The 71,287-nt window shown below is 52.1% G+C and overlaps 2 protein-coding genes across 2 annotated transcripts in view; both read right to left on the bottom strand.

The window, feature by feature from the left end:
• Positions 1 to 17,322, bottom strand: part of cdh16 (cadherin 16, KSP-cadherin) — a 110,443-nt gene extending 93,121 nt beyond the window's left edge. The window contains exon 1 of the mRNA XM_070896871.1: positions 17,122 to 17,322. Coding sequence (XP_070752972.1) covers positions 17,122 to 17,322 — 201 coding nt within the window. The remainder of the gene's footprint in view (positions 1 to 17,121) is intronic.
• Positions 17,323 to 35,531: 18,209 nt separating this feature from the next.
• rrad (Ras-related associated with diabetes) lies at positions 35,532 to 49,591 on the bottom strand. Its single transcript, XM_070898313.1, has 5 exons — positions 49,507 to 49,591; positions 45,562 to 45,922; positions 41,199 to 41,272; positions 39,284 to 39,488; positions 35,532 to 38,515 (listed from the first exon to the last, which is right to left on the bottom strand). Exons 2-5 carry the CDS (start codon positions 45,911 to 45,913, stop codon positions 38,238 to 38,240), a joined length of 909 nt encoding a protein of 302 aa, XP_070754414.1. The 5' UTR covers positions 45,914 to 45,922; positions 49,507 to 49,591; the 3' UTR covers positions 35,532 to 38,237.
• Between the last annotated feature and the right edge of the window lie 21,696 nt (positions 49,592 to 71,287).

Genomic DNA, 71,287 nt, shown 5'->3' with positions numbered 1-71,287 from the left:
GGGAGCGCTGCATTGTTGGAGGGGCAGTACTGGGGGAGCACTGCACAGTCAGAGATGCTGTCTTTCAGATGAGATGTTAAACCGAGGCCCGTCTGTTCCCTCAGGTGGAAGTAAAGGATCCCGTGGCACTATTTTGAAGTTATCCCCGGTGTCCTGGGGCCAATATTTATCGCTCAATCAATATAACAAAAAACAGATGATCTGGTCATTATCACATTGCTGTGTGTGGGAGCTTGCTGTGCGCAAATTGGCTGCCACGTTTCCTACATTACAACTGTGACTACACTCCAAAAGTACTTTGTTGGCTGGAAAGCGCTTGGGACATCCGGTGGTCGTGAAAGGCGCTATATAAATGCCAGTATTTCTACCTTTCTTTCTTTGGCTGATGGTGTCATCCCCTGTAAGCGGCTAACACAGCACAGACCAGGTATCAGAGCCAGAACCTCCCTGGTGTGTGGGAATCACCGAGCTACTGGAAAAACTGGTTGCCTCTTCAGGGAGCTGTGAGGGTTGCAGTTTTATTGCCAAGAAACCAAACGAGAAGTGAGCTTCAGAAGAGAAAACAAAACCAGACAAGGAGAAATGAAGGTTATAAGAATGTGAACGGCAGGTTCTGCCCTGGGAGTTCGCTCTGTTAACTAGCTCTCCTCTCAACACTCAATCTCTCCAGTTCTCATCTTTACCCCATCCCCAAAACACTGACCCCAGAGGCAGCACTTTTGGTCAGAACTGGGAAAGAAAGGACATGTATTTATATAGAATCTTTCACAACCTCAGGACAGCCAATGAAGTACTTCAGGCGTGTAATAAGGACATAAGCAATAGGAGCAGGAGTAGGCCATTCGGCCCCTCGAGCCTGCCCCGCCATTTAATAAGATCATGGCTGATCCGATCATGGACTCAGCTCCACTTCCCCGCCCGCTCCCCATAACCCCTTATCCCCTTAACGGTTAAGATCACTGTTGTAATGTAGGAAACGCGGCAGCCAATTTGTGCACAGCAAGCTCCCACAAATACCAATGAGATCATAACCAGATCATCTTTTTTTTTTATTGATGTTGATTGAGGGATAAATATCGACTCGGACACCAGGGAGCTCTCCCCTGCACTTCTTCAAAATAGTGCTGTGGGATCTTTTACATCCACTCATTGAAACATACAAAATCTTTACAGGGATTGACAGGGTAGATGTAGGGAGGATGTTTCCCCCGGGCTGGGGAGTCTAGAACCCGGGGTCACAGGCTCAGGATAAGGGGTCGGCCATTTAGGACGGAGATGAGGAGGAATTTCTTCACTCAGAGGGGGGTGAATCTAGAATTCTCTGCCCCAGAGGGCTGTGGAGGCTGGGTCTCTGAATATATTCAAGGCTGAGATCGATAGATTTTTGGACTCTCGGGGAATCGAGGGATATGGGGATCGGGGGGGAAAGTGGAGTTGAGGTTGAAGATCAGCCGTGATCTAATTGGATGGCTGAGCAGGCTCGAGAGGTCGAATGGCCGACTCCTGCTCCTATTCCTTATGTTCCTATGAGAGAGCAGACGGGGCCTCGGTTTAATGTCTCATCTGGAAGAGATTAGTAAGGCCAAAGATACATTGTGGGAGGTGAACGAGCAAATGAAGGAGGGGAAGAAGGTGAAGATAGACAGAGAAAGACAAATTTTAAAAAAGGAGGGAAAGCAACAGGCGAAGAAAGAAAATGAGAATTTCTTTCCAGGAGAGAAATGGAGTGAGAACAGAGAAGGACAGAAAGGAACGGAGAGAGCGAGAATGGGAGGTTAGCGGAGATGGAGAAGGAAAGGGGGGGAAGTGGAGAAGTGAGGTTGCAGAACAATAAAGTGAGGAAGGAGAATTGGAGCGACAAGGGCGAGCGAGGGGCGAGCGACGGGGGGATGCGAGGGGCGAGCGAGGGGCGAGCGAGGGGCGAGCGACAAGGGCGAGCGAGGGGCGAGCGAGGGGCGAGCGAGGGGCGAGCGACAAGGGCGAGCGAGGGGCGAGCGAGGGGCGAGCGACAAGGGCGAGCGAGGGGCGAGCGACGGGGGGATGCGAGGGGCGAGCGAGGGGCGAGCGAGGGGCGAGCGACAAGGGCGAGCGAGGGGCGAGCGAGGGGCGAGCGAGGGGCGAGCGACAAGGGCGAGCGAGGGGCGAGCGAGGGGCGAGCGACAAGGGCGAGCGAGGGGCGAGCGACAGGGGCGAGCGAGGGGCGAGCGACAAGGGCGAGCGAGGGGCGAGCGAGGGGCGAGTGAGGGGCGAGCGAGGGGTGAGCGAGGGGCGAGCGAGGGGCGAGCGACAAGGGCGAGCGAGGGGCGAGCGAGGGGCGAGCGACAAGGGCGAGCGAGGGGCGAGCGAGGGGCGAGCGACAAGGGCGAGCGAGGGGCGAGCGAGGGGCGAGCGAGGGGTGAGCGAGGGGCGAGCGAGGGGCGAGCGACAAGGGCGAGCGAGGGGCGAGCGAGGGGCGAGCTACAAGGGCGAGCGAGGGGCGAGCGAGGGGCGAGCGACAAGGGCGAGCGAGGGGCGAGCGACAGGGGCGAGCGAGGGGCGAGCGACAAGGGCGAGCGAGGGGCGAGTGAGGGGCGAGTGAGGGGCGAGCGAGGGGTGAGCGAGGGGCGAGCGAGGGGCGAGCGACAAGGGCGAGCGAGGGGCGAGCGAGGGGCGAGCGACAAGGGCGAGCGAGGGGCGAGCGAGGGGCGAGCGACAAGGGCGAGCGAGGGGCGAGCGAGGGGCGAGTGAGGGGCGAGCGACAAGGGCGAGCGAGGGGCGAGCGAGGGGCGAGCGACAAGGGCGAGTGAGGGGCGAGCGACAAGGGCGAGCGAGGGGCGAGCGAGGGGCGAGCGACAAGGGCGAGCGACAAGGGCGAGCGAGGGGCGAGCGACAAGGGCGAGCGAGGGGCGAGCGAGGGGCGAGCGACAAGGGCGAGTGAGGGGCGAGCGACAAGGGCGAGCGAGGGGCGAGTGAGGGGCGAGCGAGGGGCTAGCGACAAGGGCGAGCGAGGGGCGCGCGACAAGGGCGAGCGAGGGGCGAGTGAGGGGCGAGCGACAAGGGCGAGCGACAAGGGCGAGCGAGGGGCGATCGACAAGGGCGAGCGAGAGGCGAGGGAGGGGCGAGCGACAAGGGCGAGCGAGGGGCGAGCGAGGGGCGAGCGAGGGGCGAGCGAGGGGCGAGCGAGGGGCGAGCGACAAGGGCGAGCGAGGGGCGAGCGACAAGGGGCGAGCGAGGGGCGAGTGAGGGGCGAGCGACAAGGGGCGAGCGAGGGGCGAGTGAGGGGCGAGCGACAAGGGCGAGTGAGGGGCGAGTGAGGGGCGAGCGAGGGGCGAGTGAGGGGCGAGCGACAAGGGCGAGTGAGGGGCGAGTGAGGGGCGAGCGACAAGGGCGAGCGAGGGGCGAGCGACAAGGGCGAGCGAGGGGCGAGTGAGGGGCGAGCGAGGGGCGAGCGAGGGGCGAGTGAGGGGCGAGCGAGGGGCGAGTGAGGGGCGAGCGACAAGGGCGAGCGAGGGGCGAGCGACAAGGGCGAGCGAGGGGCGAGCGACAAGGGCGAGCGAGGGGCGAGCGAGGGGCGAGCGAGGGGCGAGCGACAAGGGCGAGCGAGGGGCGAGCGACAAGGGCGAGGGAGGGGCGAGCGACAAGGGCGAGTGAGGGGCGAGCGAGGGGCGAGCGAGGGGCGAGGGAGGGGCGAGCGACAAGGGCGAGCGAGGGGCGAGCGACAAGGGCGTGCGAGGGGCGAGGGAGGGGCGAGCGACAAGGGCGAGCGAGGGGCAAGCGAGGGGCGAGCGAGGGGCGAGCGAGGGGCGAGCGAGGGGCGAGTGAGGGGCTAGCGACAAGGGCGAGCGAGGGGCGAGCGAGGGGCTAGCGACAAGGGCGAGCGAGGGGCGAGCGAGGGGCGAGCGACAAGGGCGAGCGAGGGGCGAGCGAGGGGCGAGCGACAAGGGCGAGCGAGGGGCGAGCGAGGGGCTAGCGACAAGGGCGAGTGAGGGGCGAGCGAGGGGCGAGCGACAAGGGGCGAGCGAGGGGCGAGCGACAAGGGCGAGTGAGGGGCGAGCGACAAGGGGCGAGCGAGGGGCGAGTGAAGGGCGAGCGACAAGGGCGAACGAGGGGCGAGCGAGGGGCGAGCGAGGGGCGAGCGACAAGGGCGAGCGAGGGGCGAGCGACAAGGGGCGAGCGAGGGGCGAGTGAGGGGCGAGCGACAAGGGGCGAGCGAGGGGCGAGTGAGGGGCGAGCGACAAGGGCGAGTGAGGGGCGAGTGAGGGGCGAGTGACAAGGGGCGAGCGAGGGGCGAGTGAGGGGCGAGCGACAAGGGCGAGTGAGGGGCGAGTGAGGGGCGAGCGAGGGGCGAGTGAGGGGCGAGCGACAAGGGCGAGTGAGGGGCGAGTGAGGGGCGAGCGACAAGGGGCGAGCGAGGGGCGAGTGAGGGGCGAGCGACAAGGGCGAGCGAGGGGCGAGCGACAAGGGCGAGTGAGGGGCGAGTGAGGGGCGAGCGAGGGGCGAGTGAGGGGCGAGCGAGGGGCGAGTGAGGGGCGAGCGACAAGGGCGAGCGAGGGGCGAGTGAGGGGCGAGCGACAAGGGCGAGCGAGGGGCGAGCGACAAGGGGCGAGCGAGGGGCGAGAGAGGGGCGAGCGACAAGGGGCGAGCGAGGGGCGAGTGAGGGGCGAGCGACAAGGGGCGAGCGAGGGGCGAGTGAGGGGCGAGCGACAAGGGCGAGTGAGGGGCGAGCGAGCGACAAGGGCGAGCGAGGGGCGAGCGAGCGACAAGGGCGAGCGAGGGGCGAGCGACAAGGGCGAGCGAGGGGCGAGCGAGGGGCGAGCGAGCGACAAGGGCGAGCGAGGGGCGAGCGAGGGGCGAGCGAGGGGCGAGCGAGGGGCGAGCGAGCGACAAGGGCGAGCGAGGGGCGAGTGAGGGGCGAGCGACAAGGGCGAGCGAGGGGCGAGCGAGCGACAAGGGCGAGCGAGGGGCGAAGGGGCGAGCGACAGGGGCGAGCGAGGGGCGAGTGAGGGGCGAACGAGGGGCGAACGAGGGGCGAGCGACAGGGGCGAGCGAGGGGCGAAGGGGCGAGCGAGGGGCGAGTGAGGGGCGAGCGACAAGGGCGAACGAGGGGCGAACGAGGGGCGAGCGACAGGGGCGAACGAGGGGCGAGCGAGGGGCGAGAGAGGGTCGAGTGACAGGGGCGAGCGAGGGGCGAGTGAGGGGCGAGTGAGGGGCGAGTGACAGGGGCGAACGAGGGGCGAGCGAGGGGCGAGAGAGGGTCGAGTGACAGGGGCGAACGAGGGGCGAGCGAGGGGCGAGAGAGGGGCAAGTGAGGGGCGAGCGAGGGGCGAGCGAGGGGCGAGTGAGGGGCGAGTGAGGGGCGAGCGAGGGGCGAAGGGGCGAGTGAGGGGCGAGCGACAAGGGCGAGCGAGGGGCGAGTGAGGGGCGAGTGAGGGGCGAGTGAGGGGCGAGTGAGGGGCGAGCGAAAGACTGAAAACGGAAAGCAGACAAAAGAGAACGAGGACAGCGCAGAACCGGAAAAAAAAAAGGATTGGGAGACGGGAGGAGAGATTGGAGGAGGAAAGTTAGAGAGAAAAGAGGCGAGAGAAAATGAATGAGAGAGGAAAAACACTGAAGAGAAGAGGTGAAAACAAGAGTGAGAAAGAGTTTGAAGCAGAGTTAACGCTGGAAAGCTCAGCGGGTCGGGCAGCGTCTGTGGCGAGGAGGCAGAGGTAACGCGAGGACTTTCTCTCCACAGTCGCTGCCCGACCCGCTGTATTGCCACCATTCTCTGCTTTATTTTTCAGATTCCAGCCTCCGCAGTATTTTGCTTTTGTGTTAGTGAGAAAGGGAATTAAAGCAAGGTGATCATCATAAGTGCTCCCTCGAACCGAGGATGACTTGCTTCCACGTCAAAAAGTTCACAGGTGTTTCAATGAAGGACCTAATATTCCGGATTCCGAACTACATCCTGAAGGGTGGAAGATGCCTGTGGGTGGATTTTTTTAACGTGGGGTGGCCGTTGTACACCAGCCACCACACGGGCTTGACAGAGCGAGGTCTTGGTCCAGTGGCAAGGGTTAACCAGGACAACTGGAGACCAGCTCTGCTGTAGGGACCCAGCCCAGCATTCTATAACACACTGTAACACACTGTAACACACTGTGACACACTGTGACACACTGTAACACACTGTAACACACTGTAACACACTGTAACACACTGTGACACACTGTAACACACTGTAACACACTGTGACACACTGTAACACACTGTAACACACTATAACACACTGTAACACACTGTAACACACTGTGACACACTATAACACACTGTGACACACTGTAACACACTGTGACACACTGTAACACACTGTAACACACCGTGACACACTGTGACAACTATAACACACTGTAACACACTGTAACACACTGTGACACACTGTAACACACTGTAACACACTGTGACACACTATAACACACTGTAACACACTGTAACACACTGTGACACACTGTGACACACTATAACACACCGTGACACACTGTGACACACTGTGACAACTATAACACACTGTGACACACTATAACACACTGTAACACACTGTAACACACTGTGACACACTGTGACACACTGTAACACACTATAACACACCGTGACACACTGTGACACACTGTGACAACTATAACACACTGTGACACACTGTAACACACTGTAACACACTGTGACACACTGTAACATACTGTGACACACTGTGACACACTATAACACACTATAATACACTGTGACACACTATAACACACTGCGACGCACTATAACACATGGTGACACACTATAACACACTGTGACACACTATAACACACTGTGACGCACTATAACACACGGTGACACACTATAACACACTATAACACACTGTGACACACTATAACACACTATAACACACTGTGACATACTATAACACACTGTGACACACTATAACACACTGTGACACACTATAACACACTGTAACACACTGTGACACACTGTAACACACTGTAACACACTGTGACACACTGTAACACACTGTGACACACTGTAACACACTGTAACACACTATAACACACTGTAACACACTGTGACACACTGTGACACACTATAACACACTATAACACACTGTGACACACTGTAACACACTGTGACACACTGTAACACACTGTAACACACTGTAACACACCGTGACACACTGTAACACACTGTGACACACTGTAACACACTGTAACACACTGTAACACACTGTGACACACTGTGACACACTGTGACACACTATAACACACCGTGACACACTGTGACACACTGTGACACACTGTGACAACTATAACACACTGTGACACACTGTAACACACTGTAACACACTGTGACACACTGTAACACACTGTGACACACTGTGACACACTATAACACACTATAATACACTGTGACACACTATAACACACTGCGACGCACTATAACACATGGTGACACACTATAACACACTGTGACATACTATAACACACTGTAACACACTATAATACACTGTGACACACTATAACACACTGTGACACACTGTGACACACTATAACACACTGTGACACACTGTGACACACTATAACACACTGTGACACACTGTGACACACCATAACACACTGTGACATACTATAACACACTGTGACACACTATAACACACTGCGACACACTATAACACACGGTGACACACTATAACACACTATAACACACTGTGACACACTGTAACACACTATGACACACTGTGACACACTATAACACACTATAACACACTGTGACACACTATAACACACTGTGACATACTATAACACACTATAACACACTATGACATACTATAACACACTATAACACACTATGACATACTATAACACACTGTGACGCACTATAACACACGGTGACATACTATAACACACTATAACACACTGTGACACACTATAACACACTATAACACACTGTGACATACTATAACACACTGTGACACACAATAACACACTGTGACACACTATAACGCACTGTGACATACTATAACACACTGTGACACACTATAACACACTGTGACACACTGTGACACACTATAACACACTGTGACACACTATAACACACTGTGACATACTATAACACACTGTGACACACTATAACACACTATAACACACTGTGACACACTATAACACACTATAATACACTGTGACACATTAATACACACTGTGACACACTATAACACATTGTGACACACTGTGACACACTATAACACACTGTGACATACTATAACACACTGTGACACACTATAACACACTATGCCACATGATAACACACTGCGATGCACTATAACACACTGTGACACACTATAACACACGGTAACACACTATAACACACTATAACACACTGTGACACACTATAACACACTATGACACACTGTGACACACTATAACACACTGTGACACACTATAACACACTGTGACATACTATAACACACTGTGACACACTATAACACACCGTGACACACTATAACACACTGTGACACACTATAACACACTGTGACACACTGTGACACACTATAACACACTGTGACACACTATAACACACTGTGACATACTATAACACACTGTGACACACTATAACACACCGTGACACACTATAACACACTGTGACACACTGTGACACACTATAACACAGTGTGACACACTATAACACACTATAACACACTGTGACACACTATAACACACTATAATACACTGTGACACACTATGATACACTGTGACACACTATAACACACTGTGACACACTATAACACACTATGACACACTATAACACACGGTGACACACTATAACACACTATAACACACTGTGACACACTATAACACACTAAAACACACTGTGACACAGTATAACACACTAGAACACACTGTAACACACTATAACACACTATAACACACTGTGACACACTATAACACACTATGACACACTATGACACACTGTAACACAGTATAACACACTGTAACACACTATAACATACTTTAACACACTGTGACACACTATAACACACTGTGACACACTGTAACACACTGTGACACACTATAACACTATATCACCGTGTGTCACAGCAAGAGTGCAGGTGACAGCAATTTTATTCTGCAAATACCCTGTGAAGGCTGCCCTCTATCCCAAAGGGTGTGCAGTTTCGAGAAGGGTTGAGGGGTGAGGGGGGTGGGTGAGAGCCATATTTACCGACCTGATGGAATACTTTGCTGTGCAGGAACCCTGGGGTAATCATTGCTCCGGACCCTGCAGATCACAAATACATCAGCTGTTAGTGAAGCCCCCCAGAAATGGGGAAAACCCCCCCCACCCCGAAAATCCATCGTTAAAAGCCAATGTAATGAGTGGCAGCTGGCAGACACCGAGACCTCACAGGCAGAGTCACCTTTCACCCCCGCAACCACCAGGAGTCACATGCCTCCTCCATTAGATCCTCTTTGTAATGACCTTGTTTCAGTGGCTTCAACCCAGGGACTGCCATTCTGTCCATTTCTAAAGTCACAACCCTGCATTCTTGGTCTCTCTCTCTCTCTGTGCCTTTATCTGTCCATCTCTCTGTCCATTCCTTGCTTTCTATCCCTTGCTCTCTCGATCTCTCTCCCTCTCTTTTCTTTCCTCCCAGCTTTTCTCCCACTCTCCCTTTCTTTCTCCCTCTCTCTATCTTTCCCTCTGACTCTCTCATTCTCTCTCCTCTCTCCCTCTGTCTCTCTCACTCCATCTCTCTCGTTCTCTCTCCTCTTTCCCTATCTCTATCTCTTCCTCTGACTCTCTCATTCTCTCTCCTCTCGCCCTCCAACTCTCTCACTCTGTCTCTCTCGTTCTCTCTCCTCTCTCCCTCTCTCTATCTCTCCCTCTGTATCTCTCATTCTCCCTCTCTCTCCCTCTGTCTCTCTCTCACTCTATCTCGCTCTCCTCTCTATCTCTCCCTCTGTCTCTCTCATTCTCTTTCTCTCTCTCCCTCTGTCTCTCTCTCCCTCTGTCCCTCTCTCTCACTCTCTCTCGTTCTCTCTCCTCTCTCCCTCTGTTTCTCTCTTTCCTCCCAGCTGTCCTCTCTTTTGTCCCTTTCTTCCTCTGTCTCTCAAACTCTTTCTTTCCATCTCCCCTGTCTCTCTTGTTCTCTCTCCTCCCTCTGTCTCTCTCCTCCCTCCCTCTCTCTTTGTCTCTCTCTCGCTCTCTCTCTCCCCGTCTGTCTTCCCCCCTCCCCCCATCGCCAAGCAACAGTTCTAACAGTGGAAATGAACAATTTCATTTCCTCAGTTTAACGACGACATTGTGAGCCCAGTTAATGTCACTGATTATTGCACTGCAGTAAAATATAGTTTAAAGGCAAATTCAACATATTCAGGGTGACCTTGACCTCCAGTGTTCTGTTTCCAATATAGTCATTAACACTTTCAATAAAAACTCCTGTGGTGAGGTACAGTGAGTAATCTCACACACCACATATAATCTTTAAAGAATAAAGAATACATTTGTAAAGTATCAGAAAAATACTTTGAATAACTTTCTATGGCAAACTCTTCAAAATTTCACATTTAAACTTTCTTAAAACATTCCCCAAATTTCAGCTTGATGTTTCTGAAATTTAGAAAACCGGAATATTTTGATTTTAATGAAACAGGGGTCAGTATCTCCTGTGGACGAGCAGGACTAAATGTGACTGTTTGACCAGGACTAAATGTGACTGTTTGACCAGGACTAAGTGTGACTGTTTGACCAGGACTAAGTGTGACTGTTTGACCAGGACTAAGTGTGACTGTTTGACCAGGACTAAGTGTGACTGTTTGACCTCATGGAGAGGATGGGTCAATAAGCAAGCTCACCTTCTCTCCTCATCTGCTCTGTCTCCATTCCATCAGCTTTCAAAACCTCTTTTCATTTTTAGTTTTCAGCTTAAAATGAAAGATAGAGTCTGATACAAGGCATCTTAAAGAGCTCGTCTTACCTGGTCAACTTGCCCGAGTCTCAGACAGTTCCCAGCCCTTGGGAAACGTTTTATAAACAGCGAATAAGTAAACGTTAATCATTGACTTCCTGTTTCACACAGTCCAATCCTAAACCTCCACAGTCACCTCTTCCACACCCTACTTCTTTTGAGATGGGGGGACAGAGAGAGGCAGAGAGAGAGAGAGAGAGAGAGAGACAGAGAGAGATACAAAGAGAGACAGAGAGAGGCAGAGAGACAGAGAGAGAGACACAGAGAGAGAGAGAGAGAGAGAGGCAAAGAGACAGAGAGAGAGAGAGACAGAGAGAGAGAGAGATAGAGAGAGAGAGAGAGAGAGGCAGAGAGAGAGACAGAGAGAGAGAGAGAGATGGAGAGACAGAGAGAGGCAAAGAGACAGAGAGAGAGAGAGACAGAGAGAGAGAGAGAGAGAGAGAGGCAGAGAGACAGAGAGAGGCAAAGAGACAGAGAGAGAGACAGAGAGAGAGATAGAGAGAGAGAGAGACAGAGAGATAGATAGAGAGAGAGAGACAGAGAGAGGCAGAGAGAGCGAGAGGCAGAGAGAGAGAGAGACAGAGAAAGAGAGAGACAGAGAGAGATACAAAGAGAGACAGAGAGGCAGAGAGGGGCAGAGAAACAAAGAGAGAGAGAGACACAGAGAGAGAGACAGAGAGACAGAGAGGCAAAGAGACAGAGAGAGAGACAGAGAGAGATAGATAGAGAGAGAGAGAGAGAGAGGCAGAGAGAGAGAGAGAGAGGCAGAGAGACAGAAAGAGGCAAAGAGACAGAGAGAGAGACAGAGAGAGGCAAAGAGACAGAGAGAGAGACAGAGAGAGAGAGAGACAGAGAGAGGCAGAGAGAGAGAGAGAGAGAGAGAGAGAGAGACACAGAGAGAGAGACACAGAGAGAGAGGCAGAGAGACAGAGAGAGAGAGAGAGGCAGAGAGACAGGGAGAGAGAGAGAGAGAGGCAGAGAGACAGGGAGAGAGAGAGAGAGAGGCAGAGAGACAGGGAGGGAGAGAGAGAGAGGCAGAGAGACAGGGAGAGAGACAGAAAGAGACAGAGAGGCAGAAAACAACTTGCATTCATATAGCGCCTTTAATGTAGTAAAACATGCCAAAGTGTGATTATCAAACTAAATTTGACACCCAGCCACATAAGGAAATATTAGAGTAGATGTCCAAAACTGTGGTCAAAGCGATAGGTTTTATGCAGCTTCTTAAAGGAGGAGAGAAAGACGGAGAGTCGGAGGTTTAGGGAGGGAATTCCAGAGCTTGGGCCTGAGGCAGTTGAAGGCACGGCCGCCAATGGTGGAGCGATTAAAATCGTGGATGCTCAAGAGACCAGAATTTGAGAAGTGCAGAGATCTGGGAGGGATGTGGGGCTGGGGGACGTTACAGAGATACGGAGGGGGGGCAAGGCCATGGTGAGATTTGAAAACATAGTAAGAAGCAGAGATAGAGAGACAGGCATGGAGAGAGGGTAGAAGCAGACAGAGAGAGAGAGAAGTGATAAACTGAAAGACAGAGTCAGAAGGATACAGACTGTGAGAGAAATACAGACAGAGGGAGGGAGACAAAGAGAGAAACAAAGTCAGAGGTAGAGGAAGAGGGATACCTTCAGAGAGAGTGTTACAGGTAAGCAGAGAGAGACAAGCAGACAAACAGAGGTAGACAGGCAGGCAGTGAGAGACAGAGAGGGATGGAGTCAGAGATGGCAGAGTGAGGAGAGATAAAGGGGGCAAGAGATGGCCAGAAAGAGCAGAAGCAAAGAGAGATGAGATCGAGAGATGGACAGAGAGATGAGACCGAGAGGTGAGACCGAGAGATGGACAGAGAAGTGAGACAGAGAGATGGACCGAGAGATGGACCGAGAGATGGACAGAGAGATGGACAGAGAGATGGGACAGAGAGATGGGACAGAGAGATGAGACAGAGAGGTGAGACAGAGAGGTGAGACAGAGAGGTGAGACAGACAGATGAGTCAGAGAGATGGACAGAGAGATGGACAGAGAGGTGGGACAGAGAGATGGGACAGAGAGATGAGACAGAGAGGTGAGACAGAGAGGTGAGACAGACAGATGAGTCAGAGAGATGGACAGAGAGATGGACAGAGAGGTGAGACAGAGAGATGGACAGAGAGATGAGTCAGAGAGATGGACAGAGAGATGGACAGAAAGATGGACAGAGCGGTGAGACAGAGATGTGGACAGTGAGATGGACAGAGGGATGGACATAGAAACATAGAAACATAGAAAATAGGTGCAGGAGTAGTTCTCTATCCACGTCAATACATTACCCACAACACCATGCGCTTTAATTTTGCACACTAATCTCTTGTGTGGGTCCTTGTCAAAAGCCTTTTGAAAGTCCAAATACACCACATCCCCTGGTTCTCCCTTGTCCACTCTACTAGTTACATCCTCAAAAAATTCTAGAAGATTTGTCAAGCATGATTTCCCATTCATAAATTCATGCTGACTTGGACCGATCCTGTCACTGCTTTCCAAATGTGCTACTATTTCATCTTTAATAATTGATTCCAACATTTTCCCCACTACCGATGTCAGGCTAACCGGTCTATAATTCCCTGTTTTCTCTCTCCATCCTTTTTTTAAAAATGGGGTTATATTAGCTACCTGCCAATCCATAGGAACTGATCCAGAGTCTATAGAATGTTGGAAAATGACCACCAATGCATCCACTATTTCTAGGGCCACTTCCTTAAGTACTCTGGGATGCAGACTATCAGGCCCTGGGGATTTATCGGCCTTCAGTCCCATCAATTTCCCTAACACCATTTCCTGACTGATAAGGATTTCCTTCAGTTCCTCCTTCTCGCTAGACCCTCAGTCCCCTAGTATTTCCGGAAGATAATTTCTGTCTTCCTTCGTGAAGCCAGAACCAAAGTATTTGTTCAATTGGTCTGCCATTTCTTTGTTCCCCATTATAAATTCACCTGATTCTGACTGCAAGGGATCTACATTTGTCTTCACTAATCTTTTTGTCATCACATATCTATAGATCTGGGACAGAAATGGGACAGAAATGAAACAGAGATGAGACAAAGAGATGGACAGAGAGGTGGACAGAGAGGTGGACACAGAGATGAGACAGAAACATGAGACGGAGAGATGGACAGAGAGGTGAGACAGAGAGGTGGACAGAGAGGTGGACAGAGAGGTGGACAGAGAGATGGATGAGATGTGACAAAGAGATGGACAGGCAGATGGACAGTGAGATGGACAGTGAGATGGACAGAGAGATGGACAGAGCGGTGAGACAGAGAGATGGACATAGAGGTGGACAGAGAGGTGATGGACAGAGAGGTGAGACAGAGAGATGGATGGAACGGTGAGACAGGGAGATGGACAGAGAGGTGGACAGAGAGGTGATGGACAGAAAGATGGACAGAAGGGTGCAGAGAAAAACAAATCAGAGAGGAAGAGATAGAGACAGAGAAGCACAGAGGGATAGAGAAAGAGAGGAGTGCTGGTGTGCAGAGAGAGTAAGCAAGAGACAGAGGAAACAGAACAAAGAATATTCAAGTACAGAGACAGGCCATGTCCCATCCTAACCAGTGTGCCAGTGTTTTTCAGAAGAAAGACAGACTTGCAATTACAGTGTCTGATCTCAGGACGTCCCAAAGTGCTTTACAGCCAATGAAGCACTTTTTAAAGTGTAGTCGCTGTTGTAATGTAGGATACGCGGCAGCTAATTTGCGCCCAGCAAGCTCCCACAAACAGCAATGTGATAATTGATATGTCCTTACTATACAGTATAAATGCACACAAGGCCCATACTTGAGAGAAGGTCACTCTGTGATCAGTTACCTTTATTACCAAGACCTCAAGTGATGAAGGTGGGTGGAGCTTCCCTTTTATACCTGAATGTCCAGGTTAGGAGTGTCTCCCAGAAGTTCGCCCCTTGTGGTCAATGTTCTCAAGATGTACAACTTAGGTCAGCTTATACATGGGTTACAATGATAGTTGAACACATGACATCACCTCCCCCCCCAAAGTCTTATTGGGATCACAGGTTGAGTCTCTCTGGTGGTTTACGCTCCCTTGTAGAGCGCCTGAGTTGGGGCTCCGGTTGTTGGGCGCTGGCCTGAGTGTCTGCTGTTTGCGGTGCCTCAGGCCTGTCCGGATTGCCCACAGTGACTGGGCCCTCCTCCACTTGGTTCCTGTGTTTGGTCACCTGTGGTGGAGTAAACTCTACGTCGTGTTCTTCCTCTGCTTCTTCTATGGGGTTGCTGAACCTTCTTTTAGTTTGATCCACGTGTTTGCAGCAGATTTGTCCATTGGTAAGTTTAATACCAAAACCCATTCCCCTCTTTGGCAATCACAGTGCCTGCGAGCCATTTGGGCCCTGCAGCATAATTAAGGACAAAAACAGGGTCATTGACATCAATACATCACGTCCTCACATTCCTGTCATGGTAGTCACATTGTGACTGACGCCTGCTCTCAACGATTTCTTTCATGGTGGGGTGTATAAGGGATAACCTGGTTTTGAACGTCCTTTTCATTAGCAGCTCTGCGGGCGGAACCCCTGTGAGCGAGTGTGGTCGGGATCTATAGGCCAACAGGAGGCGTGATAAGCGGCTTTGTAGGGAACCCCCTTGGATTCTGAGCATCCCCTGTTTGATTATCTGCACTGCTCGTTCTGCCTGGCCGTTTGAGGCTGGCTTGAACGGTGCCGTTCTAACATGGTTAATTCCATTGCCTGCCATGAAGTCCTGGAATTCAGTGCTTGTGAAGCATGGGCCATTGTCGCTGACCAAGATGTCCGGTAGACCATGGGCGGCGAACATTGCCCGTAGACTTTCTACCGTGGCAGAGAATGTGCTTGAATTTAAAATGGCACACTCCATCCGTTTGGAGTAGGCGTCTACTACAACCAAAACCATTTTTCCCATGAAAGGACCTGCGTAGTCCACATGGATGCATGACCATGGCTTGGTGGGCCAGGACCAGGGGCTAAAGGGGCCTTCCCTGGGCGCGTTGCCCAGCTGAGCATACGTGTTGCACCTGTGAACACAAAGTTCCAGGTCTGCATCTATCCCTGGCCACCAAACGTGTGACCTGGCAATTGACTTCATCATGACAATGCCCGGGTGCTCATTGTGGAGTTCTCTGATGAACACCTCTCTGCCCATCTGGGGCATGACTACGCGGTTTCCCCAAAGTAGGCAATCGGCCTGAATCAAGAGTTCATCCTTGCGCCTATGAAACAGGTTAAATTCCTCAGGGCATGCCCCGTACGTGGCAGCCCAGTCCCCATTCAGGACACATTTCTTAACTAAAGACAGTAGTGGGTCTTTATTTGTCCAGACTTTAATCTGACGGGCTGTCACAGGTGAGCCTTCACTTTCGAAAGCTTCAGCAGCCATGATCATCTCAGCATCATGCTCGGTAGCCCCTTCAGTGGTGGCTATTGGGAGCCTGCTGAGTGCATCGGCACAGTTTTCAGTGCCCGGTCTGTGCCGAATTGTATAGTCATAGGCGGCTAACGTGAGTGCCCACCTCTGTATGTGGGCCGATTCATTCGCATTTATGGCCAGAAGGGACGTTAGGGGTTTGTGATCTGTCTCCAGCTCAAATTTCCTGCCAAACAGGTACTGGTGCATTTTTGTACTGCATATATACATGCTAGCGCTTCCTTTTCTCCCATCCCGTAGCCCCTTTCTGCCTGGGACAGACTTCTGGAGGCATAAGCTACCGGCTGTAACTGACTATTGACATTGACATGCTGCAACACACACCCGACCCCATAGGAAGACGCATTGCACGTTAACACAAGTTTCTTACACGGGTTATATAACGTTAACAGTTTGTTGGAGCATAACAAATTATGTGCTCTATCAAAAGCCCTTTCCTGGCTGTCCCCCCCAGACCCAATCGCGACCTTTACGTAGGAGCACGTGTAGCGGCTCTAACAGCGTGCTCAATTTGGGAAGAAAGTTACCAAAATATTTCAGGAGCCCCAGGAAGGAATGCAGCTCCGTCCTGTTACGGGGTCTGGGTACTCTCTGGATCGCTTCCGTTTTGGACGCAGTGGGTCTGATCCCGTCTGCTGCTACCCTCCTCCCCAGGAATTCTACCCCTGGAGCTAAGAAGACGCTTTTCGCCTTTTTCAGCCGCAGCCCTACCCGGTCCAGTCTGCATAGCACCTCCTCCAGGTTGTGGAGGTGCCCTTCAGTATCACGACCCACGATGAGGATGTCGACTTGAAAAACCACCGTCCTTGGAATCGACTTGAGGAGGCTTTCCATATTTCGTTGGAAGATCGCGGCGGCCGAACGAATCCCAAACGGACATCTGTTGTACTCAAACAACCCCTTGTGTGTCATGATGGTAGTCAGCTTCTTCGACTCACTCGCCAGCTCCTGGGTCATGTAAGCTGAGGTCAGGTCCAATTTTGAAAAGATTTGCCACCGGATAGTGTCGCAAAGAGGTCCTCCGCTCTCGGAAGCGGGTACTGGTCTTGGAGTGACACCCGATTGATGGTGGGCTTGTAATCACCACATATCCTGACCGACCCAACCGCCTTGAGCACCGGTACGATCGGGCTCGCCCAGTCACTGAATTCAACTGGCGAGGTGATGCCTTCCCTCAGCAGGCGGTCCAATTCGCCTTCTATCTTTTCCCGCATCACATACGGCAACGCTCTGGCCTTGTGGTGTTCTGGCCTGGCATCCGGGTTTATGTGAATCATTACCTTGGCCCCGGGTTGAAATAATGAGGCAAATTTGTCCAGGACTTGTGAGCATGATGCTCGCTCCACAGAAGAAATTGCATTTCCAGTTCATGACAGCAAACCAACTCCTCCCCAATAGTGCGGGACCGTCCCCCGGGACAATCCAGAGTGGCAACCTGTTCTCCGAGTCTTTGTGGGCCTAGCACCGGAATGTTCTCCTTTGTATATGTCCGTAGCTATGCGTCAATCAGCAATAATTTTGGCCTCCTGGCCTTGGACACCCACAATCTTTCGAACTGTTTGACACTCATCAGGGACTGGCTGGCCCCTGTGTCTAGCTCCACTAATACTGGGATCCCATCTTTGTCGCCAATGATATGTCCTTACTATACAGTATACACATGAGGCCCATACTTGAGAGAAGGTCACCCTGTAACCAGTTACCTTTATTACCAAGACCTCAAGTGATGAAGGTGGATGGAGCTTCTCCTTTTATACCTGAAAGTCCAGGTTAGGAGTGTCTCCCACAAGTTCACCCCCTTGTGGTCAATGTTCTCAAGTTGGACAACTTAGGTCAGCTTATAAATGGGTTACAATGATAATTGAATACATGACATCAATGATCCGATGATGTGTTTCAGTGATGTTAATTGACGGATAAATATTGGCCCAGGACACCGGGGATAGCTCGCCTGCTCTTTTTCAAAATAGTGCCGTGGTACTTTTACGTCCACCTGAGAGAGCAGACTAGGCCTCAGTTTAATGTCTCATCCGTTAGATGGATGCCCGGGATCATCTCCTCAGTGAGGCCAGACACCATGTCGCATGCCACCCATTGCTTCACCCACAGTTTCAACACAGTGGACAACTCAAAAATAGCCCGAACTATAAGCCCAAGATATTTTGCAGTAGTGCGTACAGTTCTGGTCGCCATATTATAAAAATGATATCGAGGCACTGGAGAGGGTGCAGAGAAGATTTACAAGGATTTTGCCAGAAATGCGAGGGTATACATATCAGGAAAGGATGAATAGGTTGGGTCTCTTTTCTCTTGAAAAAAAAAGGTGAGCGGTGACCTAATAGAGGGCTTTAAAATTATGAAAAATTTTGATAGAGTGGATACAGAAAGAGGTTTCTTTTTATTTGTCCCTGGGATGTGGGCATCGCTGGCAAGGCCGGCATTTATTGCCCGTCCCTAATTGCCCCTTGAGAAGGTGGTGGTGAGCCGCCTTCTTGAACCGCTGCAGTCCGTGTGGTGAAGGTGCTCCCACAGTGCTGTTAGGGAGGGAGTTCCAGGACTTTGACCCAGCGACGATGAAGGAACGGCCGATATATTTCCACTTGTGGGAAAGAGCATAACTAGAGGCCATCAATATAAGATAGTCACCAAGAAATTCAACACGCAATTCAGAAGAACTTTCTTCACCCAGAGAGCGGTGAGCATGTGGAACTCGCTGCCACAGGGAGGGGTTCAGGCGAATAGTATCGATGTATTTAAGGGGAGGCTGGACAAGCCAATGGGGGAGAAGGGAATCGAGGGTTATGCTGATAGATTAAATGAGAGACAGGAGGAGGCTCGAGTTACAGTGTGTGGGAGCTGGATTAACATCAGTACAAATACAGTCAGTAAAACAGGGCACTGGGGGAGAGGTTACTGAGTGACAGTGTGAGGGAGCTGGATTAACATCAGTAGAGATACAGTCAGTAACACAGTGTGCTGGGGGAGAGGGGTTACTGAGTGACAGTGTGAGGGAGCTGGATTAACATCAGTAGAGATACAGTCAGTAACACAGGGTGCTGGGGGAGAGGGGTTACTGAGTGACAGTGTGAGGGAGCTGGATTAACATCAGTAGAGATACAGTCAGTAACACAGGGCGCTGGGGGAGAGGGGTTACTGAGTGACAGTGTGAGGGAGCTGGATTAACATCAGTACAGATACAGTCAGTAACACAGGGCGCTGGGGGAGAGGAGTTACTGAGTGAGAGTGTGAGACAGCTGGATTAACATCAGTAGAGATACAGTCAGTAACACAGGGTGCTGGGGGAGAGGGGTTACTGAGTGACAGTGTGAGGGAGCTGGATTAACATCAGTAGAGATACAGTCAGTAACACACAGCGCTGGGGGAGAGGGGTTACTGAGTGACAATGTGAGGGAGCTGGATTAACATCAGTAGAGATACAGTCAGTAACACAGGGTGCTGGGGGAGAGGGGTTACTGAGTGACAGTGTGAGGGAGCTGGATTAACATCAGTACAGATACAGTCAGTAACACAGGGCGCTGGGGGAGAGGGGTTACTGAGTGACAGTGTGAGGGAGCTGGATTAACATCAGTACAGATACAGTCACTAACACAGGGCGCTGGGAGAGAGGGGTTACTGAGTAACAGTGTGTGGGAGCTGGATTAACATCAGTAGAGATACAGTCAGTAACACAGGGCGCTGGGGGAGAGGGGTTACTGAGTGACAGTGTGTGGGAGCTGGATTAACATCAGTACAAATACAGTCAGTAACACAGGGCACTGGGGGAGAGGTTACTGAGTGACAGTGTGAGACAGCTGGATTAACATCAGTAGAGACACAGTCAGTAACATAGGGTGCTGGGGGAGAGGGGTTACTGAGTGACAGTGTGAGGGAACTGGATTAACATCAGTAGAGATACAGTCAGTAACACAGGGCGCTGGGGGAGAGGGGTTACTGAGTGACAGTGTGAGGGAACTGGATTAACATCAGTACAGATACAGTCAGTAACACAGAGCACAGGGGGAGAGAAGTTACTGAGTGAGAGTGTGAGACAGCTGGATTAACATCAGTAGAGATACAGTCAGTAACACAGGGTGCTGGGGGAGAGGGGTTACTGAGTGACAGTGTGAGGGAGCTGGATTAACATCAGTAGAGATACAGTCAGTAACACAGGGCGCTGGGGGAGAGGGGTTACTGAGTGACAGTGTGAGGGAGCTGGATTAACATCAGTAGAGATACAGTCAGTAACACACAGCGCTGGGGAAGAGGGGTTACTGAGTAACAGTGTGAGGGAGCTGGATTAACATCAGTAGAGATACAGTCAGTAACACAGGGCGCTGGGGGAGAGGGGTTACTGAGTGACAGTGTGAGGGAGCTGGATTAACATCAGTAGAGATACAGTCAGTAACACACAGCGCTGGGGAAGAGGGGTTATTGAGTAACAGTGTGAGGGAGCTGGATTAACATCAATAGAGATACAGTCAGTAACACAGGGCGCTGGGGGAGAGGGGTTACTGCGTCACAATGTGAGGGAGCTGGATTAACATCAGTAGAGATACAGTCAGTAACACAGGGTGCTGGGGGAGAGGGGTTACTGAGTGACAGTGTGAGGGAGCTGGATTACCATCAGTACAGATACAGTCCGTAACACAGGGTGCTGGGGGAGAGGGGTTACTGAGTGTCAGTGTGAGGGAGCTGGATTAACATCAGTACAGATACAGTCAGTAACACAGGGTGCTGGGGGAGAGGGGTTACTGAGTGACAGTGTGAGGGAGCTGGATTAACATCAGTACAGATACAGTCACTAACTCAGGGCGCTGGGGGAGAGGGGTTACTGAGTTACAGTGTGTGGGAGCTGGATTAACATCAGTACAAATACAGTCAGTAACACAGGGCACTGGGGGAGAGGTTACTGAGTGACAGTGTGAGGGAGCTGGATTAACATCAGTAGAGATACAGTCAGTAACACAGTGTGCTGGGGGAGAGGGGTTACTGAGTGACAGTGTGAGGGAGCTGGATTAACATCAGTAGAGATACAGTCAGTAACACAGGGTGCTGGGGGAGAGGGGTTACTGAGTGACAGTGTGAGGGAGCTGGATTAACATCAGTAGAGATACAGTCAGTAACACACAGCGCTGGGGGAGAGAGGTTACTGAGTGAGAGTGTGAGACAGCTGGATTAACATCAGTAGAGACACAGTCAGTAACACAGGGCGCTGGGGGAGAGGGGTTACTGAGTGACAGTGTGAGGGAGCTGGATTAACAACAGTAGAGATACAGTCAGTAACTCAAAGCACTGGGGGAGAGAGGTTACAGAGTGACAGTGTGAGGGAGCTGGATTAACATCAGTAGAATAACAGTCAGTAACACAGGGTGCTGAGGGTGAGGGATTACTGAGTGACAGTGAGGGAGCTGGATTAACATCAGTAGCTATAGTCAGTAACACAGGGCGCTGGGGGAGAGGGGTTACTGAGTGACAGTGCGAGGGAGCTGGATTAACATCAGGAGAGATACAGTCAGTAACACAGGGCGTTGGGGGAGAGGGGTTACTGAGTGACAGTGTGAGGGAGCTGGTTGAACATCAGTACAGATACAGTCAGTAACACAGGGCGCTGGGGGAGAGGGGTTACTGAGTGACAGTGTGAGGGAGCTGGATTAACATCAGTACAGATACAGTCACTAACACAGGGCGCTGGGAGAGAGGGGTTACTGAGTAACAGTGTGTGGGAGCTGGATTAACATCAGTAGAGATACAGTCAGTAACACAGGGTGCTGGGGGAGAGGGGTTACTGAGTGACAGTGTGTGGGAGCTGGATTAACATCAGTACAAATACAGTCAGTAACACAGGGCACTGGGGGAGAGGTTACTGAGTGACAGTGTGAGACAGCTGGATTAACATCAGTAGAGACACAGTCAGTAACATAGGGTGCTGGGGGAGAGGGGTTACTGAGTGACAGTGTGAGGGAACTGGATTAACATCAGTAGAGATACAGTCAGTAACACAGGGCGCTGGGGGAGAGGGGTTACTGAGTGACAGTGTGAGGGAACTGGATTAACATCAGTACAGATACAGTCAGTAACACAGAGCACAGGGGGAGAGAAGTTACTGAGTGAGAGTGTGAGACAGCTGGATTAACATCAGTAGAGATACAGTCAGTAACACAGGGTGCTGGGGGAGAGGGGTTACTGAGTGACAGTGTGAGGGAGCTGGATTAACATCAGTAGAGATACAGTCAGTAACACAGGGCGCTGGGGGAGAGGGGTTACTGAGTGACAGTGTGAGGGAGCTGGATTAACATCAGTAGAGATACAGTCAGTAACACACAGCGCTGGGGAAGAGGGGTTACTGAGCAACAGTGTGAGGGAGCTGGATTAACATCAGTAGAGATACAGTCAGTAACACAGGGCGCTGGGGGAGAGGGGTTACTGAGTGACAATGTGAGGGAGCTGGATTAACATCAGTAGAGATACAGTCAGTAACACAGGGTGCTGGGGGAGAGGGGTTACTGAGTGACAGTGTGAGGGAGCTGGATTAACATCAGTACAGATACAGTCCGTAACACAGGGTGCTGGGGGAGAGGGGTTACTGAGTGTCAGTGTGAGGGAGCTGGATTAACATCAGTACAGATACAGTCAGTAACACAGGGTGCTGGGGGAGAGGGGTTACTGAGTGACAGTGTGAGGGAGCTGGATTAACATCAGTACAGATACAGTCACTAACTCAGGGCGCTGGGGGAGAGGGGTTACTGAGTTACAGTGTGTGGGAGCTGGATTAACATCAGTACAAATACAGTCAGTAACACAGGGCACTGGGGGAGAGGTTACTGAGTGACAGTGTGAGGGAGCTGGATTAACATCAGTAGAGATACAGTCAGTAACACAGTGTGCTGGGGGAGAGGGGTTACTGAGTGACAGTGTGAGGGAGCTGGATTAACATCAGTAGAGATACAGTCAGTAACACAGGGTGCTGGGGGAGAGGGGTTACTGAGTGACAGTGTGAGGGAGCTGGATTAACATCAGTAGAGATACAGTCAGTAACACACAGCGCTGGGGGAGAGAGGTTACTGAGTGAGAGTGTGAGACAGCTGGATTAACATCAGTAGAGACACAGTCAGTAACACAGGGCGCTGGGGGAGAGGGGTTACTGAGTGACAGTGTGAGGGAGCTGGATTAACAACAGTAGAGATACAGTCAGTAACTCAAAGCACTGGGGGAGAGAGGTTACAGAGTGACAGTGTGAGGGAGCTGGATTAACATCAGTAGATAAACAGTCAGTAACACAGGGTGCTGAGGGTGAGGGATTACTGAGTGACAGTGAGGGAGCTGGATTAACATCAGTAGCTATAGTCAGTAACACAGGGCGCTGGGGGAGAGGGGTTACTGAGTGACAGTGCGAGGGAGCTGGATTAACATCAGGAGAGATACAGTCAGTAACACAGGGCGTTGGGGGAGAGGGGTTACTGAGTGACAGTGTGAGGGAGCTGGTTGAACATCAGTACAGATACAGTCAGTAACACAGGGCGCTGGGGGAGAGGGGTTACTGAGTGACAGTATAGGGAGCTGGATTACCATCAGTGGAGATACAGTCAGTAACACAGGGCGCTGGGGGAGAGGGGTTACTGAGTGACAGTATAGGGAGCTGGATTACCATCAGTACAGATATAGTCAGTAACACAGGGTGCTGGGGGAGAGGGGTTACTGACTGACAGTGCGAGGGAGCTGGATTAACATCAGTGGAGATACGGTCAGTAACACAGGGCGCTGGGGGAGAGGGGCTTACTGATTGACAGTATAGGGAGCTGGATTACCATCAGTGGAGATACGGTCAGTAACACAGGGCGCTGGGGGAGAGGGGTTACTGACTGACAGTGTGAGGGAGCTGGATTAACATCAGTGGAGATACGGTCAATAACACAGGGCGCTGGGGGAGAGGGGCTTACTGGTTGACAGTATAGGGAGCTGGATTACCATCAGTGGAGATACGGTCAGTAACACAGGGCGCTGGGGGAGAGGGGTTACTGAGTGACAGTATAGGGAGCTGGATTAACATCAGTAGAGATACAGTCAGTAACACAGGGTGCTGGGGGAGAGGGGTTACTGAGTGACAGTGTGAGGGAGCTGGATTAACATCAGTAGAGATACAGTCAGTAACACACAGCGCTGGGGAAGAGGGGTTACTGAGTAACAGTGTGAGGGAGCTGGATTAACATCAGTAGAGATACAGTCAGTAACACAGGGCGCTGGGGGAGAGGGGTTACTGAGTGACAGTGTGAGGGAGATTAACATCAGTACAGATACAGTCAGTAACACAGGGCGCTGGGGGAGAGGGGTTACTGAGTGACAATGTGAGGGAGCTGGATTAACATCAGTAGAGATACAGTCAGTAACACAGGGTGCTGGGGGAGAGGGGTTACTGAGTGACAGTATGAGGGAGCTGGATTAACATCAGTACAGATACAGTCCGTAACACAGGGTGCTGGGGGAGAGGGGTTACTGAGTGTCAGTGTGAGGGAGCTGGATTAACATCAGTACAGATACAGTCAGTAACACAGGGTGCTGGGGGAGAGGGGTTACTGAGTGACAGTGTGAGGGAGCTGGATTAACATCAGTACAGATACAGTCACTAACTCAGGGCGCTGGGGGAGAGGGGTTACTGAGTTACAGTGTGTGGGAGCTGGATTAACATCAGTACAAATACAGTCAGTAACACAGGGCACTGGGGGAGAGGTTACTGAGTGACAGTGTGAGGGAGCTGGATTAACATCAGTAGAGATACAGTCAGTAACACAGTGTGCTGGGGGAGAGGGGTTACTGAGTGACAGTGTGAGGGAGCTGGATTAACATCAGTAGAGATACAGTCAGTAACACAGTGTGCTGGGGGAGAGGGGTTACTGAGTGACAGTGTGAGGGAGCTGGATTAACATCAGTAGAGATACAGTCAGTAACACAGGGTGCTGGGGGAGAGGGGTTACTGAGTGACAGTGTGAGGGAGCTGGATTAACATCAGTAGAGATACAGTCAGTAACACACAGCGCTGGGGGAGAGAGGTTACTGAGTGAGAGTGTGAGACAGCTGGATTAACATCAGTAGAGACACAGTCAGTAACACAGGGCGCTGGGGGAGAGGGGTTACTGAGTGACAGTGTGAGGGAGCTGGATTAACAACAGTAGAGATACAGTCAGTAACTCAAAGCACTGGGGGAGAGAGGTTACAGAGTGACAGTGTGAGGGAGCTGGATTAACATCAGTAGATAAACAGTCAGTAACACAGGGTGCTGAGGGTGAGGGGTTACTGAGTGACAGTGAGGGAGCTGGATTAACATCAGTAGCTATAGTCAGTAACACAGGGCGCTGGGGGAGAGGGGTTACTGAGTGACAGTGCGAGGGAGCTGGATTAACATCAGGAGAGATACAGTCAGTAACACAGGGCGTTGGGGGAGAGGGGTTACTGAGTGACAGTGTGAGGGAGCTGGTTGAACATCAGTACAGATACAGTCAGTAACACAGGGCGCTGGGGGAGAGGGGTTACTGAGTGACAGTATAGGGAGCTGGATTACCATCAGTGGAGATACAGTCAGTAACACAGGGCGCTGGGGGAGAGGGGTTACTGAGTGACAGTATAGGGAGCTGGATTACCATCAGTACAGATACAGTCAGTAACACAGGGTGCTGGGGGAGAGGGGTTACTGACTGACAGTGCGAGGGAGCTGGATTAACATCAGTGGAGATACGGTCAGTAACACAGGGCGCTGGGGGAGAGGGGCTTACTGATTGACAGTATAGGGAGCTAGATTACCATCAGTGGAGATACGGTCAGTAACACAGGGCGCTGGGGGAGAGGGGTTACTGTCTGACAGTGTGAGGGAGCTGGATTAACATCAGTGGAGATACGGTCAGTAACACAGGGCGCTGGGGGAGAGGGGCTTACTGATTGACAGTATAGGGAGCTGGATTACCATCAGTGGAGATACGGTCAGTAACACAGGGCGCTGGGGGAGAGGGGTTACTGAGTGACAGTATAGGGAGCTGGATTAACATCAGTAGAGATACAGTCAGTAACACAGGGCGCTGGGGGAGAGGGGTTACTGAGTGACAGTGTGAGGGAGCTGGATTAACATCAGTAGAGATACAGTCAGTAACACACAGCGCTGGGGAAGAGGGGTTACTGAGTAACAGTGTGAGGGAGCTGGATTAACATCAGTAGAGATACAGTCAGTAACACAGGGCGCTGGGGGATAGGGGTTACTGAGTGACAGTGTGAGGGAGATTAACATCAGTACAGATACAGTCAGTAACACAGGGCGCTGGGGGAGAGGGGTTACTGAGTGACAATGTGAGGGAGCTGGATTAACATCAGTAGAGATACAGTCAGTAACACAGGGTGCTGGGGGAGAGGGGTTACTGAGTGACAGTGTGAGGGAGCTGGATTAACATCAGTACAGATACAGTCCGTAACACAGGGTGCTGGGGGAGAGGGGTTACTGAGTGTCAGTGTGAGGGAGCTGGATTAACATCAGTACAGATACAGCCAGTAACACAGGGTGCTGGGGGAGAGGGGTTACTGAGTGACAGTGTGAGGGAGCTGGATTAACATCAGTACAGATACAGTCACTAACTCAGGGCGCTGGGGGAGAGGGGTTACTGAGTTACAGTGTGTGGGAGCTGGATTAACATCAGTACAAATACAGTCAGTAACACAGGGCACTGGGGGAGAGGTTACTGAGTGACAGTGTGAGGGAGCTGGATTAACATCAGTAGAGATACAGTCAGTAACACAGTGTGCTGGGGGAGAGGGGTTACTGAGTGACAGTGTGAGGGAGCTGGATTAACATCAGTAGAGATACAGTCAGTAACACAGTGTGCTGGGGGAGAGGGGTTACTGAGTGACAGTGTGAGGGAGCTGGATTAACATCAGTAGAGATACAGTCAGTAACACACAGCGCTGGGGGAGAGAGGTTACTGAGTGAGAGTGTGAGACAGCTGGATTAACATCAGTAGAGACACAGTCAGTAACACAGGGCGCTGGGGGAGAGGGGTTACTGAGTGACAGTGTGAGGGAGCTGGATTAACAACAGTAGAGATACAGTCAGTAACTCAAAGCACTGGGGGAGAGAGGTTACAGAGTGACAGTGTGAGGGAGCTGGATTAACATCAGTAGATAAACAGTCAGTAACACAGGGTGCTGAGGGTGAGGGGTTACTGAGTGACAGTGAGGGAGCTGGATTAACATCAGTAGCTATAGTCAGTAACACAGGGCGCTGGGGGAGAGGGGTTACTGAGTGACAGTGCGAGGGAGCTGGATTAACATCAGGAGAGATACAGTCAGTAACACAGGGCGTTGGGGGAGAGGGGTTACTGAGTGACAGTGTGAGGGAGCTGGTTGAACATCAGTACAGATACAGTCAGTAACACAGGGCGCTGGGGGAGAGGGGTTACTGAGTGACAGTATAGGGAGCTGGATTACCATCAGTGGAGAAACAGTCAGTAACACAGGGCGCTGGGGGAGAGGGGTTACTGAGTGACAGTATCGGGAGCTGGATTACCATCAGTACAGATACAGTCAGTAACACAGGGTGCTGGGGGAGAGGGGTTACTGACTGACAGTGCGAGGGAGCTGGATTAACATCAGTGGAGATACGGTCAGTAACACAGGGCGCTGGGGGAGAGGGGCTTACTGATTGACAGTATAGGGAGCTGGATTACCATCAGTGGAGATACGGTCAGTAACACAGGGCGCTGGGGGAGAGGGGTTACTGACTGACAGTGTGAGGGAGCTGGATTAACATCAGTGGAGATACGGTCAGTAACACAGGGCGCTGGGGGAGAGGGGCTTACTGATTGACAGTATAGGGAGCTGGATTACCATCAGTGGAGATACGGTCAGTAACACAGGGCGCTGGGGGAGAGGGGTTACTGAGTGACAGTATAGGGAGCTGGATTACCATCAGTACAGATACAGTCAGTAACACAGGGTGCTGGGGGAGAGGGGTTACTGAGTGACAGTGCGAGGGAGCTGGATTAACATCAGTAGCGATACAGTCAGTAACACAGGGCATTGGGGGAGGGGTTACTAGTGACAGTGTGAGGGAGCTGGATTAACATCAGTACAGATACAGTCAGTAACACAGGGCGTGTAAAGTCCTGACCTTGCAGTATAGACTTACACGAGGCACATGCTGAATCAAGGTCACTCTGGACCTGCACCTTTATTTCACAGCTCTCGAGTGGCACACTCGCCTGAGACCTGTCTTTATATACCTGTGTGGAACAGGTATGCAGTGTCTCCTGCAACTGCACCCCTGGTGGTAAAGTATGCTTGTGGTTACAGGTCATATCTATTTACAGTCATGTATAGCATGATAAGATACAGTTATATACAATAGTGTGAGATACATGACATAGTTTAGCACAAACACGTTGTCCCCTATCTCATTCCACCTCCCCCTCGAATTTCGGTCATGGTACTCAGTTAGCTTCCGGCGCTTTGCCTCAACAATTTCATGCATGTCTGGGAGGAATAATGAGAGCCTAGTCTTTAAGGTCCGTTTCATCAATAGTTGCGCGGGGGGAACCCCAGTCAACGAATGCGGACGAGATCTGTATGCCAGCAGCAGTCGCGATAGGCAGCTCTGCAGAGTGGGACCCTGGATTTTGAGCATGCCTTGTTTAACGATTTGTACTGCTCTCTCCGCCTGGCCATTGGAGGCTGGCTTGAATGGTGCCGTCTTAACGTGATTTATGCCGTGGTCAACTATAAAATCTTGAAATTCTGCGCTGGTGAAGCACGGACCATTATCACTGACCAATATGTCAGGAATTCCGTGCATTGCAAACATGGTTCTAAGGCTCTCCACAGTGGTGGAGGTGGTGCTCGAGTTTAAAATGGTGCACTCGATCCACTTTGAAAATGCATCAACAACTACGAGGAACATTTTGCCCATGAATGGGCCCGCATAGTCTACATGCACCCGCGACCACGGTTTGGTGGGCCAGGGCCAGGGGCTTAAAGGGGCCTCCATGGGGGCATTAATGAGTTGGGCACAAATGGTGCACCGACGGACGCAGAGCTCCAAGTCCACGTCAATGCCAGGCCATCAGACGTGGGATCTGGCTCTGGCCTTCATAAGGACGATCCCGGGTGCTCGCAGTGGAGCTCCCGGACAAATGCCTCTCTGCCTCGTAAGGGCATAACTACTCGGCTGCCCCACATCAGGCAGTCTGCCTGTAGTGAGAGTTCATGCATGCGCCTATGGAAAGGTTTGATCTCCTCGGGGCAGGCATCATGAGCCTCTACCCAGTCACCAGTTAAAAAACATCTTTTGACTAAGGATAACGTGCGGTCGCTGGCCTTCCAGGCTCTGATTTGGCGAGCCGTCATGGGCGAACCTGTGGATTCAAAGGCATTGATTGCCATGACCATCTCACAATCCTGTTCGTCAGACCCTTCCGTGGTCTCCAGGGGTAACCTGCTGAGCGCGTCGGCACAGTTGTCTGTGCCTGGTCTGTGCCTTATGGTATAGTCGTAGGACGCCAGCATGAGTGCCCACCGTTGAATTCACGCCAAAGCGTTGCCGTTTATTGCCTTGCTCTCGGATAGGAGGGACGTGAGGAGCTTGTGGTCGGTTTCTAATGCGAACTTGGCCCCGAAAAGGTATTGGTGTATCTTTTTGACACCGTACACGCACGCGAGCGCCTCCTTCTCAACCATACTGTACCTGCGCTCCGCCCGCGAAAGTGACCTGGAGGCATAAGCTATGGGTTGTAATAAACCCACATCATTGACATGCTGTAAAACGCACCTGACCCCGTACGCTGATGCATCACATGTGAGAACTAACTTTTTACCTGGGTCAAAAAAGGCTAAAACACTGTTGGAACACAGAAGGTTGCGTGCCTTATTGAAGGCGCGTTCCTGGGCGTCCCCTCAAAACCAATCGCACCCCTTTCTGAGTAGCACATGGAGAGGCTCCAGCAGCGTGCTCAAGTTCTGCATAAAGTTCCCAAAGTAATTGATTAGCCCGAGAAAGGCGCGCAGTTCCGAGACATTCCGGGGCCTGGGTGCCAGGCGAATCACTTCGGTTTTGGACTCTGTTGGGCGGATTCCATCAGCGGCAATCCTTCTGCTCAAAAATTCAACCTCGGGCACAATAAACAGACATTGGATTTCTTAACTCTTCGGCCTATCCGATCCAATCGACTTAGTACTTCCTCCAAATTGCGGAGATGAGAGTCGGTGTCCCTGCCCGTGATGAGTATGTCATCTTGAAACACAACCGTCTCCGGGATGGACTTGAGCAGACTCTCCATGTTGTGCTGGAATATAGCAGCTGCCGACCTGATGCCGAATGGGCATCGATTGTACATGAAAAGGCCTCGATGTGTGTTGATGGTGGTGAGTAGCTTAGACTCTTCGGTCAGTTCTTGCGTCATATACGCAGATGTGAGATCTAGTTTCGAGAAAAATTTTCCTCCAGCCAATGTGGCAAATAGGTTCTCCGCTCTGGGCAGCGGGTATTGGTCCTGTAGGGAGACTCTGTTTATGGTAGACTTGTAATCCCCACAGATTCGTACGGATCCATCAGGCTTCATGACGGGGACGATGGGACTTGCCCAGTCGCTAAATTCCACGGGTGAGATAATGCCTTCACGCAGAAGCCGGTCCAGTTTGTGTTCAATCTTTTCCCTCATCACATAGGGCACAGCTCTAGCCTTGTGATGGACCGGTCTGGCATCCTGTGTGATGTAGATTTTAACTTTAGCCCCTTTGAAGGTGCCCACACCTGGCTGAAAGAGATGTTCAAAGTGACTTAGAACTGTTGAGCAGGAGGTCCGTTCCTTTGACGACATGGCGTGAACATCATCCCATTCCCAATTTAGTTTTGCCAGCCAGCTTCTCCCCAACAGTGCTGGGAGATCTCCGGGGACAATCCACAGGGAAATTCGGTGCACCATACCTTTGAGTGTGACTGAGAGCATGGCGCTGCCAAGGACTGGGATGATTTCTTTGGTATAGGTCCTTAGTTTGGTGTCGATCCTTGTGAATTTTGGTCTGTTGCTTTTGTGCGGCAATAGCTGTTCAAATTGTTGGACGCTCATGAGAGATTGACTAGCTCCCGTGTCCAGTTCCATGTTGACAGGTATCTCGTTGAGTAGGACCCTCATCATTATTGGAGGTGTCTTGTTATAAGAGCAGTGGCCATTGATCGTGTTGACCCGCTGTACCTCGGTGTCCCGGGTACTGTCCCCATCGTCTTCTGGTCCGCTTTCCGACCCTTCCGATTCGTATACCAGCCGAGCTGCTGTTTTTCTGCACATGCGGGCCAGATGCCCTGTATAGTTGCAGTTTCTGCAAACAGCATGCTGAAATCAACACCCCCTTGTTGAGTGCCTTCCCCCACATCTCCAGCACAGACCGCTTCCATTGTTTCCGAAGGATGAGCTGCGTCTGGCTGATCTCTCTTGAGCATTTCTTAGTCTGTAGTTGATTGCTCGCATTGTGGGTTGATGAAGTGTGATCGGCCGTTCATGTGGCCCTTGATGGCTTCTGGCACCACTGCCTGCTGTTGAGGGCCTGCTCTCCTACCTTTGTCTGTGTGTGGGGGTAGCAGCTTGTTTCACGCTGTCAACCCCTTGTTCTGATGTTTCTTTAGTTGTCTTACCCGCAGTGTAGATCAACCTCGTTTCTTCTTCTCCTGCCAAGAATGTCTGTGCGACCAGTGCTGCTGCCTCTAGGGTCAAGTTCTTGGTCTCTATAAGCTTTCGGAATATGCCTGCGTGGCCTATTCCTTCAATAAAAAAGCCTCTCAGTACTTCTCTCCTTAGTTCATCGGAGAACTCACATAAACTAGCCAGCCTCCGAAGTTCCGTCACGAAGTCGGGTATGCTCTGGCCCACACAGCGTCTGTAGTTGTAGAACCTGTGTCTGGCCATGTGTAGGCTGCTCGCTGGCTTCAGGTGGTCTCTCACCAGTGTGCTCAATTCTTCAAACGACTTGCTTGCTGGTTTCTCAGGTGCCAGCAGATCCTTCATTAAGGCGTATGTTTTCGTGCCACAGCTGGTCAAGAGATGGGCTCTTCGCCTGTCTGCCTTATCGTCGCCTAACCAGTCTTTGGTTACAAAGCTTTGCCGGAGCCTTTCTATAAAGACCTCCCAATTGTCTCCAGCATTGTATTTCTCATTTGAGCCATTGGTAGCCATTCTATGGATTCTGTGATCCCGTAACTCGTCGCCACTGTAAAGTCCTGACCCTGCAGTACAGACTTACATGAGGCACATGCTGAAGTCAAGGTTACTCTGGACCTGCACCTTTATTTCACAGCTCTCGAGTGGCACACTCGCCTGAGACCTGCCTGTGTGGAACAGGTATGCAGTGTCTCCAGCAAGTGCACCCCTGGTGGTAAAGTATGCTTGTGGTTACAGGTCATATCTAGTTACAGTCATGTATAGCATGGTAAGATACAGTTATATACAGTAGTGTGAGATACATGATACGGCACAGGGAGAGAGGTGTTACTGAGTGACAGTGTGAGGGAGCTGGATTAACATCAGTAGAGATACAGTCAGTGACACAGGGCGCTGGGGCAGAGGGGTTACTGAGTGACAGTGCGAGGGAGCTGGATTAACATCAGTAGTGATGCAGCCAGTGACACTGGGCGCTGGTGGAGAGGGGTTACTGAGTGACAGTGTGAGGGAGCTACATTAACATCAGTAGAGATAGAGTCAGTAACACAGGGCGCTAGGGAAGGGGGTTATAGAGTGACAGTGTGATACAACTGGATTAACATCAGTACAGATACAGTCAGTAAAACAGTGCGCTGGAGGAGAGGGGTTACTGAGTGAGTGTGAAAGAGCTGGATTAACATCAGTAGAGATACAGTCAGTAACACAGGGCTCTGGGGGAGAGAGGTTACTGACTGACAGTGTGAGGGAGCTCTATTAATATCAGTACAGATACAGTCAGTAATACAGGGCGCAGGGGGGAGACGGGTTACTGAGTGACAGTGTGAGACAGCTGGATTAACATCAGTACAGATACAGTCAGTAACACAGGGCTCTGGGGGAGAGGGGTTACTGAGTGACAGTGTGAGGGAGCTGGATTAACATCAGTAGAGATACAGTCAGTAACACAGGGTGCTGGGGGAGAGGGGTTACTGAGTAACAGTGTGAGGGAGCTGGATTAACATCAGTAGAGATACAGTCAGTAACACAGGCGCTGGGGGAGAGAGGTTACTGAGTGACAGTGTGAGGGAGCTGGATTAACATCAGTAGAGATACAGTCAGTGACACAGGGCGCTGGGGCAGAGGGGTTACTGAGTGACAGTGTGAGGGAGCTGCATTAACATCAGTAGAGATACAGTCAGTAACACAGGGCGCTAGGGAAGGGGGTTATAGAGTGACAGTGTGATACAACTGGATTAACATCAGCACAGATACAGTCAGTAACACAGGGCGCTGGAGGAGAGGGGTTACTGAGTGAGTGTGAGAGAGCTGGATTAACATCAGTAGAGATACAGTCAGTAGCACAAGGTGCTGGGGGAGAGAGGTTACTGACTGACAGTGTGAGGGAGCTCTATTAATATCAGTACAGATACAGTCAGTAATACAGGGCGCAGGGGGGAGACGGGTTACTGAGTGACAGTGTGAGACAGCTGGATTAACATCAGTACAGATACAGTCAGTGACACAGGGCTCTGGGGGAGAGGGGTTACTGAGTGACAGTGTGAGGGAGCTGGATTAACATCAGTAGAGATACAGTCAGTAACACAGGCGCTGGGGGAGAGAGGTTACTGAGTGACAGTGTGAGGGAGCTGGATTAACATCAGTACAGATACAGTCAGTAACACAGGGTGCTGGGGGAGAGGGCTTACTGAGTGACAGTGTGAGGGGGCTGGATTAACATCAGTAGAGATACAGTCAGTAACACAGGGTGCTGGGGGAAAGGGCTTACTGAGTGACAGTGTGAGGGGGCTGGATTACATAAGAACATAAGAACATATGAATTAGGAACAGGAGTAGACCATCTAGCTCCTTGAGCCTGCTCCGCCATTCAAAAAGTTCATGTCTGATCTGGCTGTGGACTCAGCTCCACTTACCCGCCCGCTCCCCATAACCCTTAATTCCCTTATTGGTTAAAAATCTATCTATCTGTGATTTGAATACATTCAATGAGCTAGCCTCAACTGCTTCCTTGGGCAGAGAATTCCACAGATTCACAACCCTCTAGGAGAAGAAATTCCTTCTCAACTCGCTTTTAAATTGGCTCCACCGTATTTTGAGGATGTGCCCCCTAGTTCTAGTCTCCCCGACCAGTGGAAACAACCTCTCTGCCTCTATTCTGTCTATCCCTTTCATTTTTTTAAATGTTTCTATAAGATCACCCCTCATCCTTATGAACTCCAACGAGTAAAGACCCAGTCTACTCAATCTATCATCATAAGGTAACCCCCTCATCTCCGGAATCAGCCTCGTGAATCGTCTCTGTACCCCCTCCAAAGCTAGTATATCCTTCCTTAAGTAAGGTGACCAAAACTGCACGCAGTACTCCAGGTGCGGCCTCACCAATACCCTGTACAGTTGCAGCAGGACCTCCCTGCTTTTGTACTCCATCCCTCTCGCAATGAAGGCCAACATTCCATTCGCCTTCCTTATTACTTTTTGGGATTCATGCACAAGGACCCCCAGGTCCCTCTGCACCGTAGCATGTTGTAATTTCTTCCCATTTAAATAATATTCCCTTTTACTGTTTTTTTTTCCAAGGTGGATGACCTCACATTTTCCGACATTGTATTCCATCTGCCAAACCTTAGCCCATTCGCTTAACCTATCTAAATCTCTTTGCAGCCTCTCTGTGTCCTCTACACAACCCGCTTTCCCACTAATCTTTGTGTCATCATTACAGGTACAGTCAGTAACACAAGGTGCTGGGGGAGAGCTGTTACTGAATGTCAGTGTGAGGCAACCGAATTAACATCAGTACAGATACTGTCAGTGAGACAGGGCACTGGCGGAGAGGGGTTACTGAGTGACAGTGTGAGGCAGCTGAATTAACACCAGGAGAGATATAGCGGTTTAAGACAAGTGTCACAATAAACCTGCAGCATTTGAAACATGAATCTGCACACAGGATTGCATTGCTAAATACATTTTATTTTAAATACAAAAATTGATATGTAAACAGTTTGGAACTTATTTGAATAATATTAAACAGAAGTGCAAATGAACCTGATAGACCGAGCAGTGAACCACAGTGATTATGTCTTATTGCTTTTTTCTCCTTTTCTTGTGTCTCATCAGCCACCCGCTGGATCTGTGAGCATTAGACGACCCACTGCTGTACGGGATGATGTGTTTGTGCTCCCAGCGCACCTCGCCAGTCCTCAAACACACCTCCAAACTCTTTTAGCTTTCTTTTGTTCACTTTTAAAGGTCAGTTCAATAAATCCCTCTCGCAACTAAAATCTTTGTGCTTTTCCAGGTATCGGTGCTGACTGCACCACCTCACTACTTTATAAATCACACAATGGTCAGGAGGCTTAACTGTCCCTCTTAAATAAATGTAGAGCCCCCCCCCCACCCCCTCATTTATTGATGGTGTCTGAATTATGAGGAACAGCCTCACTCACACCAAGAACATAGAGAATGTGGCTCACACCTCAGATTCTGAATCAGAGAGCCAGAAATCACCAGAGTTCTCGGCCAGCCAGCATCTCGAGGTCGCACTAACTCTCATTCACTCGGACACCTTTCATTCCCACAATCCCGACTCCTTCAGCGCATTTTGCAGCACTATAGGGGGCAGGGGGAGGGGGTACCTATTGGATCATCCTTTCAGAGAGCTGGCACAGGCACGATGGGCCAAATGGCCTCCTGTGCTGTATCATTCTCTGATGGAGTGTCACAATTTCAGGGATAATGAGTCCATTTAGACTCCGATTGACCAGTAATAAATAGTCCACTCCTGAATTCAAGAACGGTTGCAGTGGTGATTTTGTGCCCATAGGTGTCGATAGCGAGCTTTGTAAATTGAATGGGATATAGTGTGTACCAATGAAAGTGGCAGGAGATGGGATACTACAGCAGGCTGATTTCACGGGACGCAAGAAGAGCTTTGGATGAAGAAATCTTTTCCAGCCATTGGATCGCACCCTTCCGGAATATCGACTTTACAATCTCCCCATTAAAGCATCCAACTCTTCCTTAAATGAGTCCGGTGTCCTCGCCTCAACCACTCGCCATGGAAGCCTCTTCCAACTGTTCATCAAACTCTCGTGTACGAACATGAGAAATAAGAGCAGGAGTCGGCCATTCGGCCCCTTGAGCCTGCTCCGCCATTCAATAAGATCATGGCTGATCTTCCTCAACTCCACTTCCTGCCCGATCCCCATATCCCTCGATTCCTTCTTTACAAAACTACTTCTGACCTAGACTCCCGTCCCTGGGACCACTTTGACTTGGTGTATCTATAGAATATTTATTCGACTGGCAGGCTTTCCAACAAGGAAAGCTTGGATGTGCTCTATAGCATCCACCTGGTGTGGGAATCTCATCCCTTCCTCATTGACCTCCTCATTCCAACCTAACGGAGCTCAAAGTTGACCCCAGTGTAGCCGAGGCCACACGGGGAGATTCCAATCCCTATCATTGCTACTCTTGACCCACATTACTGGAAAGATGTGATTTCACTAGCGAGGGCACAGAGGAGATTTACCAGGATGTTGCCTGGACTGGAGAATTTTTGCTCTGAGCAAAGGTTGGAGAGGCTGGCTTCGTTTTCTTTGGAACAGAGGAGGCTGAGGGGAGATTGAATTGAGGTGCATAAAATTATGAGGGGCCTGGAGAGAGTGGATTAGACAGGCCTGTTTCCCTTAGCAGAGGGGTCAACAACCAGGGGATATAGATTTAAAGTAATTGGTAGAAGGATTAGAGGGGTGTTGAGAGCTTTTTTCACCCAGAGGGCGGTGGGGGTCTGGAACTCACGGCCTGAAAGGGTGGTAGAGGCAGAAACCCTCACCACATTTAAACAGTACTTAGATGTGCACCTGAAGTGCCGTAACCTACAGGGCTACGGACCAAGAGCTGGAAAGTGGGATTAGGCTGGGTAGCTCTTTTTCGACCAGCACGAACACGAATGGGCCGAATGGCCTCCTTCCGTGCTGTAAATTTCTATGATTCTATAACCCTCAATGTTCAAAATGATGTCAATAATAATCTTTGCGAAATAAATTGACCTTTTTTTCCAAAAGCTTTGGGCCTTGTCGCTTTCATAACAGGAACTGAAGTTGGGCAGGTGGCAAGACCTTCAGGAGGCTCAATCCTGCAGGGCATCAAGCCCGAGAAACTCGGCGATACTACTGCTAGTGCGTGACAGTAACATTCTCATCACGCCCCAGCCTCCACCAGTTGTCTCCATCTGCCGCTGGCGGGAATGGCTGGCTATTGGCATTAGAGGAGCGGAGGGCAGGTGAGCACGATAGGACCCGCCAGAAGATACTTTCGGGGAGGTAACCTGCAGGTGCCAGCGGCAGGAGGCGGGGAGATTGTTAATCATATGGTCGCGCTACACAGGGAGGAATTCCAGGGGTGTGGAGCCATGGGCATTGTTGGCATCACGGTGTCTGAGCGAGGGGGGTCGGGTCGTTGGCTACAGGAAAAGCAATGTGCAAGCGATTTATCACCTCGCCACTGGGCAGCACTACAAATTCCTCTTGCATAGTTGGTTCTAATCTCCGAGCAACAATATTTCTCATTTAATACCCACTAAAGGACACACACGCGTTTGATAACGGTTGCACAGCAGCCAAAGGTGACCATCGTATCCTCTCAAATCAAGCTTCAAAGGACGGACAGGTCATGGCAGGACTTAGACTTCTGCTTGAAGGCCATCTTCTTGTTGTTCCTGGCCACGAGACGGCCCAGGAAGCGCTTGGCCTTCTGCCCGATGCTCTCTCGCCTCTTGGCGTTGGCCAGCCGCCTCTCGTTGTCCTCCTTGCTGTCTCTGCGCAGTCTGATCTGCCGGATGATACCCTCAAAAAGATCCCTCACATTGTGGTGAAGGGCAGCGGAGGTCTCGATGAACTTGCAGTCGAATACCACCGCACACGATCTCCCTTCTGCGGAGAAATCAGAGAATCGTATTACGGTTCAAGAAGAATGACCGAACAAACTTACATTTATATAGCGCCTTTCATGACCACCGGACATCCCCAACACTTTACAGCCAATGAAGTATGTTTTGGAGTGTAGTCACTGTTGTAATGTGGGAAACGCGGCAGCCAATTTGTGCACAAAGCTCCCACAAACAGCAATGTGATAATGACCAGATAATCTGTTTTAGTGATGATTGTGGAGTAATTAATATTGGCCCCTGGACACCGGGGAAAACTTCCCTGCTCTTCTTCAAATAGTGGCCGTGGGATCTTTTACATCCACCTGAGAGGGCAGACAGGGCCTCGGAAAGACGGCACCTCCGACAGTGCAGCACTCCCTCAGCATTGCATCGAAGTGTCAGCCTGGACTATGTGCTCTTGTCTCTGGGGTGATGATGTGAATCCATGACCTTCTGATTCAGAGGCGAGAGTGTGACCCACAATGCAATGGCTGACAGAGAGAGACACAGAGAGATAGAGAGATATGAAGAGACAGAGAGAAAGAGCAAGAGAGAGAGAGAAAGAGATAGATAAAGAGAAATAGACAGAGAAATACAGAGAGGAGAGGGACAATGAGAGAGAGGGACAGACTGAGAAACACTCCCAACTATTCATGATTACTTCCCTTCACCCCCAGGGCTGGGAGGGTCTTTCCCTCTGGAGCTCTGTCAGGTTGAGTGTTGACTTGTTTCCATTTCAGACGCTGTGTTTCGAAGCAGTGGTCCTACTTACCTTCCACCGACACCTCTCTGGATCGCACCAAGTCGCTTTTGTTCCCGACCAGGATGATGGGGATGTCCTCTGTCTGTCTTGCTCTCCTCAGCTGGATCCTCAGCTCCGAGGCCTTCTCGAAGCTGGCCCGGTCTGTCACCGAGTACACGATGATGTAGGCGTCTCCCAGCTTCATACAGTGATCCCGGATCCAGTTGGTGTCATCCTTCAAACATCAATAAAGACACGCTTTTACTCTCCTGATATCAACCAAGATCGCAGCCACATCATCCCACCAGCACACTGAGGTACCTGCACCAATACTGAGGCCAACATCAGTCTATCCTCCTCCTGGGCCAATGTCAGTCTAGCCCCCTCCGCCCCTCCCAGGGGCTGTGACAAATAATGGTTCACAACTAGCACTTTGCATTGGTGCCATTCCATCATTGGGCTACCCAACTGTGGTTGACCACTCAAGGTGGGTTATGCCTCCCTCTCTGATTGGCCAGATAGCAGCACAGCTTTGGCGAGATTGAAAGGCTAAGTGGTTGGGCAGCTCCTCAATCCTGTTGCTGTGTCTACCGCCCTCCCATCTGCCAGTGTCCCATGCTTATTATTCTCTTTGCTGTATCAGTTTGCTCCATACTATTAGCCTGGACTAATGATCCTGAGACCCGAGTTCAAATCCCACTACGGCAGCTAATAAAATAAATCTGGAATAAAAGGCTGGTGTCAGTAATGGTGACCACAACACTACTGGTGTAAGAAATTGTGAATAGAAAGAAATAACTTGAGATCAAAAAGTCTCTTCAGACTGCTGTTAGAATTGAAGATTAATTCCGCGGTGTAATAGCTAAAGCGACTTGTACAGCGTGAACATAAATAACTGATAATGGGCGGCTCCAAACATCTTAGGGCCAAGAATGGTCTGTCTGACTCCAGCCTTGGGAGGATGTGAAGAGGAGTTGAGACAAAACTCGACATGCCATTGGTTGAATGGACCTGTCCCTATCTTACACCAGGCCCACCCCTCAAAACAGAATAAAAGAAAGACCGAGAGGGTGTTTTAGGGCAGACGGTGAAGATTTAAACTGTTTGTGCCAGGGACTACTACCAGCTACTTGTCATGGTCGTATGTCTATCCAGATTGTGTGCTGTGTTTGGCTATATTTGAACTACCGCTCCCTTAATAACATGCCTTATAACTTCTAAGACCCTTTGGGTATCTGTGTGTGACATGTGATCCTAAATCTTACACTGGATTGTTGTAAAAACTCATCTGGTTCACCAATGCCCTTTAGGGGAGGAAATCTGCCACCCTTACCCGGTCTGGCCGATATGTGACTCCAGACCCACAGCGATGTGGTTCACTCTTAACTGCCCTCTGAAATGGCCCAGCGAGACACTCAGTTGTACCAAACCGCTACGACAAAGACCTTCACAATACCAACTGCAGCGCTTCAAGAAGGCGGCTCACCTACCTCTCAGGTGGACAATTAGGAATGGGCAATAAATGCCGGCCTTGCCAGCGATGTCCACATCCCGAGAATGAATTGAAAAGTGTGCTGCAGCCCCTTCCTGTCCTTTTGGCCAGTTCCCCAACACTGGACCCTACACCTTGTTTTGGAATTTCTTTACTCTGACTGAACTTTGGCCTCAACAGTCATTGTGTTCAGAGAGGGGACGGAAGCCAGTCAAGGGTTTGCATTCCTCCAGTGATCCCCTGCTGGAAGGTGTGTGTGTGTGTGTGTGTGTGTCAGGTGAGGCCAGACACGGTTGAATATCCTGCCCACATTCAATGCCGAGCCTCGGACCTGGAGAAGGATGAGGCACCAAAGTAACGCCAACGCTCAAGAAAGCAAAGCCCAGCGGGAGGCTGGAAAACTGAGACAGGAGGCTGGTTCTGAGACCGAGAGCACACAGAAAAAGGACCAACCTGCTCCCAGATATCGAACACGAGGAGATTTGCTTCCTCCCCATCCACCAAGATCGATCTGTCAAATGTGTCTCCTGAAAGGAAAGAGATTGGATTTAGATTGGGATCCAAATCATAACAACTCGCTGCCTAAATAAAATTCTCCTCGTCTCCCCTGTGGCCTCTAATTCTGCCCTCTTGAGCATCCCTGATTATAATCACTCCACCATCGGTGGCCGTGCCTTCTGTTGCCTGGGCCCCAAGCTCTGGAACTCTCTGCCTAAATCAGCCATGATCTTATTGAATGCGGAGCTGGCTCGAGGGTCTAAATGACCTACTCCTGCTCCTATTTCTTATGTTCTTACCCTCTCCGCCTTTCTACCTCTCTTTCCGCCTTCAAGATGCTCCTTAAAACCTCCCTCTTTGACAAGTTTTTGGTCACCTGCGCTAATTTCTACTTATGTGGCTTGGTGTCAATTTTTTTTATCTCATAATCCTCCTGTGCAGTGCCTTGGGACGTTTCCCTACGTTAAAGGCGCTATATAAATTCAAGTTGTTGTTGTTGTTGTTGTTGCTGGTTCTTTTTCCCAATCACCTTAAATCTGTGCCCGCTAGTTAGCGACCCTTCTGCCAGTTTCTCATTATTTACTCTAAAACCCTTCATTATTTTGATCACGTGTTACTTGGTACAGCTCCTCAAAGATAATCGCATGTTACTGAGCCCCTGGGTGTCCAGACACTGACGCCTTGGCTCAGTAAGACCACGACCAGGTCGGACTTGCATTCTCTGTTCCCGTTGTGAATAGGCGTGGTCACCATGCTTTAGATCAGTAGCACCATTGAGGTGGCATGGCAAGATCCCAAGGTGGATCCGGTTGAGGGAGGTCATTGACGCGTCTTCGCTTATCCATCCAGAAAGACACTGCAGGCTTACCCCTCCCCCTCAAGGGCATGGGATTATACGTTTAAAGACTTCAGGTGTACAATAGTGATTTGTAGCATCAGCTGTGGCTCAGTGGCTAGCACACATGTCTCTGTGTCAGAAGGTTGTGGGTTCAAATCCCGCTCCAGAGACTTGAGCACAAAAATCTAGTACTGCCACAGGTGCTGCCTTTCGGGTGAGACATTAAACTGAGGCCCTGTCTGCTCTCTCAACTGGGTGTAAAAGATCCCAGGGCACTATCTCGAAGAAGAGCAAGGGAGTTATCTTTGGTGTTCTGGCCAATATTTATCCCTCAATCACCATCACTAAAACAGATTATCTGGGTCATTGTCACATTGCTGCTTGCTGTGTGCAAATTGGCTGCCTCGTTTCCTGCATTACAACAGTGACTACTCTTCAAAAAAAAGTACAGGTGCCTTATTGGCTGCAAAGTGATTTGGGATGTTCGGTGGTTGTGAAGGGTGCCTGCATCTGTTTAATGCGCAGGTCTTGGCTCCAGCCATCTCCGGGTGCAACTGAAGAGATGCTAATTCATGGCCCATGACTTGTTGTGGGTTGAGATAACTAATGGTTATCCAGTTGCTGGGGGAAACCGTGAACTCGGGAGGTGGAATCTATTAATATCCCCGAGTGAGCCTTGCAGGTTGCTGACACAGGAGTCAGGAAATGAATCACACAGGGCCAATACTAACAAAATCGATACAGTGCTCAGGTTCCCAGAGCTGAGGGCTGCAGCGATTATTTATATAATACTGGGAAACCCAGATAACGGAGTGAGGGGCAGAGTGCGGGACTGCACCAAGTGTTGAAAGAGCAGGAGACAAGAGTCTAACTTCATCAAGGATCTCTGGATGTACCCGCCCGCGACACACGTAATCTGAGGATGCAAGGTGCACAAACCGTTCAACCTGTCTTGAAAGACTTGCATTTATATAGCGCCTTTCACGACCTCAGGATGTCCCAAAGCGCTTTACGGCCAATGAAGCACAGAATCACAGCACGGAAGGAGGCCATTCGGCCCAAAGAGCCCCTGTCGGCTCTCTGCAAGAGCACTTCAGCCAGTCCCCCTTTCCCCGCAGCCCTGCACATTTTTGGTCATCTGCCCTAATATCTCCTTATGTGGCTCGCTGTCAACTTTTGCTTGATAATGCTCCTGTGAGGCGCCTTGCAATTATATGCGTAAATAAAAGTTGTTGTTGTTAGACTAGGAATGGCATGGTAAGGGTGCACTAGTCTACTGGTTATGTCACTGTACCAGTAATCCATAAGACGCAAATTCAAATCCCATTAGTTTGAGAATTTGAATTCAGTTTTAAAAATCTGGAAATAAAAACCAGTAAAGAAAGACTTGCATTTATATAGCGCCTTTCACGACCACTGGATGTCTCAAAGCACTTTACAGCCAATTAAGTACTTTTGGAGTGTAGTCACTGTTGTAATGTGGGAAACACGGCAGCCAATTTGCACACAGCAAGTTCCCACACACAGCAATGTGAAAATGACCAGATAATCTGTTTTCTCGTTATGTTGATTGAGGGATAAATATTGGCCCCAGGACTCCAGGGATAACCTCCCTGCTCTTCTTTGAAATAGTGCAATGGGATCTTTTACATCCACCTGAGAGAGCAGACAGGGCCTCGGTTTAACATCTCATCTGAAAGACGGCACCTCCAATAGTGCAGCACTCCCTCGGTACTGCACTACAATGTCAGCCTAGATTTATGTGCTTAAGTCCCTGGAGTGGGACTTGAACCCACAACCTTCAGATCCAGGTTGCTGCCCACTGAGCCACAGCTGACACTGAAGTGACCATGAAGCTGTTGGATTGTCATAAAAACCCAACTGGTTCACGAATGTCCTTTAGGGAAGGAAACCTGCCCTGATCTGGGGCTCTATGTGACTCCAGTCCCATTGCATTTAGCTGCCCTGTGAGGGGTCTGATCATGGCCTGCGGCGGTTCAAGAAGGCAGCTCACCACCTCCTTCTCAAGGGACGGGCACTAAATACCAGCCTTGCCCACAGCGCCCACGTCCCGAGAATGAAATAAGGAACTGGAGCAATGAGTGTTGGTTGCTCAGTGAGGATGCCGGGAGTGTTGTTGGGCAGGTTCGGAGAAACAAGATAAGGTCAGAGGGAGACTGGCCACAGCAACATCAATAATGTGGAGAGACAGAAAAAAGGCCAGGAGGGTATGGACAGAGGCTGGAGGGTACAGGAGGACCATCAATGCTGGTCAGATAGTCAAAGTTCCCTCAGTAATCAGGCAGAAAGGAAAGGTAACGTGGGCAGTTCGCAGAGTATTTCATAGTCTAGAAATCTAGGTGTGTGTGTGCACTTCAGTTTCTTTCTTTTTTCCTGCAATCTGCTCTCATTAACATTCACCATGGCAATGGCATTATCAGATCTCAGGGCCTGTCATACACCCCATCCATATTCTCGCTCGTGAGTCCCACTCTCTCTCTCTACTCCTATTCTCTCTGGCTCTATTACCGGTCTCTCTCTCTCTCTCTCTCTCTCTATTCCTACTCTCTCTATTCCCGGTCTCTTTCTCTCTATTCCTATTCTCTCTTTCTCTCTATTCCTACTCTCTCTCTCTCTCTCTCTATTCCCAGTCTCTCTCTTTCTCTCTCTTTCTCCAGAAAGAGAACTACGATGGAGGTAGAGTGAAAGAGTGGTGCGAACTTGAATCAGGTGAGGTTGGAGAACCATCACCATAAATGGTTAAAGTGGTTACCAGGAAGAGTGGTGAAGATAGGTGGCTCTCACACATCTTTGGTCAAGATGTTGGATCATGGACAAGTTAGGTTTGTTCACATTGATCATATTTTACCTACAGATGTGGAAGGAGTTGAAAGTTGGAATGATTCGATTATTTCTGATGAGGCAGATAGTCTTGTTACAAATAGAGTACCAGTAGCAAATCCTACATCAAATGTACTGGAAACAAGTCCAAGAGAAAGTCAGAATTTAAGTCTGAGTCCAAGTCAGGCAGATAGACGGTCTGAAGTTGTAGAGAGTCAAAATGTAGATGAAGGCTTACCATTGGAGAAAAACTCTCCTCAGGCTCAGCCTAGAATGAATCTAAGTCTTAAAACAAGATTGCAAAGTTCTGTTAAAAAAGAAGGTATTCTCTTTGAAACAGAAAACCAATGGGTAAGTTTGATTTGAAAATATGGAATAAGTTCATATTTTCTGTTGTGTATAACCATGCAAGTTATGTACGATTATTATTTTGTTATGATTACTTCTTCAATAAGGAGGGAGGTGTGTAATGGAGAGCTCCACCTAGTGGACTACTGATGTACTGCAACTACTGATTTATTAATAAAAGATCATGTGACAGTCACATGATGACAGTTTCTGTTAAGAGCCATCTTGTGTGTGTGTGCTTCTGTGTGATGTAAGGATATTACACATTCCTACCCATTCAATCACACTCACCTCGCCCCTCAGTCTCGTGTGGTTCGCTCTCCTCCACCCCGCCGAATATCCGCGCCAGGCTGGATTTGCCCACCCGATGCTCCCCGAGCAACAGCACCTTGTACAGGCTGCTGTCCGAGTCGCTGCCACTGGAGATGACTGAGTCAGACGAGCCGGACGCCCAGCTGTCCCGCTGTCCCGGGCCGTGGGAGGTGCGCCCCAGGTTGGAGAGATTCCCCGCCTGCACCGAGCCGCGGAGCTCCCGCTCGTCCACCGGCATACTCCTCCGGTGCAACGGCTGGGGGAGGTGCGGCGGGGTGCTCCCCCGCCTCCTGTCCAGCCCCCGGACCGAGTTCAACTTGTTCAGAGTCATCTTGCTCCCCTGCAAGGAGAGAGAGGGTGAGGGAGAGATCGAGGGAGGGAGGGGGAGAGAGGGACGGAGGGAGAGGATATATAGAGAGAGAGAGATAGAGGGAGGAGGAGGAGGGAAGGGGGAGAGAGAGGGAGGGAGGGAGAGAGGAAAGGAGGGAGAGAGAGGATATAGAGAGAGGGAGAGGGAAGGGGGGAGATGGAGGGAGAGGGAAAGAGGGAGGGAGAGGATATAGAGAGAGGGAGAAGGAAGGGGGGAGATGGAGGGAGAGGGAAAGAGGGAGGGAGAGGATATAGAGAGAGGGAGAGGGAAGGGGGGAGATGGAGGGAGAGGGAAAGAGGGAGGGAGAGGATATAGAGAGAGGGAGAGGGAAGGGGGGAGATGGAGGGAGAGGGAAAGAGGGAGGGAGAGGATATAGAGAGGGGGAGAGGGAAAGAGGGAGGGAGAGGATATAGAGAGAGGGAAGGAGGGAGAGAGAGGATATAGAGAGAGGGAAGGAGGAAGAGAGAGGATATAGAGAGAGGGAAGGAGGGAGAGAAAGGGAGTGGGAGAGAGAGAGAGAAATGAGAGAAGAGAGAGCGAAATAGAGGGAGAAAGAGGAGAGAGAAATGGGGGACAGAGAGAGATCGTGGGAAAGAGAAAGATAGAGGGAGAGGGGGCAGAGAGATAAAAGAGGGAGAGAGTGGGGGAGGGAGAGGAGAGAAAGAATGGGGAGAGAGTGGAGAGATTATTTAAAGGTGCATGATACAAAGAAAAAATATTTGTTTGACAAACGCCTGAGACATTCCAGGAGGTGGGGTTCGGCCCCACAATATATATCCCACCGAAACTCCCTGTCTGGGGCCCCACCTGACAAATGTTCGTGAGCCCCAGACCCCAGGGTGTGTGTGTGTGTGGGGAGAGTGGTAACTAACAGAGACTCAGATGCATCATTTGTTTGGGAAAGTGTCAGCGCGGACTGTTAAACCTTTTCTCACAGTCAGAACCGTGAAAAGGTCTCAGTGTGAACAGGTCCTTGTCTCACCGGGTGGGATAACTGAGTGAGACCCTCCCCACACTCAGAGCTGGTGAACACGCGGCGTGACACCACTCCCCATGCAAACACACTCGGGCTATTTATTCACTGACACCACCCCTTTCATTCACAGACCGACAAAAATATTCTTTTGATAAGTTAACGTGATTCTGGAAGCTTTTTTTAAAATATCGCCTCTGATAATCTTTTAACGAGAAAAATGTTTTTCAAATGGTCACTGTTTCTAAATATAGATTGTGAGGATATAAATTGAATGAAACGCACTCCCACAATATTTACATTGTGATCAGTGAGCTGGAAAAGACGCCCCTTGTGCCAAGACTCCCTCCCAAGGCCAGTATACGGCCTGCGAGATTAGTCACCAACGTTCACTTATTTATATATCATTGCCCTCTCATCTCTGAGTCAGACCAGTGTTGGTTCAAGCCCCACTCCAGAGTCTTGAGCCCAAAATCCAGTACTGAGGGAGTGCCGCACTGTCGGAGGGGCAGTACTGAGGGAGTGCCACACAGTCGGAGGAGCAGTACTGAGGGAGCGCCGCACTGTCGGAGGGGCAGTACTGAGGGAGCGCCGCACTGTCGGAGGGGCAGTACTGAGGGAGCGCCGCACTGTCGGAGGGAAGTGCTGAGGGAGTGCCGCACTGTCGGAGGGGCAGTACTGAGGGAGTGCCGCACTGTCGGAGGGGCAGTACTGAGGGAGTGCCGCACTGTCGGAGGGGCAGTACTGAGGGAGTGCCGCATTGTTGGAGGGTCAGTACTGAGAGAGCGCTGCACTGTCGGAGGGGCGGTACTGAGGGAGTGCCGCACTGTCGGAGGGTCAGTACTGCAGGAGCGCCGCACTGTCGGAGGGTCAGTACTGAGGGAGCACTGCACTGTCGGAGGGGCAGTACTGAGGGAGCGCCACACTTTTAGAGGGACAGTACTGAGGGAACGCTGGACTGTCGGAGGGTCAGTACTGAGGGAGCGCTGCACTGTCCGAGGGACAGTACTTGGGGAGCACCGCACTGTCGGAGGGGCAGTATTGAGTGAATTAGTGAATGAGTGAATCAATGAGTGAATAAGCCATTGACTGAATCAGTGAGTGAGTGAGTAAATCAGTCAGTGAGTGAGTGAATCAGTGAGTGAGTGAGTGAATCAGTGAGTGAGTGCGTGAATCAGTGAGTGTATGAGTGAGTGAGTCAGTGAATCAGTCAGTGAGTGAGTGAGTGATTCAATGAGTGTATGTATGAGTGAGTGGGTGAATCAGTGAGTGTATGAGTGAGTGAGTGAATCAGTTAGTCAATGAGTTAGTCAGTGAGTCAGTCAGAGAGTCAGTGAGTCAATCAGTCAGTGAATCAATGAGTGAATCAGTGTATGTATGAGTGAGTGAGTGAGTCAGTGAATGTGTCAGTCAGTAAGTCAGTGAGTGTATGAGTGAGTGAGTCAGTGAGTGAGTGAATCAGTGAGTGAATGAATCAATGTATTTATGAGTGAGTGAGTCAGTGAATCAGTGAGTGAGTGAGACAGTCAGTCAGTGAGTGAGTGAGAAAGTGAGTCAGTGAGTGAGTGAGTAAGTCAGTGAGTTAGTGAGTGAGTCAGTGAGTGAGTCAGTGAGTGAGTCAGTGAGTGAGTCAGTCAGTCAGTCAGTGAGTCAGTCAGTCAGTCAGTGAGTGAGAAGTCAGTGAGTGAGTGAGTCAGTGTGTCAGTGAGTGAGTGAGTCAGTCAGTGAGTGTATGAGTGAGTGAATCAGTGAATGAGTGAATCAATGTATGTATGAGTGAGTGAGTCAGTCAGCGAGTGAGTGAGTGAGACAGTCAGTGAGTCGGCGAGTGAATGAGTGAGTAAGTCAGTGAGTGAGTGATTGAGTCAGTCAGTCAGTCAGTGAGTGAGTGATTGAGTCAGTGAGTGAGTGAGTGAGTCAATGGGTCAGTCAGTCAGTGAGTGAGTGAGAGCCCCTATCCCCCTCACACAGCACCCCCTGAAGCGGCGGTGTCCGGGCTCAGTCAGGGTGGCAGTGTCAATGGTCAGGGAGCTTCTCTCCCAGCAGCGCCTCCGAGCAATGACCGCCCTCCAGCTGATGATTGAAATGAGCTTTCTGTCCCCTCGCCAACCCCTCGCAAATAATAGTCAGTGAGAATTAGCAATGCTCTGAGACCGGGAGCAAACCTGTCTTTAAAGTACTTTCTCTGGGATTTTTGGAGATATTGTTGCCGACTTCAGACACATCACCAAATCCCCATTAAACCCTCAGGCTCCAGATCATGGCGAATAATTCGCGCAAAATTATCCACGGCCAGTTCTGCCTCTCCGGCAACATATCACTCTTCTATAAAAAAAAAGATTAAATCAGAGAAACTCGTGTCTTACTGTCACTCGGAGAAGCGTTTGGGGAGAAAGCTGCACAGAACGATCCCAGTAACTCTCCTGTTGGCCACCGAGAAGCAGAGTCAAGTGCCCCCACTTGTGTGTTCACTTGCCTGTGCCCCTCAAGCTCTGTGTCTGTGTCCCACACATAGTTCAGTCCTCAGTCACAAACCCACAAGAGGTTTTTCAAACTCTGTATTAAATGCAGGGTTCCCTACCTGTTCACTCTGGTTGGAGATGTTGGTCACTGTAAACAGTCCTCTGGTCTGCTCTCGCTTGAGTGAGCTCTGAATTTATTTGCTGCTATTCCCCAGCCCCAGGCTCTATTTATAATCCCCCAGTCAGCCCCTGACATCACCATCTCGATTACTATCAGTGCCCTGAATAAACTGCACAGAGCAGCTGACCCTGACTGAGCACACACAGCCGAGCTTTCTCAGAGACTCCCCGCCCTTCTCACTCCATTTATTTCAGGGCTTTATTTATAGCATTCAATTTTTTATTTCTCCTGATGACAAAAAAAAATCAAGTGTCATCATCACAGCCCGGTTCCTGCTCCTGCTGGGTACTGTGAATCCCTGCTGTATTGGCATTTCACAGAATGGAGGTTGTGGGTTCAAGTCCCACTCCAGAGACATGAGCACATAAATCCAGGCTGACCTCCCAGTGCAGTACTGAGGGAGCGCCGCACTGTCGGAGGGGGCAGTACTGAGGGAGCGCCGTACTGCCCCTCTGACAGTGCGGCAGTGCTGAGGGAGCGCCGCACTGTCAGAGGGGCAGTACTGAGGGAGCACTGCACTGTCGGAGGGGCAGTGCTGAGGGAGCACTGCACTGTCGGAGGGGCAGTGCTGAGGGAGCGCCGCACTGTCAGAGGGGCAGTACTGAGGGAGCGGCGAACTGTCGGAGGGGCAGTACTGAGGGAGCACCGCACTGTCGGAGGGGCAGTACTGAGGGAGCGCCGCACTGTCGGAGGGACAGTACTGAGGGAGCGCCGCACTGTCGGAAGGGCAGTACTGAGGGAGCGCCGCACTGTCGGAGGGGCAGTACTGAGGGAGCGCCGCACTGTCGGTGGGGCAGTACTGAGGGAGCGCCGCACTGTCGGAGGGGCAGTGCTGAGGGAGGACCGCACTGTCGGAGTGGCAGTGCTGAGGGAGGACCGCACTGTCGGAGGGGCAGTGCTGAGGGAGCACCGCACTGTCCAAGGGGCAGTACTGAGGGAGTGCCGCACTGTCAGAGGGGCAGTGCTGAGGGAGCATCGCACTGTTCGAGGGGCAGTACTGAGGGAGCACCGCACTGTCCGAGGGGCAGTACTGAGGGAGTGCCGCACTGTCAGAGGGGCAGTGCTGAGGGAGCACCGCACTGTCCGAGGGGCAGTACTGAGGGAGTGCCGCACTGTCAGAGGGGCAGTGCTGAGGGAGCATCGCACTGTTCGAGGGGCAGTGCTGAGGGAGCGCCGCACTGTCAGAGGGGCAGTACTGAGGGAGCGGCGAACTGTCGGAGGGGCAGTACTGAGGGAGCACCGCACTGTCGGAGGGGCAGTACTGAGGGAGCGCCGCACTGTCGGAGGGGCAGTACTGAGGGAGCGCCGCACTGTCGGAAGGGCAGTACTGAGGGAGCGCCGCACTGTCGGAGGGGCAGTACTGAGGGAGCGCCGCACTGTCGGTGGGGCAGTACTGAGGGAGCGCCGCACTGTCGGAGGGGCAGTGCTGAGGGAGGACCGCACTGTCGGAGTGGCAGTGCTGAGGGAGGACCGCACTGTCGGAGGGGCAGTGCTGAGGGAGCACCGCACTGTCCAAGGGGCAGTACTGAGGGAGTGCCGCACTGTCAGAGGGGCAGTGCTGAGGGAGCATCGCACTGTTCGAGGGGCAGTACTGAGGGAGCACCGCACTGTCCGAGGGGCAGTACTGAGGGAGTGCCGCACTGTCAGAGGGGCAGTGCTGAGGGAGCACCGCACTGTCCGAGGGGCAGTACTGAGGGAGTGCCGCACTGTCAGAGGGGCAGTGCTGAGGGAGCATCGCACTGTTCGAGGGGCAGTGCTGAGGGAGCGCCGCACTATCCGAGGGGCAGTATTGAGGGAGTGCTGCACTGTTCAAGGGGCAATGCTGAGGGAGCGGCGCACTGTCGGAGGGACAGTGCTGAGGGAGCACTGCAATGTTGGAGGTGCCTTCTTTCAGATGGGACTTTTAACCGAGGCCCTGTCTGCTCTCTCAGGTGGATGTAAAAGATCCCATGGCACTATTTTGAAGAAGAGCAGGGGAGTTATCCCCAGTGTCCTGGGCCAATATTTATCCCTCAATCAACATAACAAAAACAGATGATCTGGGTCATTATCACATTGCTGTTTGTGGGAGCTTGCTGTGCGTGTATTGGCTGCTGCGTTTCCCACATTACAACAGTGACTACACTCCAAAAGTACTTCATTGGCTGAAAAGCGCATTGAGATGTGCAGTGGTCATGAAAGACACTATAGAAATGCAAGTCTTTCTTTGTTTTCAGGCTGATACTGTGATGTCCTATTGGTACTGCATTAGGATTAGGGTTAGGGCTGCAGAAGGTTACAGAGATAGGGAGGGGCGAGGCCAGAGAGAGATCTCGGAGCAAGGATGAGGATTTTAAAATCGAGTCATTTGCGGTCCAGGAGCCAATGTAGGTCAGCGATCACAGGGGGGTGATGGGTGAGTGGGACTTGGTGCGAGTTAGGACACGGGTCACCGAGCACGGGGGGTGATGGGTGAGTGGGACTTGGTGTGAGTTAGGACACGGGACAGTGAGCACAGGGGTGATGGGTGAGTGGGACTTGGTGCAAGTTAGGACACGGGGCAGTGAGCACAGGTGGTGATGGGTGAGCGGGACTCAGTGTGAGTTAGGACATGGGGCAGCGAGCACAGAGGGTGATGGGTGAGCGGGACTCGGTGTGAGTTAGGACATGGGGCAGCGAGCACAGAGGGGGATGGGTGAGCAGGACTCGGTGCGAGTTAAGACATGGGGCAGCGAGCACAGAGGGTGATGGGTGAGCGGGACTCGGTGTGAGTTAGGACATGGGGCAGCGAGCACAGAGGGGGATGGGTGAGCAGGACTTGGTGCGAGTTAGGACACGGGTCACCGAGCACGGGGGGTGATGGGTGAGTGGGACTTGGTGTGAGTTAGGACACGGGACAGTGAGCACAGGGGTGATGGGTGAGTGGGACTTGGTGCAAGTTAGGACACGGGGCAGTGAGCACAGGTGGTGATGGGTGAGCGGGACTCAGTGTGAGTTAGGACATGGGGCAGCGAGCACAGAGGGTGATGGGTGAGCGGGACTCGGTGTGAGTTAGGACATGGGGCAGCGAGCACAGAGGGGGATGGGTGAGCAGGACTCGGGCGGTAGAGTTTTGGACGAGCTTGTTTATGTAGGGCGGAAGATGGGAGGCCTCCCGGGAGAGCAAGTCGAGTAGAGGTATCAACCTTTCGTGATCTCAGAACCTCCTTACTCACCAGGCATAAAGTGGGTGCTGAGTTATCGCAGGGTTACAGTGTTATCTGACCACTAGTTATTATCCTAGTTAGTAATGGAAGCCCCTCAATGAGTGAGCTTTGGCCCATTTTGCCTTGAGTCCAGTCCATGAGTTAGTGACTTGTCAGTTTTAGGTTAAGGAGAAGGTGCAAGGAGAGGTCTCAGCTGTCCTTGTTGTTTATACAGAGGCTGAATAATTCGAGTCAAGGAGTGCATTGAAGCAAGGTCAAAGAGTCTAGACACATGCGGAGGGGAGAGAGTCATCACCATATCTTCCGCTTTACATTGGCATTCCATTGGCAGCCCGCCCACATTCACTGACTTGCTTTGGATTAGTCTTGGAAATGCATCTCATGCGAATTAGAGTGGGGGCATTTTACATGATATCAGGTGACAACTGAGGCTCGGGCATCTTGTGCTGTTATCTGAAATTACGGTAATATTTGATTATATAAGTCGCACCATCTCAACATCCTCGTATAGTGGGGTTACACCTTATTTTCAGCGACCTTACTGTGCTAAGATTTTAGTGTCAGCCGTGACTCAGTGGGCAGCACTCTCGGCTCTGAGTCAGAAGGTCGTAGGTTCAAGTCGCACTCCCGAGACTTGAGCACATAATGCATGCTGACAATCCTGGTGCAGTGCTGAGGGAGCGCTGCACTGTCAGAGGGGCAGTGCTGAGGGAGCGCCGCACTGTCGGAGGGGCAGTGCTGAGGGAGCACCGCTCTGTCGGAGGGGCAGTACTGAGGGAGCGCCGCACTGTCAGAGGGGCAGTGCTGAGGGAGCGCCGCACTGTCGGAGGGGCAGTACTGAGGGAGCGCCGCACTGTCAGAGGGGCAGTGCTGAGGGAGCACCGCACTGTCGGAGGGGCAGTACTGAGGGAGCGCTGCACTGTCGGAGGGGCAGTGCTGAGGGAGCGCTGCACTGTCGGAGGGGCAGTGCTGAGGGAGCGCTGCACTGTCGGAGGGGCAATGCTGAGGGAGCGCTGCACTGTCGGAGGGGCAAACATTTGGATGAGACATTAAACCAAAGTCCTGTCTACTCTGTCAGATGGACATAAAAAATCCCCCAGAGTCCTCAGCAATATTTATCCCTCAATCTCCATCACCAAAACCCATTATTGGTCATTATCACATTGCTATTTGTGGGAGCTTGCTGTGTACAAATTGGCTGCTTTGTTCCCTACAGTGACTACACTTCAAAAGTGTGGTATTGTCCTGCTTGTGGATATCCTGTGATTGTGAAAGAGCTGTATAAATGCTCTTTGCCTGTCTACGCAAGTCTGTCCATGCGTGTGACTGTATGTGTGAAGGTACAAGAGGCAACTGATATACCTGATGAAAGATGTTGAAATAGCATCGGGTGAAATGAATGGATCGAGAGTTTTTAATACAATCAATAATTCAACCAACACAGAAGCAGCGAGCAGCAAAGCCAATCGAATGTTGAACTAACCGGTTGAAATAGTAGAATACAAGCCAGAGGACATCATGATTAAACCGTACAGAGCACTGGTCAGACACACCTTGAGCACTGGGTCCAGTTCTGGTCAGTCCCACCTTGAGCACTGTGTCCAGTTCTGGTCAGACCCACCTTGAGCACTGTGTCCAGTTCTGGTCAGTCCCACCTTGAGCACTGTGTCCAGTTCTGGTCAGACCCACCTTGAGCACTGTGTCCAGTTCTGGTCAGACACACCTTGAGCACTGTGTCCAGTTCTGGTCAGCCCCACCTTGAGCATTGTGTCCAGTTCTGGTCAGTCCCACCTTGAGCCCTGTGTCCAGTTCTGGTCAGTCCCACCTTGAGCACTGTGTCCAGTTCTGGTCAGACCCACCTTGAGCACTGTGTCCAGTTCTGGTCAGACTCACCTTGAGCACTGTGTCCAGTTCTGGTCAGACCCACCTTGAGCACTGTGTCCAGTTCTGGTCAGTCCCACCTTGAGCACTGTGTCCAGTTCTGGTCAGACCCACCTTGAGCACTGTGTCCAGTTCTGGTCAGACCCACCCTGAGCTCTGTGTCCAGTTCTGGTTAGTCCCACCTTGAGCACTGTCTCCAGTTCTGGTCAGTCCCACCTTGAGCACTGTGTCCAGTTCTGGTCAGTCCCACCTTGAGCACTGTGTCCAGTTCTGGTCAGTCCCACCTTGAGCACTGTGTCCAGTTCTGGTCAGCCCCACCTTGAGCATTGTGTCCAGTTCTGGTCAGTTCCACCTTGAGCTCTCTGTCCAGTTCTGGTCAGTCCTACCTTGAGCACTGTGTCCAGTTCTGGTCAGTCCCACCTTGAGCACTGTGTCCAGTTCTGGTCAGTCCCACCTTGAGCACTGTGTCCAGTTCTGGTCAGACCCACCTTGAGCACTGTGTCCAGTTCTGGTCAGACCCACCTTGAGCACTGTGTCCAGTTCTGGTCAGACCCACCTTGAGCACTGTGTCCAGTTCTGGTCAGTCCCACCCTGAGCACTGTGTCCAGTTCTGATCAGACCCAGCTTGAGCACTGTGTCCAGTTCTGGTCAGACCCACCCTGAGCACTGTGTCCAGTTGTGGTCAGACCCACCTTGAGCACTGTGTCCAGTTCTGGTCAGTCCCACCTTGAGCACTGTGTCCAGTTCTGGTCAGTCCCACCTTGAGCACTGTGTCCAGTTCTGGTCAGTCCCACCTTGAGCACTGTGTCCAGTTCTAGTCAGACCCACCCTGAGCACTGTGTCCAGTTCTGGTCAGTCCCACCTTGAGCACTGTGTCCAGTTCTGGTCAGTCCCACCTTGAGCACTGTGTCCAGTTCTGGTCAGACCCACCTTGAGCACTGTGTCCAGTTCTGGTCAGTCCCACCTTGAGCACTGTGTCCAGTTCTGGTCAGACCCACCCTGAGCACTGTGTCCAGTTCTGGTCAGTCCCACCTTGAGCACTGTGTCCAGTTCTGGTCAGTCCCACCTTGAGCACTGTGTCCAGTTCTGGTCAGTCCCACCTTGAGCACTGTGTCCAGTTCTAGTCAGACCCACCCTGAGCACTGTGTCCAGTTCTGGTCAGTCCCACCTTGAGCACTGTGTCTTGTCCTGGTCAGATCCACCTTGAGCCCTGTGTCCAGTTCTGGTCAGACCCACCGTGAGCACTGTGTCCAGTTCTGGTCAGTCCCACCTTGAGCATTGTGTCCAGTTCTGGTCAGTCCCACCCTGAGCACTGTGTCCAGTTCTGGTCAGTCCCATCTTGAGCACTGTGTCTTGTCCTGGTCAGTCCCACCCTGAGCACTGTGTCCAGTTCTGGTCAGTCCCACCCTGAGCACTGTGTCCACTTCTGGTCAGTCCCACCTTGAGCATTGTGTCCAGTTCTGGTCAGACCCACCTTGAGCACTGTGTCCAGTTCTGGTCAGTCCCACCTTGAGCATTGTGTCCAGTTCTGGTCACACTCACCGTGAGCACTGTGTCCAGTTCTGGTCAGACCCACATTGAGCACTGTGTCCAGTTCTGGTCAGTCCCAACCTGAGCCCTGTGTCCAGTTCTGATCAGACCCACCTTGAGCACTGTGTCCAGTTCTGATCAGACCCACCTTGAGCACTGTGTCCAGTTCTGGTCAGTCCCACCTTGAGCACTGTGTCCAGTTCTGGTCAGTCCCACCTTGAGCACTGTGTCCAGTTCTGGTCAGTCCCACCTTGAGCACTGTGTCCAGTTCTGGTCAGTCCCACCTTGAGCACTGTGTCCAGTTCTGGTCAGTCCCACCCTGAGCACTGTGTCCAGTTCTGGTCAGACCCACCTTGAGCACTGTGTCCAGTTCTGGTCAGTCCCACCCTGAGCACTGTGTCCAGTTCTGGTCAGTCCCACCCTGAGCACTGTGTCCAGTTCTGGTCAGTCCCACCTTGAGCACTGTGTCCAGTTCTGGTCAGTCCCACCTTGAGCACTGTGTCCAGTTCTGGTCAGTCCCACCTTGAGCACTGTGTCCAGTTCTGGTCAGACCCACCTTGAGCATTGTGTCCAGTTCTGGTCAGACCCACCTTGAGCACTGTGTCCAGTTCTGGTCAGTCCCACCTTGAGCACTGTGTCCAGTTCTGGTCAGTCCCACCTTGAGCACTGTGTCTTGTCCTGGTCAGTCCCACCCTGAGCACTGTGTCCAGTTCTGGTAGTCCCACCCTGAGCACTGTGTCCAGTTCTGGTCAGTCCCACCTTGAGCATTGTGTCCAGTTCTGGTCAGACCCACCTTGAGCACTGTGTCCAGTTCTGGTCAGTCCCACCTTGAGCATTGTGTCCAGTTCTGGTCACACTCACCGTGAGCACTGTGTCCAGTTCTGGTCAGACCCACATTGAGCACTGTGTCCAGTTCTGGTCAGTCCCAACCTGAGCCCTGTGTCCAGTTCTGGTCAGACCCACCTTGAGCACTGTGTCCAGTTCTGGTCAATCCCACCTTGAGCACTGTGTCCAGTTCTGGTCAGTCCCACCTTGAGCACTGTGTCCAGTTCTGGTCAGTCCCACCTTGAGCACTGTGTCCCGTTCTGGTCAGACCCACCTTGAGCACTGTGTCCAGTTCTGGTCAGTCCCACCTTGAGCACTGGTTCCAGTTCTGGTCAGTCCCACCCTGAGCACTGTGTCCAGTTCTGGTCAGACCCACCTTGAGCACTGTGTCCAGTTCTGGTCAGTCCCACCTTGAGCACTGGTTCCAGTTCTGGTCAGTCCCACCCTGAGCACTGTGTCCAGTTCTGGTCAGTCCCACCCTGAGCACTGTGTCCAGTTCTGGTCAGTCCCACCTTGAGCACTGTGTCCAGTTCTGGTCAGACACACCTTGAGCACTGTGTCCAGTTCTGGTCAGCCCCACCTTGAGCATTGTGTCCAGTTCTGGTCAGTCCCACCTTGAGCACTGTGTCCAGTTCTGGTCAGTCCCACCTTGAGCACTGTGTCCAGTTCTGGTCAGACCCACCCTGAGCACTGTGTCCAGTTCTGGTCAGTTTGATGTCAGTGAACCTGTCACACAGGGAGTGACTAGAACGTTGTATTGATGCCAGTTCTGGTCAGTCCCACCCTGAGCACTGTGTCCAGTTCTGGTCAGTCCCACCTTGAGCACTGTGTCCAGTTCTGGTCAGACCCACCTTGAGCACTGTGTCCAGTTCTGGTCAGTCCCACCTTGAGCACTGTGTCCAGTTCTGGTCAGTCCCACCTTGAACACTGTGTCCAGTTCTGGTCAGACCCACCTTGAGCACTGTGTCCAGTTCTGGTCAGTCCCACCTTGAGCACTGTGTCCAGTCCTGGTCAGTCACACCTTGAGCACTGTGTCCAGTTCTGGTCAGACCCACCTTGAGCACTGTGTCCAGTTCTGGTCAGTCCCACCTTGAGCACTGTGTCCAGTTCTGGTCAGTCCCACCTTGAGCATTGTGTCCAGTTCTGGTCAGACCCACCCTGACCACTGTGTCCAGTTCTGGTCAGTCCCACCTTGAGCACTGTGTCCAGTTCTGGTCAGTCCCACCTTGAGCACTGTGTCCAGTTCTGGTCAGTCCCACCCTGAGCACTGTGTCCAGTTCTGGTCAGTCCCACCTTGAGCCCTGTGTCCAGTTCTGGTCAGACCCACCCTGAGCACTGTGTCCAGTTCTGGTCAGTCCCACCTTGAGCATTGTGTCCAGTTCTGGTCAGACCCACCTTGAGCCCTGTGTCCAGTTCTGGTCAGTCCCACCTTGAGCATTGTGTCCAGTTCTGGTCAGTCCCACCTTGAGCACTGTGTCCAGTTCTGGTCAGTCCCACCTTGAGCATTGTGTCCAGTTCTGGTCAGTCCCACCTTGAGCACTGTGTCCAGTTCTGGTCAGTCCCATCTTGAGCACTGTGTCCAGTTCTGGTCAGTCCCACCTTGAGCACTGTGTCCAGTTCTGGTCAGTCCCACCTTGAGCCTTGTGTCCAGTTCTGGTCAGACCCACCTTGAGCCCTGTGTCCAGTTCTGGTCAGTCCCACCTTGAGCACTGTGTCCAGTTCTGGTCAGTCCCACCTTGAGCATTGTGTCCAATTCTGGTCAGACCCACCCTGAGCACTGTGTCCAGTTCTGGTCAGTCCTACCTTGAGCACTGTGTCCAGTTCTGGTCAGTCCCACCTTGAGCACTGTGCCCAGTTCTGGTCAGTCCCACCCTGAGCACTGTGTCCAGTTCTGGTCAGTCCCACATTGAGCACTGTTTCTTGTCCTGGTCAGACCCACCTTGAGCCCTGTGTCCAGTTCTGGTCAGACCCAATTGAGCACTGTGTCCAGTTCTGGTCAGTCCCACCTTGAGCACTGTGTCCAGTTCTGGTCAGTCCCACCCTGAGCACTGTGTCCAGTTCTGGTCAGTCCCACCTTGAGCACTGTGTCCAGTTCTGGTCAGTCCCACCTTGAGCATTGTGTCCAGTTCTGGTCAGTCCCACCTTGAGCACTGTGTCCAGTTCTGGTCAGACCCACCTTGAGCATTGTGTCCAGTTCTGGTCAGACCCACCTTGAGCATTGTGTCCAGTTCTGGTCAGTCCCACCATGAGCACTGTGTCCAGTTCTGGTCAGTCCCACCTTGAGCATTGTGTCCAGTTCTGGTCAGTCCCACCTTGAGCACTGTGTCCAGTTCTGGTCAGACCCACCCTGAGCACTGTGTCCAGTTCTGGTCAGTCCCACCTTGAGCACTGTGTCCAGTTCTGGTCAGTCCCACCCTGAGCACTGTGTCCAGTTCTGGTCAGTCCCACCTTGAGCACTGTGTCCAGTTCTGGTCAGTCCCACCTTGAGCATTGTGTCCAGTTCTGGTCGGACCCACCTTGAGCACTGTGTCCAGTTCTGGTCAGTCCCACCTTGAGCACTGTGTCCAGTTCTGGTCAGTTCCACCCTGAGCACTGTGTACAGTTCTGGTCAGTCACACATTGAGCACTGTGTCTTGTCCTGGTCAGACCCACCTTGAGCCCTGTGTCCAGTTCTGGTCAGACCCACCCTGAGCACTGTGTCCAGTTCTGGTCAGTCCCACCTTGAGCATTGTGTCCAGTTCTGGTCAGTCCCACATTGAGCACTGTGTCTTGTCCTGGTCAGACCCACCTTGAGCCCTGTGTCCAGTTCTGGTCAGTCCCACCTTGAGCATTGTGTCCAGTTCTGGTCAGACCCACCCTGACCACTGTGTCCAGTTCTGGTCAGTCCCACCTTGAGCACTGTGTCCAGTTCTGGTCAGTCCCACCTTGAGCACTGTGTCCAGTTCTGGTCAGTCCCACCCTGAGCACTGTGTCCAGTTCTGGTCAGTCCCACCTTGAGCCCTGTGTCCAGTTCTGGTCAGTCCCACCTTGAGCACTGTGTCCAGTTCTGGTCAGTCCCACCTTGAGCACTGTGTCCAGTTCTGGTCAGTCCCACCCTGAGCACTGTGTCCAGTTCTGGTCAGACCCACCTTGAGCACTGTGTCCAGTTCTGGTCAGTCCCACCCTGAGCACTGTGTCCAGTTCTGGTCAGTCCCACCCTGAGCACTGTGTCCAGTTCTGGTCAGTCCCACCTTGAGCACTGTGTCCAGTTCTGGTCAGTCCCACCTTGAGCACTGTGTCCAGTTCTGGTCAGTCCCACCTTGAGCACTGTGTCCAGTTCTGGTCAGACCCACCTTGAGCATTGTGTCCAGTTCTGGTCAGACCCACCTTGAGCACTGTGTCCAGTTCTGGTCAGTCCCACCTTGAGCACTGTGTCCAGTTCTGGTCAGTCCCACCTTGAGCACTGTGTCTTGTCCTGGTCAGTCCCACCCTGAGCACTGTGTCCAGTTCTGGTAGTCCCACCCTGAGCACTGTGTCCAGTTCTGGTCAGTCCCACCTTGAGCATTGTGTCCAGTTCTGGTCAGACCCACCTTGAGCACTGTGTCCAGTTCTGGTCAGTCCCACCTTGAGCATTGTGTCCAGTTCTGGTCACACTCACCGTGAGCACTGTGTCCAGTTCTGGTCAGACCCACATTGAGCACTGTGTCCAGTTCTGGTCAGTCCCAACCTGAGCCCTGTGTCCAGTTCTGGTCAGACCCACCTTGAGCACTGTGTCCAGTTCTGGTCAATCCCACCTTGAGCACTGTGTCCAGTTCTGGTCAGTCCCACCTTGAGCACTGTGTCCAGTTCTGGTCAGTCCCACCTTGAGCACTGTGTCCCGTTCTGGTCAGACCCACCTTGAGCACTGTGTCCAGTTCTGGTCAGTCCCACCTTGAGCACTGGTTCCAGTTCTGGTCAGTCCCACCCTGAGCACTGTGTCCAGTTCTGGTCAGACCCACCTTGAGCACTGTGTCCAGTTCTGGTCAGTCCCACCTTGAGCACTGGTTCCAGTTCTGGTCAGTCCCACCCTGAGCACTGTGTCCAGTTCTGGTCAGTCCCACCCTGAGCACTGTGTCCAGTTCTGGTCAGTCCCACCTTGAGCACTGTGTCCAGTTCTGGTCAGACACACCTTGAGCACTGTGTCCAGTTCTGGTCAGCCCCACCTTGAGCATTGTGTCCAGTTCTGGTCAGTCCCACCTTGAGCACTGTGTCCAGTTCTGGTCAGTCCCACCTTGAGCACTGTGTCCAGTTCTGGTCAGACCCACCCTGAGCACTGTGTCCAGTTCTGGTCAGTTTGATGTCAGTGAACCTGTCACACAGGGAGTGACTAGAACGTTGTATTGATGCCAGTTCTGGTCAGTCCCACCCTGAGCACTGTGTCCAGTTCTGGTCAGTCCCACCTTGAGCACTGTGTCCAGTTCTGGTCAGACCCACCTTGAGCACTGTGTCCAGTTCTGGTCAGTCCCACCTTGAGCACTGTGTCCAGTTCTGGTCAGTCCCACCTTGAACACTGTGTCCAGTTCTGGTCAGACCCACCTTGAGCACTGTGTCCAGTTCTGGTCAGTCCCACCTTGAGCACTGTGTCCAGTCCTGGTCAGTCCCACCTTGAGCACTGTGTCCAGTTCTGGTCAGACCCACCTTGAGCACTGTGTCCAGTTCTGGTCAGTCCCACCTTGAGCACTGTGTCCAGTTCTGGTCAGTCCCACCTTGAGCATTGTGTCCAGTTCTGGTCAGACCCACCCTGACCACTGTGTCCAGTTCTGGTCAGTCCCACCTTGAGCACTGTGTCCAGTTCTGGTCAGTCCCACCTTGAGCACTGTGTCCAGTTCTGGTCAGTCCCACCCTGAGCACTGTGTCCAGTTCTGGTCAGTCCCACCTTGAGCCCTGTGTCCAGTTCTGGTCAGACCCACCCTGAGCACTGTGTCCAGTTCTGGTCAGTCCCACCTTGAGCATTGTGTCCAGTTCTGGTCAGACCCACCTTGAGCCCTGTGTCCAGTTCTGGTCAGTCCCACCTTGAGCATTGTGTCCAGTTCTGGTCAGTCCCACCTTGAGCACTGTGTCCAGTTCTGGTCAGTCCCACCTTGAGCATTGTGTCCAGTTCTGGTCAGTCCCACCTTGAGCACTGTGTCCAGTTCTGGTCAGTCCCATCTTGAGCACTGTGTCCAGTTCTGGTCAGTCCCACCTTGAGCACTGTGTCCAGTTCTGGTCAGTCCCACCTTGAGCCTTGTGTCCAGTTCTGGTCAGACCCACCTTGAGCCCTGTGTCCAGTTCTGGTCAGTCCCACCTTGAGCACTGTGTCCAGTTCTGGTCAGTCCCACCTTGAGCATTGTGTCCAATTCTGGTCAGACCCACCCTGAGCACTGTGTCCAGTTCTGGTCAGTCCTACCTTGAGCACTGTGTCCAGTTCTGGTCAGTCCCACCTTGAGCACTGTGCCCAGTTCTGGTCAGTCCCACCCTGAGCACTGTGTCCAGTTCTGGTCAGTCCCACATTGAGCACTGTTTCTTGTCCTGGTCAGACCCACCTTGAGCCCTGTGTCCAGTTCTGGTCAGACCCAATTGAGCACTGTGTCCAGTTCTGGTCAGTCCCACCTTGAGCACTGTGTCCAGTTCTGGTCAGACCCACCTTGAGCATTGTGTCCAGTTCTGGTCAGACCCACCTTGAGCATTGTGTCCAGTTCTGGTCAGTCCCACCATGAGCACTGTGTCCAGTTCTGGTCAGTCCCACCTTGAGCATTGTGTCCAGTTCTGGTCAGTCCCACCTTGAGCACTGTGTCCAGTTCTGGTCAGACCCACCCTGAGCACTGTGTCCAGTTCTGGTCAGTCCCACCTTGAGCACTGTGTCCAGTTCTGGTCAGTCCCACCCTGAGCACTGTGTCCAGTTCTGGTCAGTCCCACCTTGAGCACTGTGTCCAGTTCTGGTCAGTCCCACCTTGAGCATTGTGTCCAGTTCTGGTCGGACCCACCTTGAGCACTGTGTCCAGTTCTGGTCAGTCCCACCTTGAGCACTGTGTCCAGTTCTGGTCAGTTCCACCCTGAGCACTGTGTACAGTTCTGGTCAGTCACACATTGAGCACTGTGTCTTGTCCTGGTCAGACCCACCTTGAGCCCTGTGTCCAGTTCTGGTCAGACCCACCCTGAGCACTGTGTCCAGTTCTGGTCAGTCCCACCTTGAGCATTGTGTCCAGTTCTGGTCAGTCCCACATTGAGCACTGTGTCTTGTCCTGGTCAGACCCACCTTGAGCCCTGTGTCCAGTTCTGGTCAGTCCCACCTTGAGCATTGTGTCCAGTTCTGGTCAGACCCACCCTGACCACTGTGTCCAGTTCTGGTCAGTCCCACCTTGAGCACTGTGTCCAGTTCTGGTCAGTCCCACCTTGAGCACTGTGTCCAGTTCTGGTCAGTCCCACCCTGAGCACTGTGTCCAGTTCTGGTCAGTCCCACCTTGAGCCCTGTGTCCAGTTCTGGTCAGACCCACCCTGAGCACTGTGTCCAGTTCTGGTCAGTCCCACCTTGAGCACTGTGTCCAGTTCTGGTCAGTCCCACCTTGAGCATTGTGTCCAGTTCTGGTCAGACCCACCCTGAGCACTGTGTCCAGTTCTGGTCAGTCCCACCTTGAGCACTGTGTCCAGTTCTGGTCAGTCCCACCTTGAGCACTGTGTCCAGTTCTGGTCAGTCCCACCTTGAGCATTGTGTCCAGTTCTGGTCAGTCCCACCCTGAGCACTTTGTCCAGTTCTGGTCAGTCCCACCTTGAGCACTGTGTCCAGTTCTGGTCAGACCCACCTTGAGCACTGTGTCCAGTTCTGGTCAGTCCCACCCTGAGCACTGTGTCCAGTTCTGGTCAGACCCACCTTGAGTACTGTGTCCAGTTCTGGTCAGTCCCACCTTGAGCACTGTGTCCAGTTCTGGTCAGTCCCACCTTGAGCACTGTGTCCAGTTCTTGTCAGACCCATCCTGAGCACTGTGTCCAGTTCTGGTCAGTCCCACCTTGAGCACTGTGTCCATTCTGGTCAGTCCCACCTTGAGCACTGTGTCCAGTTCTGGTCAGTCCCACCCTGAGCACTGTGTCCAGTTCTGGTCAGACCCACCTTGAGCACTGTGTCCAGTTCTGGTCAGTCCCACCTTGAGCACTGTGTCCAGTTCTGGTCAGTCCCACCTTGAGCACTGTGTCCAGTTCTGGTCAGTCCCACCTTGAGCACTGTGTCCAGTTCTGGTCAGTCCCACCTTGAGCATTGTGTCCAGTTCTGGTCAGTCCCACCTTGAGCACTGTGTCCAGTTCTGGTCAGACCCACCTTGAGCACTGTGTCCAGTTCTGGTCAGTCCCACCTTGAGCATTGTGTCCAGTTCTGGTCAGACCCACCTTGAGCACTGTGTCCAGTTCTGGTCAGACCCACCTTGAGCACTGTGTCCAGTTCTGGTCAGTCCCACCTTGAGCACTGTGTCCAGTTCTAGTCAGTCCCACCTTGAGCACTGTGTCCAGTTCTGGTCAGTCCCACCTTGAGCACTGTGTCCAGTTCTGGTCAGTCCCACCTTGAGCACTGTGTCCAGTTCTGGTCAGTCCCACCTTGAGCACTGTGTCCAGTTCTGGTCAGTCCCACCTTGAGCACTGTGTCCCGTTCTGGTCAGTCACACCTTGAGCATTGTGTCCAGTTCTGGTCAGACCCACCTTGAGCACTGTGTCCAGTTCTGATCAGACCCACCCTGAGCACTGTGTCCAGTTCTGGTCAGACCCACCCTGAGCACTGTGTCCAGTTCTGGTCAGACCCACCTTGAGCACTGTGTCCAGTTCTGGTCAGACCCACCCTGAGCACTGAGTCCAGTTCTGGTCAGTCCCACCTTGAGCACTGTGTCCAGTTCTGGTCAGTCCCACCTTGAGCACTGTGTCCAGTTCTGGTCAGTCCCACCTTGAGCACTGTGTCCAGTTCTGATCAGACCCACCCTGAGCACTGTGTCCAGTTCTGGTCAGTCCCACCTTGAGCACTGTGTCCAGTTCTGGTCAGTCCCACCTTGAGCACTGTGTCCAGTTCTGGTCAGTCCTACCTTGAGCACTGTGTCCAGTTCTGGTCAGACCCACCCTGAGCACTGTGTCCAGTTCTGGTCAGTTTGATGTCAGTGAACCTGTCACACAGGGAGTGACTAGAACGTTGTATTGATGCCTGGGATCTCTGGAGATGAAAACTCTGAAACCAGTTAAGCATCAGTGATATCTTTCTGGATGGATCAATTAAAGATGGGCCAAATGGTTTTCACCATTACTGTCTATCTTGCAGTCGGGGCCTTTGTCTCTGCACCAAGCTGCGTGTGTAACCCCACACGCTGACACACCAATGTCACCCAAGATCTTTTTGTGAAACCTCAGGCATCTCAAGGAAGTCAATGGAAAACACCTTTGGGAAAAAAAGGAATTAAAAAATACATCACCAGCATTCCGACATCTGACCTCCACACCGGACACTTTAACACCGTAAGCAACAGCTCAGAGCCCGACACATGCGTCAATGTGTCATCAGGCTTGGCCGTCGGGGACTGAGAAGTTGGCCGTTTTAACGCGCCTTCCCTTAAATATTCTTCGCGCGGAATAGTTACTTAAGAACATAAGAAATAGGAGCAGGTGTCGGCTATTCGGCCCCTCGAGCCTGCTCCACCATTTAATACGATCATGGCTGATCTGATCATGGACTCAGCTCCACTTCCCCACCCGCTCCCCATAACCCTTGACTCCCTTAGCGCTCAAAAATCTGTCTATCTCCGCCTTAAATATATTCAATGAACCAGCCTCCACAGCTCTCTGGGGCAGAGAATTCCAAAGATTCACGACCATCTGAGACAAGAAATTCCTCCTCGTCTCAGTTTTAAATGGGCTGCCCCTTATTCTGAGACTATGCCCCCTGGTTGTTGGGTATCTGGAACCCGCTGTTGGCACTGCCGAGTGTTGCCGGCTGTTGTTGTCTCTCAGGTTGTTGCTGGGAAGTTGTTGCTGGGCGTTCTCAGACTGTAATCTCTGGTGACAGCTGGTTGACACACAACAGGACTACGGCAAACTGCTGCAGGTCCAGCCAAACACGGCCGGCAAACACTCCTGGCACAGCTTTACTCCACTCACACTTCTGGGAAGGAGTGCGATTAATTGTCTTTTACGGGCTGCAGGGAAGGGGTTTGTTCAGACGGAGGTGTCAGTTCTGTTAGTGTTCCAGTCAGCAGTCCCATCCTTTGCTGAGTTCGATGGGAAGTCACCCTCACACTGCAAGCCTCACAGCTCGCCAAAGGTTACAACGTTGGCTGTGTCCCTTGGGCCCCAGTCAGAAACAGTCTCTCCTATTGTCACCGTTCCCTTTGTAAAGAAGAAGAAAATAAGTAAGAAAGAAAAAGACGGACTTGCATTTATATAGCGCCTTTCATGACCTCAGGACTTCCCAAAGCGCTTTACAGCCAATGAAGTACTTTTGGAGTGTAGTCACTGTTGTAATGTGTGCACAGCAAGCTCCCACACACAGCAATGTGATAATGACCAGATAATCTGTTTTTTTGTTATGTTGATTGAGGGATAAATATTGGCCCAGGACACCGGGGATAACTCCGCTGCTCTTCTTCGAAATAGTGCCGTGGGATCTTTTATGTCCACCTGAGAGCAAACGGGACCTCAGTTTAGTCTCATCCGAAAGACGGCACCTCCGACAGTGCAGCACTCCCTCAGCACTGGCCCCTCCGACAGTGCAGCGCCCTCAGTACTGCCCCTCCGACAGTGTGGCCCTCCCTCAGTACTGCCCCTCCGACAGTGCGGCGCTCTCTCAGTACTGCCACTCCGACAGTGCGGCGCTCCCTCAGTACTGCCCCTCCGACAGTGTGGCCCTCCCTCAGTACTGCCCCTCCGACAGTGTGGCCCTCCCTCAGTACTGCCCCTCCGACAGTGTGGCGCTCCCTCAGTACTGCCACTCCGACAGTGCGGCGCTCCCTCAGTACCGCCCCTCCGACAGTGCGGCGCTCCCTCAGTACTGCCCCTCCGACAATGCGGTGCTCCCTCAGTACTGCCCCTCTGACAGTGCGGCGCTCCCTCAGTACTGCCCCTCCGACAATGCGGCACTTCCTCAGTACCGTCCCTCCGGCAGTGCAGCACTCTCTCAGTACTGCCTCTCCGACAATGCGGCACTCCCTCAGTACTGCCCCTCCGACAGCGCGGCACTCCCTCAGCACTGCCCCTCCGACAATGCGGCACTCCCTCAGTACTGCCCCTCCGACAGTGCGGCTCTCCCTCAGTACTGCCCCTCCGACAGTGTGGCCCTCCCTCAGTACTGCCCCTCCGACAGTGTGGCGCTCCCTCAGTACTGCCACTCCGACAATGCGGTGCTCCCTCAGTACTGCCCCTCTGACAGTGCGGCGCTCCCTCAGTACTGCCCCTCCGACAATGCGGCACTCCCTCAGTACTGCCCCTCCGACAGCGCGGCGCTGCCTCAGTATCGCCCATGTGACAGTGCAGCGCTGCCTCAGTACTGCCCCTCCGACAGTGTGGCCCTCCCTCAGTACTGCCCCTCCGACAGTGCGGCGCTCTCTCAGTACTGCCCCTCCGACAGTGTGGCCCTCCCTCAGTACTGCCCCTCCGACAGTGTGGCCCTCCCTCAGTACTGCCCCTCCGACAGTGCGGCGCTTCCTCAGTACTGCCCCTCCGACAATGCGGTGCTCCCTCAGTACTGCCCCCTCCGACAGTGTGGTTCTCACTCAGTACTGCTCCTCCGACAGTGCGGCGCTCCCTCAGTACTGCCCCTCCGACAATGCGGCACTTCCTCAGTACCGCCCCTCCGGCAGTGCAGCACTCTCTCAGTACTGCCCCTCCGACAGTGCGGCACTCCCTCAGTACTGCCCCTCCGACAATGCGGCACTCCCTCAGTACTGCCCCTCCGACAGTGCGGCTCTCCCTCAGTACTGCCCCTCCGGCAGTGCAGCACTCCCTCAGTACTGCCCCTCCGACAGCGTGGCACTCCCTCAATACTGCCCCTCTGACAGTGCGGCACTCCCTCAGTACTGCTCCTCCGACAGTGCGGCACTCCCTCAGTACTGCCCCTCCGACAGCGCGGCTCTCCCTCAGTACTGCCCCTCCGAAAGCGCGGCTCTCCCTCAGTACTGCACTGGGAGTGTCGGCCTGGATCATTGTGCTCAAGGCTCTGGAGTGGGACTTGAACCTACGACCTCCTGAGGCATGAGTGCTGCCCAATGAGCCACACGAGGTCTCGCTGGTGCGCATACACACTTGCCGCTTTCTGCCTCGTATCATGGGAGATAAAGAGGCCAATCTTTGGCTGATCTGTCAATCCTCCCTCCTAGTCATCTCCCTGGATGTCCTCAACCTTTGGGTTCCCCCTGTGGGAAAAGGCAATGTCACAGGATTAAAAATTCATCGGATTTCCCTTCCCTCGTCCGTGACCATATTACATTCCGTAGAATCAGCAGAAGAGTTGGGATTGTGGGTGAATCATCTGTTTAGATGTGAACCTGTCACGTTGGTCTCTTTGACTTTGCAATGTGTAACATCTGAGTTGGGTATTTCTCAATGATGATTGCCTGGGAAACTGAAGCAAATCTTTACTGTTACAGCCCTTTTGTGTTGTCGCCCAGTTTCAGTGGACAATGAATATTCTGCCACGCACTGTGCAATCGGCTTGTGTATCAAGTTACGCTGTTACGTGCAGTCAGTATTTTTATACGGCGAATGACGCGCTGCATTGTACAGTGTTACAGGAGAATAGCCTGAGCCAAGGGTTGCTGCTCCCTCACGCTGTGAATAATTCATGCCCCACAGCTCTGTCGAGTCATCCTCCCACAATGAGGGTCCAAGCAAATACCCGGAGGGTATTCCACACGTTCCTTTTCCTGGCATGGCATTCCCTGTGACTCTTTCACGGACGGAATCCTCAGTGTCTCCTTCCTGGGAGAGTATTCCCAGTGTCCTGTTTATTTCTGAAACAGAATCTACCGTACTTCTTTTCCGGGAGAAAATTCTCCGTGCTCCTTTCCTGGGATTGTATTCCAGTTCCTCTTACCTCGTAATCCTGGTATTCCATAAACTCCAATGTCTCTTTCCTGGAATGGTATAGTATTCCAATGCCCCTTTCCTGGTATTCCCATGTGTCTTTCCTGGGAGTGTATTCATCTGCTCCTTTCCTGGGATCGCAGGTAATCCCATGTGTATTTCGTAAACTGCGATTCCAGTGCCCCTGTCCTGGTTACCCAGTGCCCACTTTCCTCTGATGGCAATGTGCAGGTATCACAGCCCCCACGGTCGGCAATGGGGGGGGGGCGGGGGGGGGGATACTGTTGTTGAGCAAGGGCAGAATGTTGGCCAAGGGAACTCCCTGCTCTTCTTTTATTTATTGTCCTCCCAGGTAACCCTGGGGGCATCAGGAGCCCGCCCGCGCCAGGGCGGGCCCAGGCTGGGTAAGGTGACGGGCATCAGTGCCACGGCTGGGACTTGGCAACAACTTGGCTCCTTCCATGGTCATTGTTCTGGTGCCAGCCCATAATAGTGCAACATATTCTTTGTGACATCACAAACACGCACATACACGCAACGTTTCATCATGTGACCTGGTCACATGACCCTTTATTGTATTTACGTCAGCAGTTGCATTACCACAGTAGTTCACTAGGGCGCGCTCTATATTAGAATGACAGAGAGTTTACAGCAGGGAAACGGGCCATTCACTCCGACTGGTGTTGGCTCAATGCTAGCGCTACCATGTTCGTCTTCACCGCTGGAACTAACGCCCTGTGTTAACCTCGCACAGACATTCAGCAGCTAAGAAAACCCCTTCCACTGGTCTGGAGGTCCCAGGCTGGTTGCTCATCGCTTTTTCAATGCAATTCGTGAATGGGCCGCAGAGCCAAAAGAAAATTAGGGGGAATATTGGTCACCGTGCTTTCATTCTGTGCCAGTCCACTGTTTCCTCAGTCCTTGAGCCACCATGACATACCGGGTGGCGAGGGCTATCCGCTGACCACCTGGCTCTTGACTCCGCTCCGCAACCCAAGGGCAGCATGCGTACAGTGAGAGCTGTGCCGCCTCACGGAATGTGATTGAGCCAACCATTGGCATCCTCGGACAATGCTCCCGCTGCCTGGACCGCTCGGCAGGAATCCTGCAATACTCGCCAGAGCGCAGCTCAAGATTCATCGTGGTCTGCTGCGTGCTCACCATCGTGAGGGCACTGCCCTTGCTGCCACGCATACAGCGACCAGCTGAGGAGAAGGAAGGGGACGAGATGGAGGAGAAGAGGAGGCAACGAGGAGGAAGAGGAGGAAGAGGAGGATGAGGAGGATGAGGAGGATGAGGAAGAGGTGGAGGAGGAAGGAGGAGGACGAAGAGGAGAGGAAGAGGAGGAGGAAGAGAAGGAGGAGGAGGAGGACGAGGAGGGATAGGAAGAGGAGGAGGAAGATGAGGAGGAGGAGGGGGACGAGGAGGGATAGGAAGAGGAGGAGGAAGATGAGGAGGAGGAGGGGGACGAGGAGGGATAGGAAGAGGAGGAGGAAGATGAGGAGGAGGAGAGGGACGAGGAGGGATAGGAAGAGGAGGAGGAAGATGAGGAGGAGAAAGCAGAGTGGCGGAGGCAACTCGGACAGCCCCTTTGTGCCCAATGTCCATGATTGACTCATCCAGGTGGATTAGCCAGTCATGTGATGTTCACAAGACTCAATAAAACCCCAGTTAATTGCGTTCGGGTTCTCCACGATGAGGTGTGCAGTTGTGAGCCTGGTGGATGAGCTGCTCGGGTTCAGTTTGATTGTTAACCCTCTGCTATTAAACCAGCCAGTTCTTTGCAGCAAATGTGTAACTGTGAATTCTTAAGCAAAGAACCCATGAAGCAAATACACTGCACCTTCCCTCGGCTACTGACCATCACTTTGTTCTCTTGACCACTATGCTGAAATAAAAAGAAACATTCACATCAAACCTTATCCATCAATCCATCCACTATAACCTAACAAAGTCAGCTAATCACCCTTGTGGATTTCTTTAGTGCCTTTGCCGGTCCAAATGCTCCTATGAAGCGCTACCCCAGTGGCTGTAGCAAGGCTGCTGGAAGGCTGCTGACTTTCTGCGGGCAAGATTGCAGACAGCCGTGGAGGCGGACCTCGCGCAGCTCTGGGCCTGGAAGGCCCGACTTCAGACTGCACCACCTCGGCATGAGAGGCAGCAGTCTGGGCTGACGGGCAACAGCAAGGGCACTAGTGGAGTGGCAGTGGTGGGAGAGCGAATGTTATCATCCTGAGAGAGGACAGCGAGGTTCGTGCTCTG

Source organism: Pristiophorus japonicus, chromosome 13 (assembly GCF_044704955.1).
Source record: "Pristiophorus japonicus isolate sPriJap1 chromosome 13, sPriJap1.hap1, whole genome shotgun sequence".
NCBI lineage: Eukaryota > Metazoa > Chordata > Chondrichthyes > Pristiophoridae > Pristiophorus > Pristiophorus japonicus.
This window is presented reverse-complemented; position numbering and strand designations above follow the sequence as displayed.

Bases quoted from the DNA above. Each gene is read 5' to 3' on its own strand.
- rrad (XM_070898313.1), bottom strand. From the start codon at position 45,913: ATGACTCTGAACAAGTTGAACTCGGTCCGGGGGCTGGACAGGAGGCGG. The intron at 41,273-45,561 runs GTGAGTGTGATT...CTTTCCTTTCAG, and splicing joins ACACGAGACTGAGGGGCGAG to GAGACACATTTGACAGATCG. The intron at 38,516-39,283 runs GTAAGTAGGACC...ATTTCTCCGCAG, and splicing joins CAGAGAGGTGTCGGTGGAAG to AAGGGAGATCGTGTGCGGTG.